The sequence below is a fragment of the Helianthus annuus genome, chromosome 6 (genome assembly GCF_002127325.2).
Source record: "Helianthus annuus cultivar XRQ/B chromosome 6, HanXRQr2.0-SUNRISE, whole genome shotgun sequence".
Classification (NCBI taxonomy): Eukaryota; Viridiplantae; Streptophyta; class Magnoliopsida; order Asterales; family Asteraceae; genus Helianthus; species Helianthus annuus.
In genome coordinates, this window is record NC_035438.2 from 133,370,165 (window position 1) to 133,442,253 (window position 72,089).

The 72,089-nt window shown below is 35.7% G+C and overlaps 4 long non-coding RNA genes across 6 annotated transcripts; 2 read left to right on the plus strand and 2 right to left on the minus strand.

Annotated features, from left to right (window-relative positions):
* The first annotated feature begins 18,800 nt into the window (after nucleotides 1-18,800).
* LOC110936717 lies at nucleotides 18,801-20,098 on the plus strand. The gene is made up of 3 exons (XR_002590228.2): nucleotides 18,801-18,861; nucleotides 19,240-19,324; nucleotides 20,046-20,098. It is a non-coding gene; the product is annotated as an uncharacterized LOC110936717 (long non-coding RNA).
* A 4,229-nt stretch (nucleotides 20,099-24,327) lies between these two features.
* On the plus strand, nucleotides 24,328-25,639 carry LOC110936716. 2 transcript variants are annotated; one of them, XR_002590227.2, is made up of 3 exons: nucleotides 24,328-24,388; nucleotides 24,767-24,851; nucleotides 25,235-25,639. It is a non-coding gene; the product is annotated as an uncharacterized LOC110936716 (long non-coding RNA). The 2 variants fall into 2 exon arrangements; XR_002590226.2 differs by having other exon boundaries at nucleotides 25,566-25,618.
* Nucleotides 25,640-33,321: 7,682 nt separating this feature from the next.
* Nucleotides 33,322-37,565, minus strand: LOC110936714. 2 transcript variants are annotated; one of them, XR_002590225.2, is made up of 4 exons: nucleotides 37,197-37,565; nucleotides 36,255-36,330; nucleotides 34,355-34,481; nucleotides 33,322-33,637 (listed from the first exon to the last, which is right to left on the minus strand). It is a non-coding gene; the product is annotated as an uncharacterized LOC110936714 (long non-coding RNA). The 2 variants fall into 2 exon arrangements; XR_002590224.2 differs by lacking the exons at nucleotides 33,322-33,637; nucleotides 34,355-34,481 and adding an exon at nucleotides 35,775-35,816.
* A 3,681-nt stretch (nucleotides 37,566-41,246) lies between these two features.
* LOC110934776 lies at nucleotides 41,247-43,036 on the minus strand. Its single transcript, XR_002588616.2, has 3 exons — nucleotides 42,668-43,036; nucleotides 41,727-41,802; nucleotides 41,247-41,288 (listed from the first exon to the last, which is right to left on the minus strand). It is a non-coding gene; the product is annotated as an uncharacterized LOC110934776 (long non-coding RNA).
* Nucleotides 43,037-72,089: the final 29,053 nt, after the last annotated feature.

Sequence of the window (72,089 nt, forward strand, 5' to 3'; positions counted from 1 at the left end):
TCTCATACCCCAAACCAATCTTCTTTAATTTCTTTTTAGCTACATAATGCGGAGGGGGAATCTTGTTGCCTTTCGGATGTGAAGTTTGCAACAACTCGAGGAGCTGATTAAATGAACTATTAGTCCATTTGTTCTTCACCTTTAAATGCATAAGCTCTGCTAAAAAGTCGAGGGAAGAATAGTTAGTGCAACTAGGATATAATTCTGATTCGACTTCCTCTAACAATGCTTCATAATCATTACGAACACCACTACTCTCTGTATCTGAGCTCCCTTCATTAAGGTCCATATCCTCTTCCATACGCTCCCCAATAAGGTCTTCGAGAGCGTGATCCATGTCATTTCTTGGCACAACATCATCTACAACTACAACAGGAGGAATTGGACTTTCATCGTGATAGATCCACGTTGTGTAATCTCGATAGAAACCCCATATATGGAAATATATTTTCATTTTTGTGTAGGGTACTAAGCCAGAATTATGACACTTTACACACAAACATCTAACATTGCCTTCGTTGTCGATAAGTTCTTTTCACATCTCGATAAAGGAAATGAGTCCTTGATTGTACTCACGTGATCTACGATTAGAGGTAAGGCAGCTTTTATCGATTTCCATGATAATGTAACTGAAACAAAATTTAGAGTTTTTGAGATGATTGTTTCCAATTAAAGGGTAGGCTGCTAAACCCACTTTTTGATTACTTTATCTCATACATGAATATGTACTACTCGATTGTTTGTTTAAGAAAAATTCGGCGGGTTGACTAACGGGAAACAATTATGTATAAATAAAGTATGATTACAAGTATTTCACTACAAGACTCAATAGGAAGTAATGTATTTAAAAGTTTACATTAATTTTTTGGACCGGTGAACTACGTGCTAGAATTTTGAAGCAGTTTTTTTATTTCACCATCAAGGCGGGGCTACAACCGCAGTGTATGAAGGAGGTGGTGGTTATGTCTATGAAAAGGCGCAAAACCTATGGTTGCTCATAGTGGCGGATCTAGCTAACAAGGGACGGGTTCACACGAATGTAAAACCCGTTCTTATAAATTAAGGTTTAACGTATCATTTACGAAAATCAGTCATGTAATTAAGATTACATATGCATTGGAAATTTCGGGTTTATTAAAATTTTTTTACAATTTAAAAAGTATAGAACATATCATGTATACGTTCGTTGTTTAACATAATAACGATACATAGTGCGGAAGCTTATTTCGTAATCGTGTTCGGTTCTTGCTTGACGCTTAATCTTCATCCGTGCACTCTTTGCATTCACCTATGATCAAAACCAACTTAAAAGTTAGTTTTGATAGTCAAATATTAAGTTCAAACAAGTACAGGGGTTAAAAATGACAAAATTTAAACATTTTCGGAGTTAGGGGGCGTCGCGTGACGCCAAGGGGCGTCGCGTGACGCTAGGCCCCCTTTTTCACAGCAGGCTGCTTAATCAGTTGCTGTACATACCCAGCTCAACCCGATTTCACGGAAACGGCCATAACTTCTTCGTTATTGATCCGTTTTACCCGATTCTTTTTCCTACGCATCCGTAATTTAATTCTCCATCGAATGGAGTTAAAATCCAACATCCGGATTAGCAAAATTTCAGACTTCTAAGTCTTCGGCTTATCACCCTTTTTCCCAATTTTGACCCATTCGTGTATTTATCAAACAAACATATTTATTTGACTCCAATTTCTCATAAATTCCATAAAGTCATTGTTGTTTATCATAAGAGATTCAAAATCCCGGTTTACATACATTCTTGAACCCGTTTTTACTTAAATGCTTATTTTGACCCGTTAAGGGTATTTATGTCCTTTTAGGCAGAAATCTCGCTCATTCATTTTTAGCACCATATTTTCACATTAGTTCTCAAATGGTCTTCCACCACAATTATATTTGTGGTGGATTTGATATAGTAAACTATTTATGTCGCGTTTTACTTCTCGGTTTGTCATTTTACGAAAAAGTCCTATTCCTAGGCATTTGGCCCATAAAGGTTTATGCCTATCACCTTGATGCTTATCTAAGGATTACATGATTATAATACGTGATTCCCAAACCACCCATTAGGGCATTTTCCCGATTTACCCATCAAGGCATATTTATCAACATTAGTCCCTCATTTACGGCGAAGGACTTTCACTATAATTATAATCAAAATCGCACATTTAAAATATAATCTCATTGATGCGTACCTGGATGGGGTTAACAAATAGACCCTATTTATACCTCGCTTTTATTATCACATATTCTATGGTGACACAATTATCCGAATCGCTAATCGTTCCTGTTAACACAAGGCTTGACAACCACATTAGTTGATATTGTCAAATGGTGTTATCACGCCATTTGACCCGTTTGGCCTATATGACCAAGCATATTCTTAAGTAGTAAAACATGGTTATTAATTACCAATTTGCTCATCCGACCCATTTCGGATTTTTGCCACTAGACCCCTTTTTAACTACAATTTACTTTAGTCGATACTTGACTAACTTTCCATCTTTATTCATTTTCTCGTTATTAGTTGCACTTTAAAGTGATCTTAGCGAAACTCATTAATTATTAGTCATTACATGACTAAATTACCGTTTCGCCTCTTTTTACCATGACCCATGGTTTTTATCATTTATGTTTGTTCCGACTCGTGCTAGTAGCGTCGGAACCCTTATTTCGGATATTACACTAATGGCATTTGTAATTTACAAAATAATGCATATTCTACAAAAGGGATGTAAGCGTCGCTTACCTTGCATCCGGTTATGCTCTTTTTTTTCGCGTACCCGATCCGTTTGACCCGCTCCTTGCCCAAGCCTCCATCTAGCTTGTCAAGAGTCAAACTATCATCTTGATTCGCAAGACGGTTAGATTAGTCATCATTATTATGACTATTTCATCTTACGGATTCTATGTCGAAACTACTATTCGACTTCATCATTAGTTAACTTAACTTATCAAAGTTAACTACTTTCAATTACATGGTTTACACAATTATGTCTAAATCATCATGATATTTAGAACTCTTATCGTTTTATATTTCGCATAATTTTCCATATTATTCGAATGTGTGTTTCACTCGAAATTTCAATATTTTAGCTTTCATTTAGGCATTTTAACAAACACCTAATGGGCATAATCTTACACATTTACTAACTAGTTCATAACTAGTCATTTTGACCTAGATTATCATCAAAATTCAACCTTTATCATGAATGATCAAATACTCAACTTGCAAATTGTTCAAGTTTCTTACTTCAACTATCATTTATGATAATTTCTAGCACTAACATATCATCACCTTCACTTCATAATCAAAACCCACTTGTCTAAAAGTGGTAAATCATCAAATTACTCAAATCATAGCAAATTTTACTTCAAATTTCTACTTAGAGTTTGTTCCTAAGCAATCATACTTCATTAATTCGGCCATAGCCTTTACGATTCATGCATATATTGCATCATGCAAAGTTAACTAATTTTCACAACTTTATGAATGTTAGAAATTCGACATACCTTACGATCCCCTTGACTTGGTGATCGTTTCTATGTATTCCATTCCGAATTTGGCCTTCAATTGCCCCTCCAATTTGAAGAATTTGTTGTATTTAGGGCTTGGCTCCATGGAGCTTGCTCCTGGTCGATCTCACACACGCACACACTATGTGTGGTGTGTTTTTATTTTTGTTTTTAATAACTAAACTTTTCCAAATATCTAACTTTGGTCCCTCACTTTTGATACTTTATTTGTTTTAACTCCTAAATACTTATAAGTGACCAACTAACTTGGTTAGTGCCACTCTTAGTCAGTTTATTTCACTATTTTATTCGCAACCATATTGCAAATTTAAGAATTCGCATTGTCGGGATGTTACAATTTATCCCTAGTTACTTAGTGGGTCCCGGGAGTTATAACCCGTTTTATTTTAAGTCCCGTTAACTCGGGCTCTTATAAACTCAATTCCTTAAAACTTTGATTGTAACGCCTCGTACTTTCGTAATTCCACGTTCTTAGAAAATACGAGATCGTTCCTTTATTTTTTTTAGAATCGCAGTCAAAAACGGATTAAAAACGACAAGGAAACGTTTTACGCAAAAATGACAAATGACACAACTTTACGCAATTTTTACCGTTAACGACGAACAAACGCGCCAAACGCGACTAACAATTCTATTTTTCATAATTTGATCCTATAAATTTAATTCACGACGCTCCAAGAAGTCCGGGTTCGTAAATGGATTTCGTAGGAACTAACGGGCCATTTATAAAAACACAAAGTGGGCTTATGGGCCTTGGGCCCAAACCCAAGCCCACTAGTGAAAACCTAACTATAAGTAACTACACTAACCCTAATAACCTCATTTTTTTTCACCAGCCGCTCTCTGATGCTTTTCCTCTCAAAATCCATGATTCACTGAACCTTATCTTGATCCAATATACACAACCAGGAGTTCATTTGCTCAAAGAAATCATCAGGCAAACACTTTCTTATTTTCCTCTCATCTCTCATCTCTCATCTACAGACCTAATAAACACCTCCTCCTCCCTAATTGATGAAGACCGACAGCCACAAGGGGGTCGACTGCCGGCGGTTCGTATTGTCAGGCGAGACACCCCCCCCTATCGATTATCGGCCGGCCACCACCATTTTTGGTGGCGGCGGACATGAACAGCGACAACCCCACCACCGCAGGCGGCGGCGCTGTGGTGGGTGGTGCCAGACAATGAACAAAAGGTAGGAGAGAGAAAGACGGAGCTGAGAGAGATTGGCGAGAGAGAGTGACGACGTGGTTTTCCAGCATCAGCGCACATAGTCAGATTTGGTTCGGGTTCGAGTTCCGGTCAAACTGGTTAAACAACGCACATAGTCAGATTGGTTGGTTCGAGTTTGTTATGGTTCGAGTTTTCTTTTTGTTAAGTTTCGGTTCGACTCGGGTCAACAACAGTCTACTCGGCCAACTCCAATCACCTTGCCAGAATCGGAGGATCACGACGGGTTTACGTCGACTCGCCTTCGAGACCCGCGAGTTTTCCTTGCTCTTTCGGCGCAGTAGCCGTAGTGTACATCGGAACTCGACTCGTCCCGTTGTCGGTATACTTTTCTTCATCTCGTAACCTTTTGGTTTATCCTTTAATCGAAACATCATTTTCTAGCGTATAAACATAACCAGAACATGTATATCTGATGGTTATTTGTAAGAACTTGGGTCCTGTCGTGAGTTTCAGGTTGAAGAAGCTAAACATGCAAAATTACTTAAAAAAAAAATATTTGCCTTCAGTTAACTTAATTGTGATAAGTTGAATAAATTCAATAACTGGATACATATTTGAGTGTGCTGTAAAGTAGTGTCGGTGGTTGGGACCTTGATGGAAATTGGTTGACCTTTATATTTGTTATTCTAACTCTAAACCTTAAAAGGAATCAAGTCCAACATGTGTTCGGTCTTAAATTTTGATTCTAACTTCCACCTTTTACCAACTAAAATATAGCAACTTAGAGACACACTAATATACCCTGATATACTATTTTTTTTTCTATAAATATTGTGTTTTTACAAAGCTCTGAAAATCTTATTAAAAAAAAAGTTAATAATAATAAAAAAAAACTGTTATATGGTTAAAACATAAACCATGTATACTAAGATTTAGTTCATGGATAACTTTTGCACCTAAATAATTAAATCCTATTTAATAATTTAATCCTTATCACGCGTGGCATTCCATATCTAGGGTAATCTTATTCATTCTTTTTGGGATGTCTCCATCTTCACTCATGCGTTATTCAAGACATCCTCAAACGCAACCAACGTGAGCATACTCGACCCTTTTTACGCTTTAAAGCATTTTTGGGTGCAACATGTATACAAATCCACTTTACGCAATCGATTATAATTAAATACTCAAACCATCGAACACGTTCATTGTTATGCTTTGGTTGTTTATGCTTGTGAGTTCCAACTTGTAATTCATGATATTGTTATGCTTAGGTTGTTATGCATGCTAGTTAAGAACTTTAATTATATATTATTTGCTATACGTAAGTTGTTTACGTATGCCCGTTCAGCTTGAATATAGAATGCCATGTGGAATTGAGACAAACTTTTATACTTATAATTATATTCAAACTTGTATGCTCGCCAGTGCTGTTGTACTGATCCATGCTTTTAATACATGTTGCAGGATTGTGACCGGAGAATTAAGTAGGATTGCCTAGAAACGCATTTAAACCTTGTTGCTCGTTGTATTATTGGAATTTACTTTCAATCCTGTTGTATTTTGGTTCCAATACTTGTAATAGTTCATTATTAATGAAAAGAATTATAACTATTTGAATACATATTATGCATTATTTATTTTAAATTTGTTATGTTCTAGATCAAACCATGTAAAATGTAAACATTAAATACTTGACACACATAAGCGTTATGAAGTCTCGAGCAATCTACACACTTCGTCTCATCCCGATGTTTCCGCCATCGGTTGGGGTGTGACAGATTGGTATCAGAGCCATAACTATAGGGAATTAGGAAAATTGCTATGCTTTTGACCTAGTCTATAGTTTAGGTACCTATACTTGACCATTCTTGTTTCATGCTTTTAAGACACTCAAATTCTTCCTACTTTGCTTCTTTCTATTTTTTTTCATCATAATTAAACGATTCGTTCATCCTAAGGCATTATACGCAAATCACACGCTAAGGACTTGAAGACGCTCATATTCCCCAATCCAAACGACTCATCAAAATAGGGGTGATTCCCGCCTTTGGTGACGAATTTCAATCCACCTTACATGTTATTTTGCACGAAATTTACCACCAAGTCAGGAGTGACATCCTTATCTTGATGGAAATTTCCACTACATATTCTCGTGGATCCCTGTTGACGACTCAAGATCATATCTGGTTTCGTTCAATAAACCATATTATGGGGACGAAATTGTCAAGCTAGGATTGATATCCACACCTTGATGACTGGTTCCATTCTTCGATTTTCAATCTCGCCAAAGTTTCGTATTTTCGATCGAATAAGGGACATGTATTAACCAGAAGGGTAAAATACCGCTACTCGCCTGTCGACGAGAGTATTTTACCTATTAGGCCAAAGCATGTCTCTGTAATTCGAAGGGACTTACGGGTCACTTTGGAATAGTCGAAGTTTCTAAACCGAAACGTTCCAATATTTTATCAAACCCCTCTTTTATGCTGACTCGATATCTATGTGATTTAATACTTGTTATCTCGTTCATTTCAAAACCAATGTTATACTAGAATCGATTTATCATCCAACCATTCAATACATACATACTAATAGTTATACTTGGTTCGAGATTACTGGGTGATTCTTATGTGATAAACTTGTCATTAACTTTGATCAAAGCCACAACTTAACATGTATAGCGCTTGTGTAGCGCTATAGGAGTAGCGCCCGCCCGTATTCTTGAGGTCATGGTAAGACATTTTGCGGTACACGATGGATTGACAATTAGTCATTAACTTTGATCAAAGCCACAACTTAACATGTATAGCGCTTGTGTAGCGCTATAGGAGTAGCGCCCGCCCGTATTCTTGAGGTCATGTTAAGACATTTTGCGGTACACGATGGATTGACCTGTTTATTCGCATGCCAGTAATGCGTTAATCTTGATTAACTAAAGTATGTCGTGTGGATTGTTCAATGATTTTTTTTTTTTTTTTTTTTACATATGCTAATGCTAGTTATACTTGATTCGGGATTTCTGGAACATTCTTATGTGATAAACCTGTCATTAACTTCGCAAGAAGCCACACCTTAACATGTATAGCGCTTGTGTAGCGCTATAGGAGTAGCGCACCGCCCATATTCTAGTGGTCATGTTAAGTTAACAACATTACACCCTTTCGTTGCGACGATGTGGGGTAGTCAACATTGCGGTACACGATGGTTTGACATGTTTACTCACATGCCAGTAATACGTTAATCTTGTTTAACTAAGTATATCATGTGATTGTTCAAAGATTTCACTCCTACTCTATACTCTCTCATACTTAAACACACTCATGCTTACATACCTAAATCTTTATACGTTAGCACACGCACACATTCATACTCGTAATACGATAATGTACCCTGACCCGTACACTACTAGTACAAACTATGCGGATCATGCTCATACCAAAATAATCGCGGATGCATACGTGATTATATTGGTAGACGCATGAAAACCATAGTAGGTTCTACTGTGTATCGTAACACAGAACGTAACCTGACATCGATTAGCGAAACGGACGTAATACGGTATAAACATGGTGGATACGCCGCTGGTACTTCCTATATATAAGTGATCCTACCATATTACCGAACTTTCGTGAAAACGTGCCATGAGAAATTCGGTGTTTCCCCATACCCTATTAAATACAAACTTTGATCAATCACAACCTATTTCTCGGTTATACCCAAAACACACTCCGAAAATGACATCTTTCCCCAAGGTCTTCCTCTTGAATAAATTTCGGGACGAAATTTCCCAAAGTAGGGGAGACTGTAACGCCTCGTACTTTCGTAATTCCACGTTCTTAGAAAATACGAGATCGTTCCTTTATTTTTTTTAGAATCGCAGTCAAAAACGGATTAAAAACGACAAGGAAACGTTTTACGCAAAAATGACAAATGACACAACTTTACGCAATTTTTACCGTTAACGACGAACAAACGCGCCAAACGCGACTAACAATTCTATTTTTCATAATTTGATCCTATAAATTTAATTCACGACGCTCCAAGAAGTCCGGGTTCGTAAATGGATTTCGTAGGAACTAACGGGCCATTTATAAAAACACAAAGTGGGCTTATGGGCCTTGGGCCCAAACCCAAGCCCACTAGTGAAAACCTAACTATAAGTAACTACACTAACCCTAATAACCTCATTTTTTTTCACCAGCCGCTCTCTGATGCTTTTCCTCTCAAAATCCATGATTCACTGAACCTTATCTTGATCCAATATACACAACCAGGAGTTCATTTGCTCAAAGAAATCATCAGGCAAACACTTTCTTATTTTCCTCTCATCTCTCATCTACAGACCTAATAAACACCTCCTCCTCCCTAATTGATGAAGACCGACAGCCACAAGGGGGTCGACTGCCGGCGGTTCGTATTGTCAGGCGAGACACCCCCCCCTATCGATTATCGGCCGGCCACCACCATTTTTGGTGGCGGCGGACATGAACAGCGACAACCCCACCACCGCAGGCGGCGGCGCTGTGGTGGGTGGTGCCAGACAATGAACAAAAGGTAGGAGAGAGAAAGACGGAGCTGAGAGAGATTGGCGAGAGAGAGTGACGACGTGGTTTTCCAGCATCAGCGCACATAGTCAGATTTGGTTCGGGTTCGAGTTCCGGTCAAACTGGTTAAACAACGCACATAGTCAGATTGGTTGGTTCGAGTTTGTTATGGTTCGAGTTTTCTTTTTGTTAAGTTTCGGTTCGACTCGGGTCAACAACAGTCTACTCGGCCAACTCCAATCACCTTGCCAGAATCGGAGGATCACGACGGGTTTACGTCGACTCGCCTTCGAGACCCGCGAGTTTTCCTTGCTCTTTCGGCGCAGTAGCCGTAGTGTACATCGGAACTCGACTCGTCCCGTTGTCGGTATACTTTTCTTCATCTCGTAACCTTTTGGTTTATCCTTTAATCGAAACATCATTTTCTAGCGTATAAACATAACCAGAACATGTATATCTGATGGTTATTTGTAAGAACTTGGGTCCTGTCGTGAGTTTCAGGTTGAAGAAGCTAAACATGCAAAATTACTTAAAAAAAAAAATATTTGCCTTCAGTTAACTTAATTGTGATAAGTTGAATAAATTCAATAACTGGATACATATTTGAGTGTGCTGTAAAGTAGTGTCGGTGGTTGGGACCTTGATGGAAATTGGTTGACCTTTATATTTGTTATTCTAACTCTAAACCTTAAAAGGAATCAAGTCCAACATGTGTTCGGTCTTAAATTTTGATTCTAACTTCCACCTTTTACCAACTAAAATATAGCAACTTAGAGACACACTAATATACCCTGATATACTATTTTTTTTTTCTATAAATATTGTGTTTTTACAAAGCTCTGAAAATCTTATTAAAAAAAAAAGTTAATAATAATAAAAAAAAAAAACTGTTATATGGTTAAAACATAAACCATGTATACTAAGATTTAGTTCATGGATAACTTTTGCACCTAAATAATTAAATCCTATTTAATAATTTAATCCTTATCACGCGTGGCATTCCATATCTAGGGTAATCTTATTCATTCTTTTTGGGATGTCTCCATCTTCACTCATGCGTTATTCAAGACATCCTCAAACGCAACCAACGTGAGCATACTCAACCCTTTTTACGCTTTAAAGCATTTTTGGGTGCAACATGTATACAAATCCACTTTACGCAATCGATTATAATTAAATACTCAAACCATCGAACACGTTCATTGTTATGCTTTGGTTGTTTATGCTTGTGAGTTCCAACTTGTAATTCATGATATTGTTATGCTTAGGTTGTTATGCATGCTAGTTAAGAACTTTAATTATATATTATTTGCTATACGTAAGTTGTTTACGTATGCCCGTTCAGCTTGAATATAGAATGCCATGTGGAATTGAGACAAACTTTTATACTTATAATTATATTCAAACTTGTATGCTCGCCAGTGCTGTTGTACTGATCCATGCTTTTAATACATGTTGCAGGATTGTGACCGGAGAATTAAGTAGGATTGCCTAGAAACGCATTTAAACCTTGTTGCTCGTTGTATTATTGGAATTTACTTTCAATCCTGTTGTATTTTGGTTCCAATACTTGTAATAGTTCATTATTAATGAAAAGAATTATAACTATTTGAATACATATTATGCATTATTTATTTTAAATTTGTTATGTTCTAGATCAAACCATGTAAAATGTAAACATTAAATACTTGACACACATAAGCGTTATGAAGTCTCGAGCAATCTACACACTTCGTCTCATCCCGATGTTTCCGCCATCGGTTGGGGTGTGACATTGATTCACTTGTATTTATTATTATGACTTCTTATTTAAATCCAAATACTCACCTGGTGATTTTTACTACTAACGGTACTTTACCCGTCTTTTAGTATTAATGGAGTTTGATTACCAAACCCGTTTTCGGGGTGTTACAAGTCTACCCCCCTTAAAGAGGTTTCGTCCTCGAAACCTTTCTTACATAGTTCATCTAGTTCTAAACTGAATGCATTTGACCTGAGTAATCCTTTAAGCATTACTCATACTTTAATCAATTGTTTGTATTACTAGAAAAGTATGATAATATCCTTTTTGGTTACTATTCATCTACGTATCTCATACGGCATAATGCAACTTGAAATAACGTAATTTCGTTATTTCTACTAGTTTAGTTAACTTAGCGATATCCGTCGCTTTTATATATTATCGAACTCTTTGTGAATCCGTTACTTTGACCCGTTCAAAGGTCTTTAGTGAAATCTTTCACTTTTAGCAACAATTTCTTTTGTTTTCAAATTCATTTATTCGGTTCAGTTACACCGAATCCACCGCTTACAAGCAACCAAATTTATTTAAATGACCTTAACCGGTCTCACTAACTAGACTTATTAGTCCAGTTACTTTCTACCGCTTACTCGGGCTACAATGTGATTATACTTCATATTACCTTTCTTGGTCGTGATCACGTCACGTCATGTTTAGGTTTATATTAACCTTTCATCATCGAAAATCCTCTTTTCGAATGTATTGTTTTTTTTACACCTATCGGTGTACAGATCTAACTCCTTTAATATTAACCTTTTCTTAACTTCTCTCATAATACTTATATATTTGTTAAAATGTCATTTCTTACTAAAACTAAATTTTAGTTTAACGTTTTCCCTTCACCTTGTCTTACATCCTTTCATTACTCCTAGGAATTTTAAGTCCAAGGATTCATTCCTTTCCGATATTATTTAATTCGTGGAATTTAAAATCAGTTCCCACACTTAACTCAACCGACCCGTACGTTCTTTTACTTAGCCTCGTAGGCTATTCCTTTAAATTTTTTTACACCTTTTTAAGGCGAGGCCCTTATGATCCCTTTTGCTTCAATTCATGACCCGTGGGTCATTTTGGCCCCGTAGACCTTTACACTAATTAATATCCCGTAGGTTATGATGATCCCGTAGATCATCTTTTATCCTAGTCTTTATTCAATTGTCTATTTATACATATATAGCTTTAAAGCATCCTTTGTTATGTTTGGAATCATTTAATTTTTGCTTTTGAACTTTAGTTGACCTTGACCGTAGTCTAAGGTTTCATTTGTTTACTTTCGGACTATCCTTCCGACTTTACGCCTTCTAACGTCATTTACACATCGGTTTGTCCTACGCTTACCGTTACCCAGTTCATACTTATACTCCTTTACAACCCATTACCCGGGTCCTTCTATCTTATTGTTTTTAACATTTTTGTTTCGCTAGTTTGCATTTTTCATATATATATTCCTTTATGAACCATCACGTAGATTCATTAATGTTTCGCGCTTCCATTATTCAGTTTGCGCTTACTTGCACTACCAAGTTTTTATACCTTATTTATCTCGTTTGACTTGTTCGTGTGAATTTCATCACTTGTGGGCATCAAACTCCATTCTTTATTCGACCCGTTCAACTTTAAAATAGTTGAGCGTAGTTATTAACATTTCTGTTTGCAAATTCTCATTGTCCTTTAGTCATGACTCATATTCCGAGTCTTTTGACTTTCTATTTCGCGTCCCCGTCTCTTGGTTTACGCATTCTTTCCATATCCTACCCATTCATCGGGTATTTTACCGAAATCATTATCATTGCACCCCTTCCGGTATGCATCAAGACTTCGTTTCGATTTACTTGGTCATCTTAGCGAAATCCGTCGCTTTCATTGGACCATGTCTTTTATTCTTTACGTGACCACCATTGGCGGCCTTATTAATTATGAGTGACGATTATCATCGTTATCCTTGCTTTACTACAACTAAAGTTAACAACCTTGATTATCTTTTTCGTGTGGGCAACACCTTTGTTTTTATGACCCGACGGATCACCTATACTTTGGTTTTTACTGGCCCATTTTGTTTACCATGGCCCTTTCGTCCAAGATGACTTATTTCCATGAATTTTCTTTTGATCATTCATTTGTGTCATCATTTACATTTATCCTTGTCCCTTCTCTCGGGCTCATTATTCTAATGTAATACGCTTCCGTCACCCGGCTGTGCGTTTACATTATTATCAACTATTTTGTTCATTTGTTTCATTTGGGTACTTTTTAGTTTGTCCCATTCACCCCGTCCCTACTACATCGAATGTAAGTATGTCTATCATAAAAAGTTCATGACATCATGTCTTCACTACTTACTTGGCCAGAGTAAGCGATCAACACATGACACACATGACCTTTTCATAATTTCCGCACTACACCCCATGTAAGTGACGCCTCTAATCTTTCTATATTCTTGACTTTCATTGGCAACCATTTATTTAGTTACCATTTAACAGTTATTTGATTTACATGTTTCATTCATGAACATATACAATGTTTTTCCTTTTTATCAAACTAATATATAATCACATTTGTTAATGTGATTGCTACTTTTCTCAATAGCATTAAATTGAGAGTTTTCCACTTGGATAATTACCCCAATCCAAGTTTCCATATGAACAAATCTTGTTACTCATTTGTTATTCATCATCGTGAATAACACATTTTCTATTAAATTTCTCTTGGAAATCAGGTTTTCTAAGTTCTATCATATGTGTATGCAACCGTTATTACTTACGTGTTTGTTGCATATTACTACTTGTGCAATTAAATTTAAAAGTGTGCACCTGGTAATGCTTGCCCCGACGGGCGTTTCTTGCCTTTAACTTTGTTCGCGGTCGTTACGCGATTTAGTCCTTGGTGAGCATGCTCCTCTTGTCATACTTCAGACCATTCTTCTATCATATCTGTAATTTGTTAAGCTCTCGCTATCCTCATATGCGAGTGTCCTTCAACTAAAACATATACAAATGTTAATAGTTTCAACATGAAAGGATGCCCATATTATAATACAAGGCTTTTCTACTATACACATCAACGCGTGTAATTTCATTGACTATATCTATTCTATATCAATTTTATTGGTGTAACGTGTATTATACGATAACCATATGTGTTGTTCTCAACACTTTAATCATATTAAACCATTGATATACATGTACTTGCCGGATTTGCGATCAAGCCTCGAACCGAACACCAATCTTTATCAAGAGCGTAAGGTTTAAGTCCAAGCATAGCTTTCCCGCCATACTTGAATCTCTTAAACCAAGGCTCTGATACCAACTTGTAACACCCGTTCTTATAAATTAAGGTTTAACGTATCATTAACGAAAATCAGTCATGTAATACATATGCATTGGAAATTTCAGGTTTATTAAAATTTTTTTACAATTTAAAAAGTATAGAACATATCATGTATACGTTCGTTGTTTAACATAATAAGATACATAGTGCGGAAGCTTATTTCGTAATCGTGTTCGGTTCTTGCTCGACGCTTGATCTTCATCCGTGCACTCTTTGCATTCACCTATGATCAAAACCAACTTAAAAGTTAGTTTTGATAGTCAAATATTAAGTTCAAACAAGTACAGGGGTTAAAAATGACAAAGTTTAAACATTTTCGGAGTTAGGGGGCGTCGCGCGACGCCAAGGGGCGTCGCGTGACGCTAGGCCCCCTTTTTCACAGCAGGATGCTTAATCAGTTGCTGTACATACCCAGCTCAACCCGATTTCACGGAAACGGCCATAACTTCTTCGTTATTGATCCGTTTTACCCGATTCTTTTTCCTACGCGTCCGTAATTTAATTCTCCATCTAATGGAGTTAAAATCCAAGATCCGGATTAGCAAAATTTTAGACTTCTAAGTCTTCGGCTTATCACCCTTTTTCCCAATTTTGACCCATTTGTGTATTTATCAAACAAACATATTTATTTGACTCCAATTTCTCATAAATTCCATAAAGTCATTGTTGTTTATCATAAGAGATTCAAAATCTCGGTTTACATACATTCTTGAACCCGTTTTTACTTAAATGCTTATTTTGACCCGTTAATGGTATTTATGTCCTTTTAGGCATAAATCTCGCTCATTCATTTTTAGCACCATATTTTCACATTAGTTCTCAAATGGTCTTCCACCACAATTATATTTGTGGTGGATTTGATATAGTAAACTATTTATGTCGCGTTTTACTTCTCGGTTTGTCATTTTACGAAAAAGTCCTATTCCTAGGCATTTGACCCACAAAGGTTTATGCCTATCACCTTGATGCTTATCTAAGGATTACATGATTATAATACGTGATTCCAAAACCACCCATAAGGGCCGTTTTCCCGATTTACCCATCAAGGCATATTTATCAACATTAGTCCCTCATTTACGGCGAAGGACTTTCACTATAATTATGATCAAAATCGCACATTTAAAATATAATCTCATTGATGCGTACCTGGCTCGGGTTAACAAATAGACCCGATTTATACCTCGCTTTTATTATCACATTTTCTATGGTGACACAATTATCCGAATCGCTAATCGTTCCTGTTAACACAAGGCTTGACAAACACATTAGTTGATATTGTCAAATGGTGTTATCACGCCATTTGACCCGTTTGGCCTATATGACCAAGCATATTCATAAGTAGTAAAACATGGTTATTAATTACCAATTTGCTCATCCGACCCATTTCGGATTTTTGCCACTAGACCCCTTTTTAACTACAATTTACTTTAGTCGATACTTGACTAACTTTCCATCTTTACTCATTTTCTCGTTATTAGTTGCACTTTAAAGTGATCTTAACGAAACTCATTAATTATTAGTCATTACATGACTAAATTACTGTTTCGCCTCTTTTTACCATGACCCATGGTTTTTATCATTTATGTTTGTTCCGACTCGTGCTAATAGCGTCGGAACCCTTGTTTCGGATATTACATCGCATTTGTAATTTACAAAATAATGCATATTCTACAAAAGGGATGTAAGCGTCGCTGACCTTGCATCTGGTTATGCTCTTTTTTTTCGCGTACCCGATCCGTTTGACCCGCTCCTTGCCCAAGCCTCCATCTAGCTTGTCAAGAGTCAAACTATCATCATGATTCGCAAGACGGTTAGATTAGGCATCATTATTATGACTATTTCATCTTACGGATTCTATGTCGAAACTACTATTCGACTTCATCATTAGTTAACTTAACTTATCAAAGTTAACTACTTTCAATTACATGGTTTACACAATTATGTCTAAATCATCATGATATTTAGAACTCTTATCGTTTTATATTTCGCATAATTTTCCATATTATTCGAATGTGTGTTTCACTCGAAATTTCAATATTTTAGCTTTCATTTAGGCATTTTAACAAACACCTAATGGGCATAATCTTACACATTTACTAACTAGTTCATAACTAGTGATTTTGACCAAGATTATCATCAAAATTCAACCTTTATCATGAATGATCAAATACTCAACTTGCAAATTGTTCAAGTTTCTTACTTCAACTTTCATTTATGATAATTTCTAGCACTAACATATCATCACCTTCACTTCATAATCAAAACCCACTTGTCTAAAAGTGGTAAATCATCAAATTACTCAAATCATAGCAAATTTTACTTCAAATTTCTACTTAGAGTTTGTTCCTAAGCAATCATACTTCATTAATTCGGCCATAGCCTTTACGATTCATGCATAGATCGCATCATGCAAAGTTAACTAATTTTCACAACTTCATGAATGTTAGAAATTCGACATACCTTACGGTCCCCTTGACTTGGTGATCGTTTCTATGTATTCAATTCCGAATTTGGCCTTCAATTGCCCCTCCAATTTGAAGAATTTGTTGTGTTTAGGGCTTGGCTCCATGGAGCTTGCTCCTGGTCGATCTCACACACGCACACACTATGTGTGGTGTGTTTTTATTTTTGTTTTTAATAACTAAACTTTTCCAAATATCTAACTTTGGTCCCTCACTTTTGATACTTTATTTGTTTTAACTCCTAAATACTTATAAGTGACCAACTAACTTGGTTAGTGCCACTCTTAGTCAGTTTATTTCACTATTGTAACACCCCGAAAATGGGTTTGGTAATTAAACCCCGTTAATACTAAAGACGGGGAAAGTACCGTTAGTGGTAAAAGTAAACTGGCAAATATTAGGAATTTATTTAATAATCCTAATATTTATTTGAAGTGAATAAAAAGCTTTTAAGAAATAAAGTGATAGAAGGCCCGAGTTAACGGGACCCGAAATAAACTTAGTCATAAATATTCTCGAACCCGCAAAGTTAACTAGGAATATTAAACCTAGTTAATAAGTGGGGAATATTGTTAGAAATAAGTAGGTTGTGCCCTACTTAATTAACTAACCAAATTAGAGGGGCCAATATTGTTAAAATTGAAACTTAACTTTAATTAATTAAATAAAACACACCAAACACCCCACAAGGAGGTGTCTGGTCGTACAAGAAGAACAGGGGGGCGATCCCCACACATCAAAACCCTAAATCTTCACCAAACTTGCAAATTGAAGGCTCAATCCAAGTCAAAATCGAAAATCAAGCATAGATTATTGATCCCCATTGCAAGAGGGTTGTAAGGTATGTAAAATTTGATGTTAATTCTCTGTTTGAAATTCTCATGAAATTGGGAAATCTGAAATTTGATGATGCATGTATGATATGTAGATGAAATAGGAACATTTAAATGCTTAGGAGTAAACCCTAGACAAGTATAGATTGAAATCATGCTTAGCTCAAGTCTTTGTCGATACCAAATTCATGTATGAGATGTTTTTAGGGTTTTGATTTCAAAAGAATAATGTTATGATGTCAAGAACAAGCTTAAACTGAAAGCTGAATTCAAACGATTCTTGATCAGAATTTACAGCCGATTTGTATTGGCTGTAACCTGGACAAAACATGATAAAATCATGTGTTTCTTGAGTCTAAAATGTAATTCCAGGAAATATCTTTAAAACCCCACTGGAATCGCATTTTTTCGACGAAAATTGAGCGTTTTATGAATTTTTCCGTATCAAAGGTTCAAGCTGCGTTTTCTGGCAGAATTTGCAGCCCATTACGAATGTCATAACTCAATTTAGGAATTGAGTTATGATCTCAAATTTGTACTGTAGAAAGTGCTAAGTGATTAGAAAAATCGCCAATTGGAATTTCGTCAATCGGATAAACGAGGAATTTTAAATGAATTTTTCCGTAAGCTGCAGTCAGAAGTGACGAATCTGATTGCAGCTTAGTAAATGAATTTTCACGAATTTTTAGTAAAGAGTTAGATCTTGAAATTTTAACTCAAGGGCTAACCCTCCGAGAGGTACGCCACATAAAAAAATCATAATTTTTGAGGACTTGTAAACAGGTTAAACAAGTCACCAAAAACAGCCAATTTTCATTGATATGAAATGCCTAAATGAAATCGCGGCTTACTAGTTAGTATGTAAAAATTGATTTTTTGGTTAAGAGTTCGGATGAAATATGCCTAAGTGAGTTCAAAGAACCAAATGTGCATATGAATATGTTGGTAAGTCAATTGACTTTTAAAAGTCAAACTAACCAATGATAAAGTCAAATAGTAGTTTCGACATAGAAAATACGTGAGGTGGAATAGTCGTGAATTGAAATGACTAATCTAACCACCTTGCGAATGATGATAGTTTGTCGCCTAACGAGCTAGGTGGAGGCTTGGGAAAGAAGCGGTCAAACGAATCAAGCACGAGAAGAAAAGCATATTCGGATGCGAGGTAAGTGGAGCTTACGCCCCTTTACATTTCTTGCAAAATTACTTAATTTCAAGTATTGCATATGAATGCTACTAAGTGTTGGTATACAATGTTCCGACACGATTCAATGAGAGTCGGAACAAGGGAAAATGGTAAGAAATCATGAATCATGGTAAAAGGAGTAAAAAGGTAAATTAGTCATGTAATGACGAACAAATAAAAACGGTTTTAAGTAACACAAGTTGAAGGAAAACCGGGTTAGGTTTAAAGGGATGAAATGGTAACTAAGTACCATCTCATATGGATAAATGGCAAATTAGACTAAATGGGTCAAATGGCGTTGTTAGCACCATTTGACAATTACATTTGACAATCGCTTGTTGAGTTTTGTAATCACAGGAAATAACATAAGTATGCGTTGCTTAAACTAGAAAGCTTTAAAGCAAAAGTTATGTAAACGGGTCAATACCTTGACCCGAGCCAGGTACGTTTAAATATGTTTTTGGTTAAACATACAATTTTTGGTCAAATATTTAGCGAAAGTCCTTCGTCGTATAGTGATTCATATTCGTGGGTCAAATGCTCAAAAACGGTCATTTGCGTAAAATGATCAACCAATGGGTAAATTTGGGAAAAAGGGATTCATTATGTTAAATCCGCCACAAAATAGTTGTGGTGGAATATTTGTAGTTAATTAGACATGGACTTTCGTGGCGTCAAAAGAAAAGCACATGTTCTAGACTAAAATGCGTAAATACCTCAAACGGGTCAAAATAAGCATATGGGTGAAATGGAATAAAGAAGGTATATAATTCTATAATCGGATTTTAACACTATATGACGGAGAATCAAATTTTAAACATGCAGGAAGAAACGGTAAGTCAAACGGATAAGCGGTTTGAAAGATACGAAAGATTTCGTGTCAAATTACGGCAAAATGGAAAAGTTGCATACAGGGCCCACCGTAACTTACGGTGCCACCGTAAGTTACGGTGGAGCTGATATGGTTACGGTGGTAACCTACTGTTGTACGGTAGAAGAGTATGAACTCAGGGGCCACCGTAACTTACGGTGCCACCGTAAGTCATGGTGGAGATTATTTTTCAAGTCCTTGTTTTTCTTTTGAACATCAATTGTTTCCCGTACTCGTTTGGACATGATTTAAACCCCGTAAGACTAAAGCATTTCATGTTTATGAAATGTAGGTACACTTTGGGATGCCGGAAGACGATCAAGCTCAACGAAGAACCGAACACACCATAGATACACGCTTCCGCACTTTGCTATGTTGAAAATTTTAAACAACGAATTCAACCACGTGATGTAGAATAACTTATGATTTGTAAAAGTTTTAGTAAACCCGTATTTCCGATGTATATGTAATTGTAATTACATGATTGTTTTCGAAAAAGATTCATTAAACCTTAAATTAGTTTTACGGGTGTTACAAGTTGGTATCAGAGCCTTGGTTTAAGAGATTCGAGTATGGTGGGGAGGAACCATGCTTGGACTTAAACCTTATGCTCTTGACAAAGAATAGTGTTCGGTTCGAAGCTTGATCGCAAATCCGGTAAGTACAAGTATATTAATAGTTTAGCATGCTAAAGTGTTGTAAACAACACATAAGGCTATCGTGTGATACACGTTACCTAAATTAAATGATGAAAATAGTTGACGAAATTGCGCGCGTTGACGCGTACAATAGAAAAGCCTTGTATTATGATATGGGCACTTAGTAAAGTTGACACTACTAACTTTTATGAATGTTTTAATTGGAGGAAACTCGCATTTGAAGATGACGAGGATTGAACAAATTACGGATATGATAGAGGAACGGTCTGAAGTATGACAAGAAGAGCATGCTCACCAAGGACCAAAATCGCGCAACGATTGCGAATAAGTTAATGGCAAGGGGAGCCGTTAGAGCAAACATTACCAGGTGCACATTTTAAATAACCGCACAAATATTAATATGCAACAAATAAGTAGAAATTGAAAGTTGCATATGTAGATTAAAAACTTGAAAAAAAAACCCGAATAGAAAATGTATTCGGGATAGTGTTTCCAAGAGAAACAAATAGAGGCGTTGCTTACATAGGGCGTGATGTGAACACTATAAAAAGGTCGTGTATGTCATGTGTTAAATCGCTTACTCTGGCCAAGTAAGTAGTGGCATATGATACCACGAGTTTCTTATAGTGGACACATTTACATTCGATGTAGTAAGGGCGGAGTGAATGGGACTAATTAAAAAGTACCCAAATGAATCAGATAAGCAAAATATTTGATAATAATGTAAACGCACAATCGAGTGACGGAAGCGTATTACATCAAGATAATGAGCCCGAGTGAAGGGACAAACAAGCATGTAAAATGATTTAGACAAGTATTGGGAGGGAGTGTACTCACACTCGAACCCAGAAAACGCAAGCATGAAAAATGATTTAGACAAGTATTGGGAGGGAGTGTACTCACACTCGAACCCAGAAAACGCAAGCATGAAAAATGATTTAGACAAGTATTGGGAGGGAGTGTACTTACACTCGAACCCAGAAAACGCAAACATGTAAAATGATTTAGACAAGCATTGGGAGGGAGTGTACTTACACTCGAACCCAGAAAATGCAAATATGTCCCTTAACGGGTCGTTTTTGTAAAACGTCAAACTTAAAGACAAAGTCGGAATATAAAAATGAAGCGAGGTCTTAATGCACCAGAAGGGTTGCAATAATAACGACTTCGGTAAAACACCAGGTTGATGGGTAAGAATTAAACACATGCGTAAACCAAGAGACGTGAATGCAGGTTGAAAAAAAAAATCAAAGGACTTGGATTACGAGTTATGACTATAAAATCTCGTATATAGAAATTGTGAATAAATATGTTCAACTATTCGATGTCGAATGGGTTGAATGAAGAATAAAGTTGATTGTTTATAAGTGATGGATTTCACATTAATAGGTCAAACATGTTGAATACAACATAACGCCGAATGGCACAAATGAGCGCTAGCCAGATAAGGGTAGCGTTAAATGCAAGAGAATAATGAGCCCGGTAATGGGATATAACCAAATAAGAATAAATTATGGACTGTCAATATCCTGGTAGGGATAATTGACAAAAGTTAAAGAGAAGATCCTAAAACTAAAACTTCGGTTTTAGTAAGAAATAATGTTTTCACAAACATAGACTCTGATAGGAATTTAAATAATAAGTATGAAAGATACAAATCTTGACACTGATAGGTGCAAGACAATATATTCGAAAAGTGATATTTTCGAAGATGAAAAGGTTGATATAAATTAAACATGATGTGACATGATCACAGTCAAGAGGTACAATGTGAAGAAGAATCACATTATAACCAAGCGAGCGGTAAAAAGAAACCGGACTAATAAGTCTAGTTAGTGAAACCGGTTAAGGTCAGTAATTCAAGTTAAGAAATTTGGTTTGCTTGTAAGTGGTAAATTCGGTATAACTGAACCGAATAAATAAATTTGAAAATAAAAAGATTTGTTGCTAAAAGTGAAAGATTTCACTAAAGACCTTTAAACGGGTCAAAGTAACGGGTTCATAAAGAAATCCGATAGTATATGAAAGCATTGAATATCGCTAAGTTGATTAAACTAGTGGAAATAACGAGATTACGTTATTTCAAGTCGCATCATGTCATATAAGATACGTAGATGATTAATAACCAAAAGGATATTACCATACTTTTCTGGTAATACTAACAATCAGTTAAGATATGAGAAATGCTCAATTGATTATCGAGAGCAAATGCATGGAGTGGAACTCGATAAATTAAGTAAGAAAAGGTTTCGGGGACGAAACCTCTTTAAGGGGGGTAGACTTGTAACACCCCGAAAACGGGTTTGGTAATTAAACCCCGTTAATACTAAAGACGGGAAAAGTACCGTTAGTGGTAAAAGTAAACTGGCAAATATTAGGAATTTATTTAATAATCCTAATATTTATTTGAAGTGAATAAAAAGCTTTTAAGAAATAAAGTGATAGAAGGCCCGAGTTAACGGGACCCGAAATAAACTTAGTCATAAATATTCTCGAACCCGCAAAGTTAACTAGGAATATTAAACCTAGTTAATAAGTGGGGAATATTGTTAGAAATAAGTAGGTTGTGCCCTACTTAATTAACTAACCAAATTAGAGGGGCCAATATTGTTAAAATTGAAACTTAACTTTAATTAATTAAATAAAACACACCAAACACCCCACAAGGAGGTGGCTGGTCGTACAAGAAGAACAGGGGGGGCGATCCCCACACATCAAAACCCTAAATCTTCACCAAACTTGCAAATTGAAGGCTCAATCCAAGTCAAAATCGAAAATCAAGCATAGATTATTGATCCCCATTGCAAGAGGGTTGTAAGGTATGTAAAATTTGATGTTAATTCTCTGTTTGAAATTCTCATGAAATTGGGAAATCTGAAATTTGATGATGCATGTATGATATGTAGATGAAATAGGAACATTTAAATGCTTAGGAGTAAACCCTAGACAAGTATAGATTGAAATCATGCTTAGCTCAAGTCTTTGTCGATACCAAATTCATGTATGAGATGTTTTTAGGGTTTTGATTTCAAAAGAATAATGTTATGATGTCAAGAACAAGCTTAAACTGAAAGCTGAATTCAAACGATTCTTGATCAGAATTTACAGCCAATTTGTATTGGCTGTAACCTGGACAAAACATGATAAAATCATGTGTTTCTTGAGTCTAAAATGTAATTCCAGGAAATATCTTTAAAACCCCACTGGAATCGCATTTTTTCGACGAAAATTGAGCGTTTTATGAATTTTTCCGTATCAAAGGTTCAAGCTGCGTTTTCTGGCAGAATTTGCAGCCCATTACGAATGTCATAACTCAACTTATGAATTGAGTTATGATCTCAAATTTGTACTGTAGAAAGTGCTAAGTGATTAGAAAAATCGCCAATTGGAATTTCGTCAATAGGATAAACGAGGAATTTTAAATGAATTTTTCCGTAAGCTGCAGTCAGAAGTGACGAATCTGATTGCAGCTTAGTAAATGAATTTTCACGAATTTTTAGTAAAGAGTTAGATCTTGAAATTTTAACTCAAGGGCTAACCCTCCGAGAGGTACGCCACATAAAAAAATCATAATTTTTGAGGACTTGTAAACAGGTTAAACAAGTCACCAAAAACAGCCAATTTTCATTGATATGAAATGCCTAAATGAAATCGCGGCTTACTAGTTAGTATGTAAAAATTGATTTTTTGGTTAAGAGTTCGGATGAAATATGCCTAAGTGAGTTCAAAGAACCAAATGTGCATATGAATATGTTGGTAAGTCAATTGACTTTTAAAAGTCAAACTAACCAATGATAAAGTCAAATAGTAGTTTCGACATAGAAAATACGTGAGGTGGAATAGTCGTGAATTGAAATGACTAATCTAACCACCTTGCGAATGATGATAGTTTGTCGCCTAACGAGCTAGGTGGAGGCTTGGGAAAGAAGCGGTCAAACGAATCAAGCACGAGAAGAAAAGCATATTCGGATGCGAGGTAAGTGGAGCTTACGCCCCTTTACATTTCTTGCAAAATTACTTAATTTCAAGTATTGCATATGAATGCTACTAAGTGTTGGTATACAATGTTCCGACACGATTCAATGAGAGTCGGAACAAGGGAAAATGGTAAGAAATCATGAATCATGGTAAAAGGAGTAAAAAGGTAAATTAGTCATGTAATGACGAACAAATAAAAACGGTTTTAAGTAACACAAGTTGAAGGAAAACCGGGTTAGGTTTAAAGGGATGAAATGGTAACTAAGTACCATCTCATATGGATAAATGGCAAATTAGACTAAATGGGTCAAATGGCGTTGTTAGCACCATTTGACAATTACATTTGACAATCGCTTGTTGAGTTTTGTAATCACAGGAAATAACATAAGTATGCGTTGCTTAAACTAGAAAGCTTTAAAGCAAAAGTTATGTAAACGGGTCAATACCTTGACCCGAGCCAGGTACGTTTAAATATGCTTTTGGTTAAACATACAATTTTTGGTCAAATATTTAGCGAAAGTCCTTCGTCGTATAGTGATTCATATTCGTGGGTCAAATGCTCAAAAACGGTCATTTGCGTAAAATGATCAACCAATGGGTAAATTTGGGAAAAAGGGATTCATTATGTTAAATCCGCCACAAAATAGTTGTGGTGGAATATTTGTAGTTAATTAGACATGGACTTTCGTGGCGTCAAAAGAAAAGCACAAGTTCTAGACTAAAATGCGTAAATACCTCAAACGGGTCAAAATAAGCATATGGGTGAAATGGAATAAAGAAGGTATATAATTCTATAATCGGATTTTAACACTATATGACGGAGAATCAAATTTTAAACATGCAGGAAGAAACGGTAAGTCAAATGGATAAGCGGTTTGAAAGATACGAAAGATTTCGTGTCAAATTACGGCAAAATGGAAAAGTTGCATACAGGGTGCCACCGTAAGTTACGGTGGAGCTGATATGGTTACAGTGGTAACCTACTGTTGTACGGTAGAAGAGTATGAACGCAGGGGCCACCGTAACTTACGGTGCCACCGTAAGGCACCGTAAGTTACGGTGGAGATTATTTTTCAAGTCCTTGTTTTTCTTTTGAACATCAATTGTTTCCCGTACTCGTTTGGACATGATTTAAACCCCGTAAGACTAAAGCATTTCATGTTTATGAAATGTAGGTACACTTTGGGATGCCGGAAGACGATCAAGCTCAACGAAGAACCGAACACACCATAGATACACGCTTCCGCACTTCGCTATGTTGAAAATTTTAAACAACGAATTCAACCACGTGATGTAGAATAACTTATGATTTGTAAAAGTTTTAGTAAACCCGTATTTCCGATGTATATGTAATTGTAATTACATGATTGTTTTCGAAAAAGATTCATTAAACCTTAAATTAGTTTTACGGGTGTTACAACTATTTTATTCGCAACCATATTGCAAATTTAAGAATTCGCATTGTCGGGATGTTACAACTTATCCCTAGTTACTTAGTGGGTCCCGGGAGTTATAACCCGTTTTATTTTAAGTCCCGTTAACTCGGGCTCTTATAAACTCAATTCCTTAAAACTTTGATTCGCTTGTATTTATTATTATGACTTCTTATTTAAATCCAAATATTCACCTAGTGATTTTTACTACTAATGGTACTTTACCCGTCTTTTAGTATTAATGGAGTTTGATTACCAAACCCGTTTTCGGGGTGTTACAACGAACCCACTCGATTTTGAATTTTTAGTATAAAGGTATATAAAAAATATGGGATGAACCCATAAATAAAATGTGGTATGAACCCAATCACAAATTTGGAAATGGCTCAATCGTTGAATCTTCTTGCATCTAAACGACAATTTCCAAGTTCGATTCATGCAACATGTGTATGTAATTTTGTTTCTTTAATGTTGAAACCCGAGTAGGATTTTATATACCCAAGGGTGGACCTATTTAGTCCCCAAGGGGGGCGTGCCGCACCCAATGAATTTTTCATTTCTTTTAGTATGTATGTGATGAAATCCGAGTAGTCGCCAGATTTGGCGAACGAGGTATTAGTTGATAGCGCTATTAAGTTTGACAAACCTCACACGTGCCGAGGAGGACGGGCGTGAACTTTGCCTTGGCAACTGGTCAATGATGATAGACATTGACACGGGGCACAAAAAACTATAACAGTTAAGTTTCGGTACCACACAATTTAGTAGCTTAACGATGGGGTAACTTCCCATGACATGTTTTATAAACTAAGTATTTTAACAACCTGTTTCTGAAATAACAATAAAAAGCGTGAACTCGCCAACTTTTTGTTGACAAACTTGTGCCTGCTTTGCAGGTCGTTAGGTACAGCGTAGGAGCTTGCAAATGGGGGAGTGTCGTTGTTGCGAAGAACTGTTTATGGGATTTTATTAAACAATTATGGTTTAAACTATTGTTTGGAATTTTAAACATTTTGCTTCCACTATTAACTTAGACTTTGTTTTCGAACTTTTGAATACCTAATCACTGATCGTGTTTATGGTGATGGATTTCAATATTTTAATTAATTGTTCAACATGATTGGTGGCATGATCCTGGTCGGTCGCACGCCTTGCGGTAATACTCCGTAAGTGGATTTTGAGGGTGTGACAACATACCTGCAATTTTTATGTTCGGATATGAAAGAAAATAATCGTAGATGAAGTTAATAACAAAACAATCTGTATTTGATGAATGAAAGAAACGGAAAGATTTAATTAACATAAAAAATAGTTGGAACCTTGGATGTGTATCGAATGCTTCAAAGATTCAAGAACACGAATTAGGTTAAAGCGAGAGAGAAGATCATTGTCAGTAGGTAAGATTTGATCTCAATTATTGAGATGGGGCTATTTATATCCAATCCATATATGATAGGTGGATGCTCCATATCTAAAAAGGTCCGAACCGATTCCTATTCAGATCCCGCGTGGTTGTTGGCAACATTGTGTAGAATTACTCCCCTCCCAAAATAAGGCTGAGGCTCCACCATAATGCGCCATGTGTCCCAAATGCATCTCATTTATTATATTATATAGATATATAGATTATCATCTTTAAGTTCTTCTCCAACCCACACCATAAGAATTATCGTATCGCACTTAAATAATCCTATAACAGGTTATTTAAATAATAACTTGGCTTCTTCATTTTTAATGTTTAATAATCAAAATATCATACACATTTAGGTCTCTCATGTGACAAGGATTTAACTATAAGTTAGATGAAGATAGTATGGTGGACCAAAACCACAATTAAACAGAAACCTTGTTATAAAAATTGCAAGACATTTGAATTTTGTAAAATATAGCAATAACTATTAAACCACAGGGACCAAAACCATAATATACTCAAGAAAATATAGGACACTTGTCACCATTTTAAAAAATGGTAGATGCACGGTACCCCTGACCGCGGAAGGGGTCCCCCTTCCCAAGCTAGCGACCCAGCAACGCTGCCTGGCGGTTAATACCCTACCGGGTGGGCATTTTGGTTGAACCAGGGCTCGAACCTGTCCACACCAGTTTGTAACGAGTGCTGGTGGCTACTAGGACACCCCAAGTGGTTTTGTCACCATTTTAGGTCAACTAGTTTTTGGTTTCATGCATGTCTCTTCTACTTAATTATAAATAATTATTATTTAATTATTATAACAAATATTATTTAATTATTTATGAATAATTATAATTCAATTATTCATAGTTATTACATTCATTAAAAATGAATTTAATATGAATTTAATTATAAATTGTCTAAATTAACTTATTTGTTTACTTAAAAACTTATATTTAAGTCTCCAAATATCATAAATTCAAAATTATATTCGCTTAAATATTTTAAAACTTATAACGATAATAAGATTACCACTTTTTAGATATTTATTGTGGTTTAAATGGTAAAATATGTCAAATAATTAAAAAAAGTAATATTGAAAACATTTAAACTTTTTTTTAAACCGGTGACTTTCTTTTTGAGTGACCCAATGTCATATCGTCTAAACGGCGGTCCTAGCCAAGATCTGCCCAGACTACATTGTCTTAACCGGGTCCGCGCTGGGTTGGTCAGACTTGGTTACGGCGTTCCCCCGGAAACCGTACTGCCTCCACACGAGATGCCTCGCTGAAGTAACAGCCGGATGAAAACCGAGGTGCGGATCAGGATCGAACCCCCCTCGGTGGGTTTGTCACCATCATTGTCTAATATCCACCCTAATATGACACAAATGAGAATTGAACTTGAGTCTCCATTAGAAAACCCAAGTCTCCTATCACTAGGCCACAAGTGAGGAGATGAAAACATTTAAACTTTAGTTCTTAATTTTTACCTGTATGTATTAAATTTTTATATATTTATAATTGTTGTTTAAGTTAACTCTCTTAAAATAATTTAAAAAGAAGTAAGTACACTTTATTTAAGTTAACTTTTATCAGTTACATTAATAAAAAGTTAAACACAATTAAAGTACATGTTTTAAAAATGAACTTAAATAGAATATGTAAATGTCATGTCAAAGTTCATTTTTTAAGACATCTCTTGAGGATTGTATTTGTCAACACATAACATTATATTTTATTCAACTTGTATATTAAATATTAATAGTAAAACTCATGTGCAAACATAGGTCGTTTTTAGAAAACCATGCATACCATATTTTAATAGAAAGTAGTATAGACATTGTAATTTTTGGTTTAGTTTTCCGTTTGATTAATATTAGAGTAGTCATGAGTTATTCTCACAAATCTTGTGTGTTGAAGCATTTGAACTCTGATTTACAATTAAAGAAATAATCAGTCTAAACAAATAATTAAAAGTAATTACTACATTTCACCATAAAAAATGAGAACTACTATTTTAAATAGTGAAATCTGGTTGAAAGTATGTGCAAACACAGGTTGTTTTTAGAAAAACATGCATACCACATTTTATTAAACGACGAATGATTATACATAACTTACATAAGCCATTTTATATCAAAATATGAAAAGATTTCTTAACATAAAAGGATTAGACTTTCAACGAATCACCTATTATGCAACACTTTAGTCTAAACCCTGTAAAAACACGGGTAGTTTACATACCACGTTTTATTAAACAACGAATCACTATAGATTTTTAAGGTTTAATCGAAAATGGATTATAAAGAAATAGTTGTTGAATTATTATATTAAATCTTTAATCAATAGACCTACTACAAAGATTGCGCTTGGTTTCAACCTAAGTAAATTTATTTAAACGTAATAAGTCAAAACGAATGAATTCTAAGGTTACAAAATTTGGGAAACATGAATTCTACTGGAACACTTACGGTCGGTTCACCTGCGCCGCCATCAAATGTATTAAAACTGCCGCTATGGAACACCGCCTATGCAGCTCCGCCTCAAACTGTATCTATAGCTTCACCTCAAAACCCTTCAACCTACAACATACAAAACATAACACATATACACACAATCAGAAAAAGTATCTTTACCAAAAAGCTCGTAAGCGAAAGTTGTATAAAGAATTTCTTACAAGACTACAAACATATAATCAAGTTCTGATTAGGCGAGTCGGATGAAGGTCATGTCATCATAGTAGTGTCATCGTCAAAGTAAATATCCTGCAAAAACAGGATCAAACCATGAAATCATGTTTTGTCACTACATATATATAGCGAATGTTTTATAAAGAATTTCTTACAAAGATTACAAACATATAATCAGGTTCTGCTTAGGCGAGATGAAGGCCGTGTCATCATAGTTGTGTCATCGTCAAAGTAAATATCCTACAAAAACATGATCAAACCATAAAATCAAGTTTTGTCACTACATAATATATATAGGGAAAAGATCAAATAGGAAGTTAATTTTGGCTAGTAAGGATAGGAAGCCATAGAATTATGACATGTGGCAACATTTAAAATAAAGAAAAAGGGTATTTTAGTCAATCCAACTCCTTCTTCTTCCTTTTTCAAAACCCAGTAACTTCAAAACCCACCATTTTCAAAACCCACCATCTTCAACCATTTCTTCACTTTCTATCTCAATAATCACTACATTATAGTGCGATTTTCATCACCAATCAATGATTCAAAACCCGATCAACGTGTTCTTCAGCTTTTTTTTTTGAAGAAAACCCAGTTTAATTTCATAAAAAAATCTCGTTTTTTCTGGTGATTTTGGAGATAATCACTCGATTCGTTCAATTCGAGCGTTGATAAGTGTTTCTATCATTCAAATCATCAATTGATGAAGAAATCGGCTTCGATCCATGTAAGAAATTCTTTAATTTCATTTTCACGATCTGGGTTTTTTATTTAGTCATTGCGTTTTACGAACTTGGCGGGGGTCCGGGGGCGGCAGCCGCTGGTAGCGGGGTCCCAGGGGCGGAAGCCCCTGGCGTGGTCCAAGGGGCAGAGCCCCTGGCTGGGGTTGAGCTAAAAATGCATCAGAAAAATTAATTTTCCAGAAATTTGCTCATTTCGAAGACAGTAATTCGTAGACAATTCAGACAGTTCACAGTGACAGACAATTTTATGTGTCCATTGCGTTTTAGAAATAAGAGAGTTTTATGTGGTTTCTGGCTATTGCGTTTTAGAAAAAACACATTTTTAAGTGTTTTTAGTCATTGCGTTTTAGGTAAAACACATTTTTTATGTGTTTTCAGTCCATTGCGTTTTAGAATGAGTTATTTTTAAGTGTTTTCTGGCCATTGCGTTTTACAAATAAGACATTTCTTTGTGTCTTTGGTGCATTGCGTTTTAGGTAAAACACCTTTTTATGTGTTTTTGGTGCATTGCGTTTTAGGTAAAACACATTTTTATGTGTTTTCTGGCCATTGCGTTTTACAAATAAGTCATTTCTTTGTGTTTTTGGTGCATTGCGTTTTAGAAAAATGTCATTTTTTAGGTTTTTTTTTTTCATTGCGTTTTACGTAACTGGTGGTTTTTCTATTGCGTTTTATGCAACTGGGTTTTAATTTTTTTTTTAAAATATAGCAATAGTATACTCGTTTTAAAGATAAAAAAACGCTCGTTTTTTTGGTGCAATTTTTATAAAAAAATAATGTCGTATGAAAGAGTTATTAACGTTTAAAAAATGGGGGGGAATTGGAGGAGAGAGAAACTATTGGCTTGGATTGACTAGAATGCCCTTGAACAAACTCACGCGCCTCTTTTCTTCCTTTCAATTTCCCTGATTTAATCTTAGCCCTTGATTAACTTAATGGATGGTCAAGATCACTTCCTAGCTTTTCTAGCCAAATAAACTTCCTATTGTATCTCCACCCTATATATATATATATATATATATATATATATATATATATATAGGGCCGCTAGAATGAGAACCACCTCGAGTTGTAAGAACCGCGAGAACTACTTGATCCGGGGCGAGGTGGACCAATTTTTTTTTCAAAATCGTAGATGCATGTATTATAAACACATTCGTTAAAAAAAATTTAAAAAAATGCCGTGCGTGTAGTTTTTTACACCACAAGTTTGTGGTTTACGAGTTCCGTATCTAAAAGCTCTATTTAAAACACTTTAACTAACATAACTTATATCAATAAAATTCTTCAATTTTGTTTAAACATCATGATATAATTGCATGAAGAATGCAGCCATCCATAAACACACCTAAGAAATACGAGATATTTCCAATTTCACAAACCAAGCTTCCAAATCGAAAAATATCTAATTGTATGAAGAATGCGGCCATCTATAAACTCTGCTTATGCGGCAATTGGTGAATCCTACAAACCAAAATTTATTTGCAAATTCAGTTTGTTAGCCATTTAACTACTAAGCACAATATCTTGCCTTAAATAAAAAGCTTATATAACTAATTTATTTAGTTTTTTGAAGGAATCGAAATAAAATATTCACAAAAACATACCTTACGTAATATCATTTGTATAAAAAAAAACAAAATTGTAAGTTATAAGATATTACCTCTGCGGTAGATGGTGAAGAGTTTTCTGGAGCCATGCTTACAACATTATCTACTTCACGAACTTCCTGCAAGAAGTGACGTGACGATATAAGTTCAAACACACTAAAAGGTAAATAATCAAGATATATTTCTATGTCGGTAATAACTATACTTGCAACTCAGGTTTCGGTACATAATTTTCTGCAGGAGTGATGCTAACAATTTGATCCACGGTGGTTGCTCCCTGTAAAAATGTACACACACACACACATATATATATATATATATATATATATATATATATATATATATATATATATATATATATGACAATGCTAGACAAAAAACCCTCATTTAGGTAGAAAACTCTGGAAACCCAAATCTCCACCCATTTTTACCCAACCTCCCGATATTTTTTTTTTTTGAAAAAAATAACACATTTAATTTACATGTTTTAGAGTGTTTTGGGCCAAAAAAAACAAAAAAGCGCCGAAGGGATTTTTTTTTAAAAAAAATAAACAAATTTCTGTGCCTAACATGTGTTAGGCAAAAAAGTCAGAAATTGCTGAATTTTTTTTTTAAATTATCCCTTCGGCGCTTTTTTGATTTTTTTGGACCAAAAGTCTTAAAAACATGTATATTACATGTGTTATTTTTTTCCAAAAAAAATGTCGGGGGGTTGGGTTTTCTAGGGTTTTTTATATAGATAGGGTTTTCTATATAGCCTAACCCTATATATATATATATATATATATATATATATATATATATATATATATATATAATTTCCAGTTTTCATAGAATATATTTTATACATCTTTGTGGTTATTATCTCAATTCTCAGATTCTATATATATATATATATATATATATATATATATATATATATATATATATATATATATATATATATATATATATATATCAATATAATAATACTTATGCTTGGTGAAATAAGTAAAAATAAAATGTGACAAGAAAGATTATAATGATTAAAATTTCTGGTATTAAAACAGTAACAATTACATCGAGTACTGAACTAAGAAATTTTCAAATCTAACAGTAACAATCAGAAATTTAAAATCTAGCAGCAAGAATTAATAAATTTTAGCTTCAACTCCATCGAGTACTGAACCTCTCGATGTATATCCTTGAGATTCGTCATGAACTCCAGGTCTCTATCACCGCACTCTATATTACTGGCAACACATAGGTCACGAACGGAAGTCGTCGGCATCGCCATCAGGTTTCTGGAAACCTGGTCTCTTGTGAGCAGACCAAGGTGCAGTCCATCAAAACACCTCTTCAACTCTTGAAGAATAGACCTGTCCGCATAGACTTGCTCTTTACTTTGTTTAATAAAGCGCTGCTTTATATCATCAGATAGTGCAGAAGTATATGATGCCATTTTATGTTATTACTGAACCGATGTGAAAGAAAGGTATCTTGATACTAAAACGTGATGGAAAACATATGAATTGGCAATGGTATTATATAGTGAAATATCTAAGACCCCAAATGTCAGATTTAAATGCATGCATTAAATAAAAATTTATAATTAAACTCCCTGTACATTTAATAATTTAGGAGGGAAAAACATGTACATTTAATATAAACATGTGCATTTATATTTAAAAACCGTGTGCATTTAATGTAAAACCTTTCAAAAATGAGTTTTCATGGAAAAGCTAATAAAATCAAACATCAAGAAACCCAAAGGAAAAAATTTAAACCTTCAAAAACAGGTTATCATAATTACGAATAATCTCTTCATTTACCATATCACCCATTTTAAACCATATAAAAGGTTGATGATTAGTTTAATTGAAAACATCAGCAATTCACTTTTAAAAAATTGTTAGTCCAAAAAACAAACCAGAAACACCAGCATTACTCTAAATGGCAAACAGAAGCTTCTACCACTGGACAGACACTAACATTGTTAAAACGCAATTCTCAAGATGGTCGCTCGAAGAACAGAGAGCAGATGAATTACTCAATAGAAAAATCGGCATCATCAATGAAAATAATTATAAGCAAACCTGGAGCAGCATCGGATTTCTTGATGAAGTCCTCCATTCTCCTCCATCAGACTTCAAGAATAACGCAGAAGAATTTATCACACAAGTCCTGAAACAGGATCAGAAGATCTGCGATATGCTAGCTAATCTGCAAAACAAAAGAAAAAATGAAATTGCGTGGAAGAAGGCGATAGTCTTAGAAATCCTAGGAAGTGTTGTAATATTTTAATATCTTTCAAATTATAAGTTTTGTAATACCATTTAATATCGAATGTTTAAAATTGAGAGATATAAACACGCAGAATGCTTTTTATTGAAAATTTATGCTGAATCGACACGAAGTAGCAAAATGACCACATTTCTAAGTTATATATAACACATCATTACAACATCTAAATACACCAGCAGTATACAGTAGCAAAACTAACCAAAATCCTAACATAATATTCCCAATTTCTTAATTTGTAAATCCAAACCTCCTACAAACATCTACCTTACTACAATAGATTAACCTAAACACCATCATCATCTTAAACCGAGCTCTATACTCTACAAACTATCTGCATAACATACACTTCACAATCATCAACTATCGTTAACAACTTACTTCCGTCTTCATTTCTATACACACATTAAACTTACACTACTGATCATATATAACTACCATGTCTAAGCAAACGATCATATATAACTAATTTTTCTAAATTAGATACAACCCAATTATTTTTACAATACTGGATCACTAAAACCTACATTAACACAAATTAGATACAACACGTATATAACTATTTTTTCTAAATTAGATACAACCCAATTATTTTTACAATACTGGATCACTGAAACCGACATTAACACAAATTATGAAGAATAATTAGTTACAAATCACCAAAACCTTAAAGCTTAAACAGGTTTCAAATATATGTTGTATCATCTTTATCTCTAGCTCTCTCTCTCTCTCTCTCTCTCTCTCATCTTAAACTTATCGACCAACCAATTCTCGTGTCGCTCTTACCCTCGTCTGTATTTTCTATCAACCACAGACAGTTGAGCAAGCTTCTTTAATGTCATAAACCTAAAAATGAAAGTTATATCCAGTAATAAAAATCATCCAACACACATTGTTTTTCAAAACATCCCTAAACCTTCATGAATCCATAATCATTTTGTTGAAGCCCTTAAAACCTATTTTTCAGTCAATCAAAAGCTCAAGCAAATTGTTCGCATATAGTTCCTCTTGTCACACCCCAACCAATGGCGGAAACATCGGGATGAGACGAAGTGTGAAGATTGCTCGAGACATCATAACACTAATAATTGTGACAAGTATTTAAATGATCATTTCATTCCATTTCTAAAGAATCAATTACAAGGTTTTGAAACAAAATACAACAACATGAAAAATGAACTAATACAATATGAATACAATTTTTTTTAAGTGTGTATCTAAGCATCCTACTAAATTCCATGCATCGTCAACATCCACCTGTAACATGTTAAAATAAAGTCAATGCAAAAGCAAAGGCGAGTACACAAGGTTTGAATAGTATAGCATAAGTATAAAGCATTTTACTCGAATCCACATGGCATTTTGTATACAAGGTACTAGCATGCATAACATTACACATAAACCCAAAGTGTCCACTAGTATTTAGCATCCCTCGCCACAAAAGTGACGAGACCGTATAGTATAATGACTTAACAAACCCCCGTCGGGTGGTGTGCTACTCCTATAGCGCTATATTCGTTAAGCGAGGGTATAACATAGTAATGGCATATAGCATGTATTATCTAGCATAACAAGTAGCATGTATATCGGATTGAGTTCACAAAGTATGTTTGAATGTGTGTAAGTGAAATTTTGTATGGTAACATGTTACAACCCAAAAGTGGTTTAAAATGTAAATGGGTCGAGTGTACTCACAGTGGTTGCGTTTGCGATTCCTTGTACAATAATGCGCGAGTAAAAGATTGAGAACTGAACGAACGAAACGGATATCCTAAATGTTCAAATACCACGCGAGACGATTTAATAAATTTCTTAATCTTTATGGTTTATAATTTGTTATATGTTATCCCCTTATTACATTTAATTGTCATAAAAGAATTTTAGTTAAATATCCATGTTATTAGTAATTTTAGAGTTTTTTTATTTAAGGTAAATGAATTAACGTTAACAACAAAATAAGAAGAAATACTGATAACTTATTATTTAAAGTTAAAAGGAAAAAAAAGGAATGGATTTAGAATAAAAGAAAGGAAACAAAGAAAAGAAAAAAAGAACATTTAGTTTTATTTGAAAAAAATAAATAAGAACAGAATTCTTTTTTTTTTACAAGTCTTGTCCAAGATACTAAGTGTTGGTTTGAAATCATTTGAGTGTAGTGGAATTCCACATATAAGAACATGAAAAATCCTTCTACCCGAATATTGTTATACCAAAGTCTCTTTAGTGCACTTGTAAAAAAAATAGATATTTCAAATAATAAATCGGTAAACTTTAAATTCGTCAAAATTTGAATGCCATTTCATTATAGCTTTGACAGATTTAAGAGATGAACCAGTTATTATTCTAATTTTTTTTTAACATGTACTTGTATTTTAAACTAGTTTAATAAACAAACAAATACATATTTCTTTTTTTTTTTCTTTTCTGTTATGCTTTTTGTTTATATAAAACAAGAACAAAAGGTCTGTACAAAAAAAAGTGTACCAACAAAAGAGAAATGTCCCTGTTGTCTTCTTCATTCATAAGAACAACCCAAGGTAGAACCAATTTTAATATCCCAAACCATAACATGTATTATAATTAACAAAGAAAAAAAAGTGTTTTTAATCAGAATGAAACTGATGAAGGAGGGTATACCGAAATAACAATGGCCGCGAGCTCCGACGTAACGACTTCGGTCGGCACCGGTGAGTCCCTCCGATGTATGTCCGTTCTCTAATCTCTGGCGAGTTCGATTTCGTCTTCAAAGCGAGAGGGAGCAGGAAGTTGTAGTGAGAGAGAGATGGGTTGTAGGGTGATTGTGGCTGGTGATCGGAGCTGTTGCCGGTGTTAACTCCGACCGCCAGAATTGCAAGAAGGAAATAGGGAGGTGGAAGGTTAGATGATGTCTGTGTGTGATGACTAAATTGAGAGGGGGAGCAGAGATGAACCTCGGTGCTTATTTGTTTGGGTGAAGGGAGTGAGGGAGGTGAAGAAGTTTGTGGGTGTCGGCTGGTTCAAGTGAAAGGGTTTAGGGTACCATTTTATACTATTAAGTAAAAACACAATTAGTCCCTCAACTTAAGGAGTTAATTAAATGGTCAAGTAAACTTGGTTATCTAAATAACCTTTTAATTAAACTAACTAGGTTAGTTTACTAACTTTAATATCTAATGAGACTAACTGGATAATTATAAAAATAATCTTTTTAAACAGTAATATTAATAAATTTAATTAATTAAATAAAATAGGATAGATAATTAACCATATTTATTTATGAACGAATTAAATTAAAGATAAAGATTTTTCGACGATTAACGAAACGAGGAATACAAGGATACCAAGTTTCCAAAATAGGAACAGGAGCAACGGTTTCTAAATATGGAAGCTTATGAAAACGCGGGGCGTTACAATCTCCCCTCCTTTAGGAAATTTCGTCCCGAAATTTATTTAAAAGGAATGTTTGAAAGGGTTTTGGCAATCAGAAGATGATTGTTTAAAATTGAGGTTTTGGAGTTTGCGACAACGAAGAATAATCGAGGTATAAGGGTGAACGACTGATCTAATAAACGATTATGAGTATAAGAATAGCATAAATATTGTATAGATGAAAGTAGCGGGTTAAGAATGAAGTCTCGTCGTGGATAATCGGATACAATGCGTTTGTGAGTTGTTTAAAGTTTGAATTAGGTCAAAAAGGTCTGCAAAACACTGAATTTCTCATGGCACGTTTTACGAAAGTTTGGTAACATGGTGAAAACACTTATATATAGGAAGTACCAGCGGCGTATCCACCATGTTTTGACCACATTACGTCCGTTTCGTATTCGGTGTCATGTTACGTTCCGTGTCTTACCATACACAGTAGTACACTCTATGGTTTCTCATACGCCTATCACTATAATCCCGTGTGCACCCGCGATTATATTGATCGTCGCATGATCCGCATAGCTTGTACTAGTTGTGTATGAATTAAGGTATGCATAAATTAAGGTATGCATAAATTATGAAGATAAGATTGTGTGTGCATAAAAATGTAACATATAAGTATGTTTGCGTTCTAAATAGTATAAGACCAACGTGAGCGAATCCCTCTGGTTCCGCCCGCGTATAGGTGCGAAAGTAAAATTTTAGAGTAAAAAGCATGAGAATAGTATAAGTTTAAATATGAACACGCACGTGAGCATAAACACAAAACGCATGTCTAGAGTATGAGTAAAAGTATAAGCATAACGTGTATTAAAAATGAGTATAAGCATGAACACAAAGCGTATGAGTATGAATACGAGTATAAGTGTGAACATAAGATGTATAAATACGAATATGGATATGAGTGTAATAAGTAATGATTTTGTATATGGTATTAATCGTAATATACGAATTTAAGCATGTAAATGGCTAAGAAGTTTTGTGTATGAAAACAAAATGAGGGGTATATGTGAATTTGTCGTGAGACATAACTAAAACACGTAAGATGATATGCATATATACTTGTTTGCGCAAAACGTGAAGTTATAATAGATTGAGTTGTCATGGAATGTAGAATCTAGTTTGTGAATGTAAGGGAGTATAAAACAGCTATTGGTTATGTGAAACGTACTTTGTAAAAAGAATGGAAATGCTACTACGGTTTTTTTTTTAAAGAATTGATATAGTTGAAAATTTGTCGGTTCCCATGAAGTTTCCTTGCCCACGTGTTTTAATTTCAATTAACGTATTGAATAATGGTTGAAAGGATCTAGAAGTAAATAAGATTGCGTCATTTTAAATAACTTTTCATTAGCGAAGAAATTCAGAGTTTATAGGTTCTTGTGAAAACGTCGATTCTTAAAATAGGATTTTGGTATATGAACTTAGTGGTTATTGAAAAGTTTTCTTAATGGAATATTTTATTGATTTCGAAAGAAGTTTTAGTAAGTGATTGAATCATATTTGCAATATTTTATAGGTGTGTGAAAAGTTTGTTTGATATTAAAAAAAAATAAATAAAAATAAAAAAATAACAATCTTTAGTATAACGATGCGAGATGAATGTTTTTAGTAATTACGTGGAATACGAAATTTTATGGGCAATGGATTTAATAGACCGACTATGTTGATGAGTAGCATTTCGTGAAGTTTTGAATATCGAAAAGCAAGCGCGTACGGAAAGTTACGAATTTTGTGTGTGTGAGCTATATGAAAATAGGTTGTAGGATAAGAAGTTCGTTTATATAAACAGTGTTTTGAAATAATTAGAGATTTGACTAATGATAAACAATTTAGATATAAACATGACCGTGTTTACATAATATAGTCTATTAAAAGAAAGTATTGGTAATGATCACCTAGGTAAGGGAATCACCCCAAATCCGTTGGTGATGTCGTTGTAAGATGAGAAAAGAAGCGGAGTTAATCGTCAAGGTAAGGAAATCACTCCTATCTTGATGATATGTCTCCACTTGTTGTTACAAAAGCGTAAATAAAATTACGTGAAATTTCGCATGCTAATAATGTATAATTGTATGAAAAGTAATAGTATGATCTATGCGCCAAATGGTAATTATAAAAAATGGTTCAAAATTGACAAGAGAGATTTTCATCATAAAAGGTTGAAAATAATAAAGCGTAAGTTCGATAAAAGATTGGATGGTTCCAAAACGGAACGTTGACTAACCAAAGTGGTCGAAAGGTCTTTTGAAATTGAGAAGCATGCTTTGGCCTAATAGGTGGTATACTCTCGCCGACAAGTCGGTTAACGGTATTCACCCTTCTGGTTACTACATGCCACAATTCAATCGAAAATTCGAGACTTGGTGGGATTAATGAAAATCAAGGAGTGGAAATAGTCGACAAGATGCGGGTTTCACCCCTAACTTGGCGATTTAGTATCCTAAGTGTGGTTGGTACTCGTCGGGTCAAAATTTGATTTCAACACTTTGACGAGGGTCCACTAGAATTCAAAATTTGAATTTCTCCATCAAGGTGAGGATTTCACTCCTAACTTGGTGGTGAATTTCGTGTAAGAAAAGAAAAGTAGAAGGATTGAGAGTCATTCACCAAATTGTGGGTTTCACGCCTATTTTGGTGAAGTCGTCTCGTTTGTGTATTATGAGTGTTTTCGGATTTTGAAATACCGAGTAAAATGCATGAGGGAAATGTATGTCAAAGTAATACGCAAATAAGTATAAACACGTAAGAAGGTATATCAAGAATGGTACATAAATAATGAAATGATAAATCAAGTATTAACACATAGAGAAATAGGTCAAGAATAATACGTAAAGAATCAAACAACGAAACAAGTATTAACACATAATAAGACAAGCATTAATGCATAAGAATAACATGTCGAATATTACCCACGAGTGATATACATGTTTATAAGAGCATAAATAAGAAACAAATAAAGTGTCACGTAGTAGTTCAAGCAAATCATACGAACAAGGCTCTAAAACTATAGACTAGGTAAAAGCATTCCTACTTTTCCTAATTCCCTATAGTTATGGCTCTGATACCAATCTGTCACACCCCAACCAATGGCGGAAACATCGGGATGAGACGAAGTGTGAAGATTGCTCGAGACATCATAACACTAATAATTGTGACAAGTATTTAAATGATCATTTCATTCCATTTCTAAAGAATCAATTACAAGGTTTTGAAACAAAATACAACAACATGAAAAATGAACTAATACAATATGAATACAATTTTTTTTAAGTGTGTATCTAAGCATCCTACTAAATTCCATGCATCGTCAACATCCACCTGTAACATGTTAAAATAAAGTCAATGCAAAAGCAAAGGCGAGTACACAAGGTTTGAATAGTATAGCATAAGTATAAAGCATTTTACTCGAATCCACATGGCATTTTGTATACAAGGTACTAGCATGCATAACATTACACATAAACCCAAAGTGTCCACTAGTATTTAGCATCCCTCGCCACAAAAGTGACGAGACCGTATAGTATAATGACTTAACAAACCCCCGTCGGGTGGTGTGCTACTCCTATAGCGCTATATTCGTTAAGCGAGGGTATAACATAGTAATGGCATATAGCATGTATTATCTAGCATAACAAGTAGCATGTATATCGGATTGAGTTCACAAAGTATGTTTGAATGTGTGTAAGTGAAATTTTGTATGGTAACATGTTACAACCCAAAAGTGGTTTAAAATGTAAATGGGTCGAGTGTACTCACAGTGGTTGCGTTTGCGATTCCTTGTACAATAATGCGCGAGTAAAAGATTGAGAACTGAACGAACGAAACGGATATCCTAAATGTTCAAATACCACGCGAGACGATTTAATAAATTTCTTAATCTTTATGGTTTATAATTTGTTATATGTTATCCCCTTATTACATTTAATTGTCATAAAAGAATTTTAGTTAAATATCCATGTTATTAGTAATTTTAGAGTTTTTTTATTTAAGGTAAATGAATTAACGTTAACAACAAAATAAGAAGAAATACTGATAACTTATTATTTAAAGTTAAAAGGAAAAAAAAGGAATGGATTTAGAATAAAAGAAAGGAAACAAAGAAAAGAAAAAAAGAACATTTAGTTTTATTTGAAAAAAATAAATAAGAACAGAATTCTTTTTTTTTTACAAGTCTTGTCCAAGATACTAAGTGTTGGTTTGAAATCATTTGAGTGTAGTGGAATTCCACATATAAGAACATGAAAAATCCTTCTACCCGAATATTGTTATACCAAAGTCTCTTTAGTGCACTTGTAAAAAAATAGATATTTCAAATAATAAATCGGTAAACTTTAAATTCGTCAAAATTTGAATGCCATTTCATTATAGCTTTGACAGATTTAAGAGATGAACCAGTTATTATTCTAATTTTTTTTTAACATGTACTTGTATTTTAAACTAGTTTAATAAACAAACAAATACATATTTCTTTTTTTTTTTCTTTTCTGTTATGCTTTTTGTTTATATAAAACAAGAACAAAAGGTCTGTACAAAAAAAAGTGTACCAACAAAAGAGAAATGTCCCTGTTGTCTTCTTCATTCATAAGAACAACCCAAGGTAGAACCAATTTTAATATCCCAAACCATAACATGTATTATAATTAACAAAGAAAAAAAAGTGTTTTTAATCAGAATGAAACTGATGAAGGAGGGTATACCGAAATAACAATGGCCGCGAGCTCCGACGTAACGACTTCGGTCGGCACCGGTGAGTCCCTCCGATGTATGTCCGTTCTCTAATCTCTGGCGAGTTCGATTTCGTCTTCAAAGCGAGAGGGAGCAGGAAGTTGTAGTGAGAGAGAGATGGGTTGTAGGGTGATTGTGGCTGGTGATCGGAGCTGTTGCCGGTGTTAACTCCGACCGCCAGAATTGCAAGAAGGAAATAGGGAGGTGGAAGGTTAGATGATGTCTGTGTGTGATGACTAAATTGAGAGGGGGAGCAGAGATGAACCTCGGTGCTTATTTGTTTGGGTGAAGGGAGTGAGGGAGGTGAAGAAGTTTGTGGGTGTCGGCTGGTTCAAGTGAAAGGGTTTAGGGTACCATTTTATACTATTAAGTAAAAACACAATTAGTCCCTCAACTTAAGGAGTTAATTAAATGGTCAAGTAAACTTGGTTATCTAAATAACCTTTTAATTAAACTAACTAGGTTAGTTTACTAACTTTAATATCTAATGAGACTAACTGGATAATTATAAAAATAATCTTTTTAAACAGTAATATTAATAAATTTAATTAATTAAATAAAATAGGATAGATAATTAACCATATTTATTTATGAACGAATTAAATTAAAGATAAAGATTTTTCGACGATTAACGAAACGAGGAATACAAGGATACCAAGTTTCCAAAATAGGAACAGGAGCAACGGTTTCTAAATATGGAAGCTTATGAAAACGCGGGGCGTTACACCTCTGTCTTATGAAATTGATCTGAGTAAACCTCTTAAACCTTTAACAAACAATCAAAATCATATCCAGTACTAAAAATCTAGTACACACTGCCATTCAAAAAAAAATCCCCAACCCTCCATAAATCTTTAACACATTTTTGTGCACACATCAAATACACTGCTACTCAACTTACAAACAGATATTAATCACAACATTTTCTACAGAAACCTAACAACTAAACCACACATTATATAACACAAAACCGAAAACATAAACATATGACCATAAATCAAAACATACAAATTAGGTCAACTCAAGCTCAAAACTATTACCTCTGCGATAACCTCCTCAGCTTCATACAAAAAATCAGATAATCCATGCAGAACGGGCCTCAAAACAACAAGCTGCTGTGAAATCGACAAAAAGCTGAGTTGAGTGTGAAACAGAGATCAGAATAGCTGTAAGTGTCGAAGAATCGGCTGAGATGAAATGAAGCAGAATCTTTTGAAATAGTAATCATTTTGAGGAAGCAGATTGTGAGAGTTCACAGGCTCTTGGTGTTTCAATTTCACCTTGACAACAACGTTTACGACCGGTAGATGTAGGTTAAAAAACCTGGAACTGGTGTAGAGACTGATAAATAGTAAGTGATGTCGTCCCCTGTTCTCTTCTATTTGCATCTCCTTGAAGATCTAGAATCAGGTTTGAGAGGGAGAGAGAAAACGAAAGGGTAGAGAGAATACCAGAGAGGATGTAGAGAGAGAAAGTGGGATGTGAATTTGAAATGTAAGGGTCTGGAGAGTAGGGATATAATAATTCAAATGAAGAGGGTAAAATTTGAAATTCAAATGAAGAGGGTAACATTTGATTTTTGTATTTTAAATTGATTTTAAAATATTTTAAATTAATGATAAATGATGCAATAATGACATAAGAAATGCATTGTTGGGCAACCTATCTGATTGTCACATAAGCATTGTGATGCAATGCTCATTTGTCCTTTAACAAAAAGTATAGACTTTTATTTAATCCGTGCAATACACACGTTTTATTAAATTTATAGTTTCTTTAAATTACTAAGTATATAATATTACATTTATTTAACCCGTATAACGTATTATATTTATTTAACTCGTGTAATATACGAGATTCTAACATGGTATTTTATGTAAAAGAGTTATAACATTGTAAAAAGATTTGTTGATACACACAAAGGATTCTAAGCGTAAGACATTTTTTTCTGCGAGAGCATAAACAAAAGTAAATCATTAGTTTTTATTTTTTTTTTTTTTTTTTTTTTTTGCGAGAGCATAAACAAAAGTATGTTATTAGTTTCTTTATTTCGTTCTTTTTATTATAAGAAAAAAGTTGTAATTTAATGTTTGTTTATCTTTTCTAATATTCTAAAAAATATTATATAACATAATTCGTTCATATTAGAATTAGCACATGTGTAGGTAAACATCTATCTATCTATACTATATAATAAAAGAAACCTGATTTTGGACACGTGTGGATGTCTACATTTGTAATTTCCTACCTTTTCATACTTAATATTATTATTTACCAAATTAACCCTCAATTGTAAATAATTATTATTTAATTTAAATTACTAAATATTAATTAAATTAATATAAATCTTATAACTCTACATTATATGTACCAATGAAAACAAACCTGGAGACAAAGACGTAAAGGTGGATAAATATTAGACATAAAAGTAGATAAATATTTTTTGTGTTTCCAATATATTTAAAATAACTTATCATTTTAAAGGTATTAGTTTGTTAAGTCCGTGTTATACGGAGAATCTAAAAAGCTCAATACATAAAAATATAAAAATACGAGGTTAAAACCCCCGTGTATTATACGGGTTTAATACATGTAATTTTGTATAACAAAATAAAAAGTTATATCTTGATGAACCCCGTATATTGTACGGGTTAAATAAATGTAATTTTATATATCAAATAATAATAAAAAAGTTATATCTTAAAAAAAATCTTTAAAAACTATGTGTATTACAAATTAAATAAATGTAATTTTGTATATTAAATACTAAAAACGTCGTATCTTAAAAAAAAACCCGTGTATAACCAGGTTGAATAAATCTACCAAATAATAAAAAAAATTACATTCTTAAAACCCCCGCATATTACACGTGTTGAATAGATCTTAAAAAAGTTATATCTTTAAAAACCATATGTATTACACAGATTAAATAAATGTAATTTTGTATATTAAATACTAAAAAAGCCGTATCTTTAAAAAACTCGTGTATAGTCGGGTTAAAAAATCTACCAAATAAAAAAATATATATCCTTAAAAAAAACCGTGTATGACACGTGTTAAATAAATCTAATTTTATATAGCAAATGATAAAAAATTATATCTTTAAAAACTTCGTGTATTACACGGGTTATATAAATGTAACTTTGAATAATAAATAATAAACAAAATATTGTTAAAAACCCCACGTTTTACACGAGTTGAATAAATATAATTTTGTATACCAAATAAAAAAATTATATTTTTAATAAATTAGGATAACATTTAATATTAATTTATTATTTATATTTTAAATAAATATAATATAATTTTGTATACCAAATATATTAATTTATTACTTATTTATATTTTTAATAAGTAGGAAAGAGATGTATTTGTTTTAAAAATATATTAAATTAAACTAATTTAAAAAATAATAAAAAATCCATTTTGATTTAGAAAGATTTTTTTAACAATAGATAAAGACGTGTAATACACATGATTTTTAAAGATATAACATTTTTTTATTATTTACTATATAAAATTAGATTTATTTAACCTGTACAATAAACAGAGTTTTTTTTTTAAATATAACTTTTTTATTATTTAGTATATAAAATTACATTTCTTCCACCCATGAATGCACCAGGTTTTTTTTAAAATATAATTTTTTTTGTTTGGTATATAAAATTATATTTATTCAGCCCGCACAATAAACGAGGTTCTTAAAGATATAACTTTTTTTATTTAATATATAAAATTATATTTACTCAAAAAGTGTAATAAATGAGGTTTTTAAAAATATATTGTTTTTTATTTGTTATACAAAATTACGTTTATTCAACCCGTGTAATACACGGGGTTCTAACCTAGTTTATATACAAAAGAAAAGACATAGTTTTATTGATTTTCATGTATACAACATAGACATTTGTATGTGTTGCTACAAAGATACGTTGGGATGGAGCTCTGGGTAGTCAAAGCAGCTAAAGAGATGAACCAACAATAATTTGTCTTCTCTGACTCAAGGTCAGTCTCCATATCCATTAAGAACTCATGAGAATGGGTTATAGATCGTGGTCTCTAGATCACCATTGGATACTCAAATTAGTATTAGATTCCCTCATTCACATATGCATATTATTTACAAGAGTTAATAGCCAAAATGGTCTCTGAGGTTTGCTCCCTTTTGCCACTTTAGTCCAAAATCCAAAATTTTTAAATCTGGGTCCCTGAGGTTTACAATTTGTTGCCATTTTAGTCCAAATTTCAAAAACTCCCTTTTTTACAGTTGCAACCAACCTATTTTGTCCTTTTGTGCAGGGGTATTTTGGTCATTTTTATGAGTTATTATAACAAACTCAGATCAAGAACCCAGAATACTCCTGCGTAAAAGGACAAAATAGGCTGGTTGCAACAGTCAAAAAAGGGGGGTTTTTGAAATCTGGACTAAAATGGCAACAAATTGCAAACCTCAGGGACCCAGATTTAAAAATTTTGGATTTTGGACTAAAGTGGCAAAAGTGAGCAAACCTCAGGGACCATTTTGGCTATTAACTCTTGTAAATTATAAAATGTATAAAAGAAGAAGATAATATCCCCTATATCATGGGTCACTTAGGTCTAAAAACGTTTGGCCAAGCCTTGTTTTGGATTATGCTCTTAAGTCTTCAATATGTAAAAAGTAAAAAAATCAATAATATGATTAATTGATAATACAAAATAAATGTTCTAAGTTTGTTTCTTTTCTCGCAATAATTTATTTTTTTAACTAACCCTTCACACATGTTTAGAGTATTTTTGGTATAATTTTATTCATTAAGAAAAAAATGGGAGGTTTATGTGGAATATAGAGTCATGATATGATGTCCCACGGAGTAAAGTAAGAGACCATCCAAGGCTCACTCTTGTCGGGGGCCCAAAATTTTGATTTTTGTTTTATGCAGCGTGTGTGTATATATCTACATATATATATACATATATATATATATATATCTCTCTCTCTCTCTCTCTATATATATGTATATAGGGGACCGCTAAAATGAGAACCACCTCCAGTTGTAAGAACCGTGAGAACTACACCGTACCGGGCGAGGTGGACCAATTTTTTTTTTCATAAACGTAGATGCGTGTATTATAAACACATTTGTAAAAAAAAAATTCAAAAAAAAAGTGTCATGTGTGTAGTTTTGAGCATCACAAGTTTGGGTTTACGGGTACCGTAAAATTTAATAAATATGCGGTGTGCTGTGTAAGGTTGTACAACATGCAGTCTGAAGTGTATGGTTCATGAGTGTGCAGTATCAAATAAGCCCTGCCGTAGACTACGGTGTTCAACCGTTGTCCACACTTCATTCCTTCTGGACAAGCAAATAATCTTCCATGTTTACACAATCAAAACAAACAAAAATTACAACTTTTACATCAATTCTCATGAACCCTTCTATCATATTAATCATTACCAGCAATCATTTAAATCGATTTATGAGTACCAATCATCAAAACCTTATTGTACATAATCCTAAATTATCGATCTAATACCATGAACAGCTTCCAGGTTTTGTGTCATCATATTATTCAAACAAATCATCAAAGTTTTATCATCATACCAATCATCAAAACAGATCTAAACTTTAATATCATAAACACCATATCATTTAACACTGTTTCATCCATTTCATCAAACAACATTGTGACCAATACACAATCAGATTTCAGAAATCGCAAAGATTTATTAACATTCTATAATCATTTGAACAATCTATGAACATCATGCCATACAAAATCATCAACACCTTGCAAACATACAAAATCCTAGTTCATCACTCGCATCATCTCATTTACATTTCAAAAAATGTTAAGCATGTTTTCTATCAACCCTAGATCATCATTTTAATCATGCCATTCATGTTCATCATCAAACAAGTATAAACACCACCATTTATATAAATCGTGGTAATACACTAACCAGAATGGAAGATGCAAACAAGGTGCTTGGAACGAGAGAGAGATATTCGAGAGAAAAGAGGAAGCTTCGAAGGAAACAAGGTTGCCGTCAATCTTCAAAAAGAGGAAGGATAATGTTAGGGTTTCCAAAAAGGAGGGGAGAACGTTTCTGAAAAGAAGGGGAGAATGTTTGCTGAAAAGGCTGCCGTCAAAGATGGGGAAATTTTCTAGGGTTTGGCAGCTAAGGGGTATAAATACCCAAGGGGGGTGTCGCACACACATGTGCGATCCAGGTGTGCGGTCCACGTCATTTGAGGGTGTGCGGCCTTAACAGGCCTGCTGTGAACTTGGGCCGAGAATAAATAAGTAGGGTGGGGAGTGTGTGGTCACAAATTGGTGTGCGAGGTGATAGGGTGTGCAGCCAGTTATTATAAATAATAATTTTATATAACTAGGATTAGTACCCGCCGCAATGCGGCGGGGTTCTTACATATGTATAAAAAGAATTAGTATCCAAACTCATCCGACAACATCACAAACTATGTGCCTGGAGATATCGATTGTTTCCAAATTCTTAACCAATTGTGAAAAGCTAATAGTGCAAAGCTGATACTAATGTTAACCCCATCGGGTCAAGCATATGATATTGGTTTCATCACACTTTTCGATCACTTCCGCCTTCTGTGGTGATGATCTTGGTGAAGAACCATTCTCTCCCAGAGCCCACCATCTTAAAGCAACCAACATTCTATAAAAAAAGCCTAAATGTATAACAAAATAACTTGAAACTTAATTAATAAAACAATGGTTGTTTCACTAAACCCAAACTTTAAATAAAAACAACTATGCTGTAATAAGTAAATCAGTAACAAAGGTTGAAAAACTAAGCATCCACACACACTCACATAGCTCAATCAATGACTTGCAGTCACAGATGAGTATAAAAATACAGCTATTTTGAATCCTCATTGTTTAATATGGCCCTTATGCTACATTCATATGACCAACAGTTGTTTAGAATCAAGATTTAGAAACTGAATTCTAACAAACTTAGAGCGTTGTGGTCTCCTTTCCCTGCCTCTGGCCATGACCCCTTCTCCCACCGGCTGTGGACCAAAAAAACAACCATTTATAGATGGTTTTAGCTTGTATATTACAACCATCATATATATATATTCTGTAATATCAACAAACAAACAAAGATTTAGCAATTAAAATAACAAAACTAAAATAAAATAGAGGATTCATACCTGATAAATATGAAGAAGCCTAATATCCTCAACTGTGACTTAAGCAAAAACGCAGAACACAAACATTAATTGCCGGAAATCAAACATGCAAGTGAAAATAATTGGAGCCCAGAAACGTCAGATGTTACTTACTCGCCGGAAACCACCGACTTTGAAGTTGAGTTGGGGTTCTCCCCCATCGTTCATCGGCGCTAAATCGAGGAATTTTAGTCATATATAAAGCACAATTGAAGCAATATAGCAGCAGAATACTGCGAAAATCAGGTACCTAGAAACCAACGATTTGAGATTCAGAGAATGAAAGCAAGCGTGATCCGTTCGTGAATTTAGAATGCTAAAGCAGGCAGCTTTCTTCATGGGCGATCAATTTAGAGCTGGAACTGGTAGCTACGGTGTACAAATCGCTGAGAGATTTTAAGATCATGCGTCTAGGGTTTTTAGAGAGAGAGAGAACGAAAAGGATGACAAAAGTGATGTTGATTTTGTTTTTGCTGTGGTGTAGATGGAGATGGAGAGAATGGTGAGAGTGACAGGGTACAAGAGATATTGAGAAAGAGATTGTATGATGGGGGTCACAAATGGATGAATGGGAACCACAAACATATTTTTTTTAAATAATACTCTAAGCCGAAGTTACAACACATATATGCACTAACATCTTTTTTTTTTTTTTGAAATACACCCTAAGCCCAAGTTACAACACACATATGCACTAACATCTTGCTTCTTTATAATGTTTAATAACAAACATCTCACAACATTCATATATACAAACAACCCAAATATAATAAATCATGTTTATTACACCTACGCACACAATTACAACATATAATGGAACGTGAAGGGAAATGATACGGAGTTAAAGGTACGAGTTGTCACAAAAACCCAATTTGTTTTAAACCTGTTAACTTTTCATTTAGTTTAGGTTCATTAAACAATTAAACCTATTTTTCAGTTAAGCTCATTTATCCGACTAAACATGCCAGCCAAATATTATTTAAATTACACTTTTATACTCAATTAATTAAAACTAGCGGGTGTCAAAAAAAAAAAAAAAAAAGCTATGTTTGGGTTTATTTTTTGAGTGAATTTCAAGTTTTGTCCTTTATCTTTAGGCCACTTTGCAAGTTTTGTCCTTTATGTTTAAATTTGACGAGTTTTGTCCTTTAAGTTTAAAAATCAAGTATGTTTTACCCTTTATGTTTAAAAATCAAACACGTTTTGTCCTTTATGTTTAAAAAATCAAGCACGTTTTGTCCTTAAAAATCAAGCATAAAGGACAAAACGTACTTGATTTTTAAACATAAAGGACAAAACTCGTCAAATTTAAACATAAAGGACAAAACTTGTAAAGTGGCCTAAAGATAAAAGACAAAACTTGAAATTCACTCTTATTTTTTTTGTAGAGACCCAGAACTACCTAATTATCACTCCTTATATATAAATGAAGAATGTAGCATAAAATCAAGTTGCAGAAAAAGTATAGTCGAATACGGAAAGATTTCTCATGAATCGTGAGTATTGTTTTAGACAATAATAACTCAAACTTTATAAAGAGGCCTAAATCATGTAAATAAAGTGTAATATAAAACCAAGATGCAGAAACCAGTATAGTCAAAGACGGAAAGATTTCTCATGAATCATGAGTGTTGTCTTAGACTATAATTAACTCAAAACTTTATCAAGAGGCCTAAAAACAAATAGATTTTAGAGAAATTTAAAAGAGGCCTTAAATAATATTTTTTATACATTTATCATTACTTTTATACTCAATTAATTAAATAATAGATTTTAGAGCATTCACATCCACTCCACTATATTTTCACCCTAAATTACTTTAAAAAAACATTACATTTTCTCTCTCCTTTTCAATTAAATAATATTTTTTATACATTTATCATTACTTTTTCTCACTCCTCCACTCACAACCATTTTTAAAATATATTAAAAAATTATAGGGGGTGAACAATGTCCCCCAAATATACAGATGAACAATAACAAATAGATATTAGAGAAAAATACTACACGTGATGCAATATAATACAAATTTATTGTCATCTCAAGAAATATACACTTAAATGCAATAATTGTGTATTATAAAAACACAATTAACACTTAAATGCAATAATTGTGTATTATTAAAACACAATACAATAATTGTGTATTATTAAAATTAAAACACAAAATGCAAGTTAAGTTAATAGATAATTGCGCATTTTGTCATACATGGGTATATTATATATCATGTTACTTTCGTGTATAATCTTTTTAGTAATTATTAATATTAATATTAATATTAATATTAATATCTATTATTAATTAATAGATATTAAAAGATGAAGTTAAATGAATAGTTATTTGATCATGTTCATCCATGTGTATGGGTTTGATGCAATGTGATGCACTGCTTTTAGCTTTTCTTTTAGGGTTTCTCAACATAGAAAAAGAAAATAAAGTGTGAAAAGGGTCTGAAAAAGGAAGAGAGAGATGTGGGCGGTGACCAGACGTCACCACCGTCGCACCACCACCAACGTCTCCTGGTGTCTTCGTATTATCTCACCCCATTCTTCCCTTTTAAACACTTTTTGTGCTTCTCAAGGGAGAGAAAGGAGGAGACAGAGAGCATAAAAAGAGAGAGAGAGGGAGAGACAATGACCGGACGGTCACCACCACCGTCGCGCGGTCACCAACGTAGCGCCACCACCACGGTGACGATCTTCGTTGTTACACCACCAGACGGTCATTGCAGCTATTTTTACCCCCTTTTTTAGCGGTGGGGTGACGAGAGAGTCACCATCATCAATTTCGTCACGATTATAGAACATTTTTGGTTCAGTGACGATGGGTTTAGTCTCATTTGAGAACATTTATAAGTTTCCCGACCTCTATGGCTTTGGTGGTCCTGTGTGATGGCTTTTGTCTCTCTTTCTCGTTTTGAACGTTTAGTGATGGTGAATTTACTCTTGGTTCTGAGATCGCTAATTCATGTGATTTTAAATAAACGGGTTTTCCTTAAAATGGTTCCCCACCGTGATGTCTTGACGCATCGGTCGGTGATGGCTATTATTTAGTTGCCTAAGACCCTATTGTTGTCGTTGCCAGCCGCCGTTCGGCATGGTTCTTGGTAGCGGCGTTTGCACAGCCGATTTTGTGTTCGTTTTTTTCATTAATAGACAAAGTAAATGAATATTGTTTTGATGTTTTTGCCTACTTCTGGTCATTTGAGAGCATTAAAGATTTCCTCACGTATTGGTCGATGATGGCTATTATTTAGTTGCCTGAGACCCTATTGTTGTCGTTGCTGGCCGTCGTTCGGCATGGTTCTTGGTAGCGACGTTTGCACAGCCGATTTGGTGTTCGTTTGAACATTAATAGACAAAGTAAATGAATCAAACGGGTGATTTCCTCACATATTGGTTGATGATGGCTATTATTTAGTTGCCTGAGACCCTATTTTTGTCGTTGTCGGCCGCCGTTCGGCATGGTTCTTGGTAGCGACGTTTGTACGGCCGATTTAGTGTTCGTTTGAACATTAATTGACAAACTAAATGAATATTGTTTTGATGTTTTTTTCCTCCCTCTGGTCATTTGAGAGCACTAAAGGGGTGATTTCCTCACGTATTGGTCGATGATGGTTATGCTTTAGTTACTTGAGACCATAACTTCATTGTTGCCGGCCGTCGTTCGGTATGGTCTTTGGTAGCGACATCTGAACAACCGGTTTAGTGCCTTTGTTTATCTTTTTTTGGTATATGGATGATCTTTGGTCTTTGATTGGCGGTTGTGTACAGGTTTACTCATAGGTGCTGGTGTCACACCCCGAATTTCCACGTGTCACCGGTGGGCCCGGTGGGGGATTAACGTGACGTAGTTGATATCATCATAGTCAAACAACACAAATTATAATGCACAACGGAAGCAAAGATAGATTCATTTCAACTTAAATTATTGTAATATTCGAGTATCACAAAATGTCGAAATAGAATCCACATGCAGAATCAAATAAAAAGGAAACTTCATTTCAACAGACCTCATGCATCCTAAGCTTGCGAGACTTCTATGGATGCTTAAGGAGTGACCAGCCTATTACGCGTAGTACCTGCACTTAGTCTTTTTGGAAAATACGTCAGTTTACACTGGTAAATACAATTTAACTGACTCATTTTGAAAATGTTTAAAATTGATTTAAATGCTCGTGGCATAAAACTTTTTATAACTTGGGATAATTATTTGCTTAATAATCTTGTAAAAGAATTACATGTTCGTTCTGCGTTCAGTAGCCCGGGTCGTGCCGGGTTAAAGATTAATAGACACACCACTTAATATAACTCCGCTGCGAGACTTCTCTCGTACCGACGATTATACATGTTGTACAGCACTACGGGTGTACGCCTACACCCGAGTGCTAAGGTCGTGGCCATTCTTTGAATGATGCCAAGGATATCCGGGACATGGTCATTAAGCCCCCAAAGGCGTTAAACAAACAAAACAGCATTTTCAAACGGGTTAATTTGATTGCACATAACCAAGACCGGTTAAGGTCAATTCCCCGACCAAGTGGTATTTTATATACCGTACCCCAAGCCCGTATAGGGAAAATAAGTTAAACGTATTTACCTGAGCAAAGTATAACCCAAATATAACGAGTGCACGTAGCTTTTACTGGGCTCCTAGATCTGGAAATTAAGGTTTTAATAACCTATTAGAATCCTAACGGGTCTTAAGCTTAGACCGGTTAGTTTTTATATAAAGATTACGGTTTTAAACGCACAATAAGGCGAAGACCGTTTTAGAATGTGGTTTTGTCCCAACAAGCTTGCACACTTGTTTTATATGGGTAACATAATCACATTCTGGATTTTGAGACCAAAAGATATGGTTTGACCCGTTTCGGCTAAAATGGCCAAACTAGTCACATAAGCCGATCCGAACGCGTATAATGCGTAACGAGTAACCATAAGAGCCAAATACAAGTTTCTGAAGTCAATATGCTTAAAATATGTTGTGATATCAGAATGATACCTTCCATTATGCCCCAAATGATTTTAAACCAAAACTATGCCTCATAAGGGCGTTTTGGTCATTTTATAAGGTGTAAAAGGGTTAAAATGATAACCTGAGTTACAGGTCTGATTAAATTAGTAAATATACTTAATTTACTAAGTTATAACAGTAGGGTATCAAATTTATGTGAAATTTATTATCTTTAACCTTACTATGCACCGTAGGGGCATTTTGGTAATTTCACATGTGCCTAAAAGGTCAATTCTGGAATTCTGAGTTCAAAACATTTGCCTACTATTTAAAATATAAAAATTCACTGATTACATCAGTAGGTTCAAACCCTTAAGTTTAATAAGGTTCTAGAGCACACTTATGTGTTAAAAATGCCTAAGAAGGCGATTTGGAGCCATTTCCGGGTTTTCTGTAAAAAGCTGATATTTTTAATATTCCAGAAGGCTCAAAATAATTTATTTATCATAACAAATCAGTAGAAATTGGTTTGAGGTCAAAAGGTTTTGTAAAACTCATTTTATGGCTAAAAAGGGCAAAACCGGCATAAACCGACTTAATCATAGAACACTAAGTTATGCTCAGCCTAAAAATAAATAAAAATCTCCAAAAATCCCAAAACATTATTTTATAACAGTGGGTAAAAAGTTTTGTATAAAAATTTGGGTTTTGATAGGCTATACGTAATTTACGCCATTTAATTAGTAAAGAAGCTCTTAATTACGCCATTGAGCATAACTCTTAATCTAGACCTCAAACTGACTTCAAATTTTGGGTGCAAGTTTATAAATCAGTAGCTAAGGTGCCTACCCTTTTACATTCTCAAAAATCACGTTTTAAGGTCAAATGGGCATAATGGTCAACATATAAGCGATTAACGGAAACATGCATGCGAATAGGATATCTAATGAACCAAGTTGTATAATCTCAGAGAGTTATATTAACATGTAAAGAGGTCCAAAAGAAGCTCTAAGGCAGTCCTAATCTTGGCTTAAACGGGTCAGAACTGAAAGTCAAAGCAGAAGTCAAACTTTGCGACTTTCGGTTCCAAACCGAGCCTAAACTGAAAATTGTCGAGTTGAACATGTTGGAACATGTTCTTACATTATTTACCAAGTTATATTAATGATCAAATAGGTTGCACGCACCCTACATTACTAATTATGCATTAATCCGCAAATAAGTATTCTGTTGACTTTTTATAATAAGCTCTGACTCGACATTGACATGTTTAGAGTGGGAATCTGGAAATACCCTTTTAAGGGTTTATCACCCACATAATTACCTACTTAAAGGTGTTTTTAATTCGTGATTTGACAGAGCACATTTTAATTAATCACGAAGTCAAACCATAATTACGATGGTTTGACTTTTGGCTAATTAACTAGGCTAAACGAATTAGGAAGGGTTAAGGACACTTACAAGAGTCCTAATTGAGATTAGAGACCACTAGGAAGATGGCTTGAAGTCCAGAGAGCTCCAGAGAATGCTCCAAGTGAGTGACACAATTGAATGATCAAAGTTCACCACACTTCACTCCCTTATATAGTGACCAAGATGCTCTAAGATCAAGACATGGAAGTCTAGGATGGTTACAAGATTACCCCATGTGTCCCTAATAGGCTAAATACTGCCTAGAGAGTCCCTTGTTTCGAAAACCACCTCAATAAGGCGGTGCAACAGGCTGAACAGGCAGCTGTCCAATTTCTGCTGCCAGGGACAGGCTTACGGACCGTAGGCTTAAACTCTTGCGGTCCGTATGCAGCCCTTGCGGACCGTATGCTCAGATTGCTGCGGTCCGTAACCAACCTTTGCTGAACACGCCCAGGTACCCTCCTTACGGACCGTAAGCCTAGGGCCTTGCGGTCCGTAACCGATGGTCAGAGGACAAAAATTTGTAAACTTTCCAAGTCTTGACCATGCAATCAACAAACCCGAATCCAAGCCATCTTTTTCAGTTGTGGGACCATCTGTTCAGCCATTGCATGCTTGCATGGTTCTTACATGTCCCCTTTTTAAATTGGATTCTTGTGGGACTTGCAAATTGACGGAAGTTACAAGGAAAGCTTGAATCCTCATCAACTCCCATTTCTCACTAGATTAGGATTTAAAATCAGAAATTATTGTAGTAACACTTATTAATAATCCAACTTCCTTACAAAGGATGGAGTTTTATTTATTTAGAATCAACCGGTAAAATATATAAGATATTTATCAAATAATTTATGGATCTTAGGATTTATAAATTCGGGTCGCTCAGAGGTGTTTTAATAACATGTCGCCCTTGGGTCGTTCAGAGGTGTTTTAATAACATGACGCCCTCTTAAGATCCTACCACGCATCTTTGTATTTGACCCGGTTTCTGACACATTTGTCCCACATGACACATGTCTTTAATTCGTTGGACAGGAATTTTCAAGGTGTTACATCCTCACCCCCTTAAAAGAAATCTCGTCCTCGAGATTTAGGGAAACAGATGAGGGTATTTCTCTTTCATTGTGGATTCTAGCTCCCACGTGTATTCAGGACCTCTGCGGGCGTCCCACTTCACCTTGACAATAGGCACAAGCTTTCTCCGAAGCTTCTTTACCTGTCGATCCTCAATTGACACAGGTTTTTCCACGAATTTTAAGCTCTCGTCTATTTGCACATCTGTGTGTGGTATGACTAGTGACTCATCAGCTAGACATTTCTTCAGATTGCAGACGTGAAATACATTATGAATACCATCGAGCTCTTCAGGTAAGTTTAACTTGTAAGCCACTGATCCTACACATTCGATGATCTCGAATGGTCCTATATACCTTGGGCTTAACTTACCTTTCTTACCAAATCACATCACCCCTTTCCAAGGTGATACCTTGAGTAAAACTTTATCGCCCACCTCAAACTTGAGAGGTTTTCGCCTTTCATCCGCATAGCTCTTCTGCCTGTCTCGAGCAGCCTTCAGGCGGTCACGAATTTGGACAATCTTGTCCGTTGTCTCGAAGACTAAGTCAGGACCTGATAATTGCGTATCTCCCACTTCTGCCCAGCAAATGGGCGTTCTGCACTTTCTACCATATAGTGCCTCAAAAGGCGCAGCCTTAATGCTGGTATGGTAGCTATTATTGTAGGAGAACTCGACCAACGGTAAATGCCTGTCCCAACTACCTCCTAGATCAATTACACATGCACGCAGCATTGTCTTCCAACGTTTGAATGGTACGCTCACTCTGCCCATCCGTCTGAGGATGGTAAGCCGTACTGAAATTCAATTGAGTGCCCAGAGACTGTTGGAAACTTTTCCAGAAATGTGATGTGTATCTAGTATCCCGATCTGAGATAATAGATACTGGTACGCCATGCAAGGCCACAATCTTATCCACGTACAGTTGGGCTAGCATGTTAGAGCTGAAGGTTTCTTTAATGGGCAGGAAGTGTGCTGACTTAGTCAGTCTATCAACTATGACCCATATAGTATCATTTCCCTTCGGCGTCTTAGGCAATTTGGTGATAAAGTCCATCGTTACCATTTCCCATTTCCAAGTGGGAATTTCAGGCTGTTGCAGCAAACCTGACGGCTTCTGATGTTCAGCTTTGACTTTAGCACACGTCAAGCATTTAGCTACATAAGCAGCTATAGACTTTTTCAAGCCTATCCACCAATAATTTGCTTTTAAATCCTGGTACATCTTATCAGCTCCAGGATGGACGGAATACTTGGAACTGTGGGCTTCCTTGAGGATAACATCCCGAAGTCCTCCATATACAGGAACCCATATTCGTCCATTTAACCTCAACATTCCGTCCTTGTCGTAGGACAACTGTTCTTCAGTTACTCCTAATTTCTCCTCAGGATAGTTAGCTTCCAACACAGCTTCCTTCTGTGCAGCTAACAACCTTTCATTCAAACTACTCTTAATTTCAATGCTCTTGGCATTGATCCTTATCGGCTTCACCCTTTCCTTCCTGCTCAAGGCATCTGCGACTACATTGGCCTTGCCTGGATGGTATCTTATTTCACAATCATAATCGTTCAAGGTTTCCATCCATTGTCGCTGCCTCATGTTCAAATCCTTCTGATTGAACAGGTGTTGAAGGCTCTTGTGATCAGAGTAGATCACACACTTCGTTCCATATAGATAATGCCTCCAAAGCTAAGTGCAAATACAACGACACCCAATTCCAAGTCATGGGTGGTGTAATTCTTTTCGTGCACCTTTAATTGACGTGAGGCGTAGGCTATGACCTTGCTCTTTTGCATTAACACACATCCCATTCCGGCGTGTGATGCATCACAATACACCACAAATTCTTCAATGCCTTCAGGTAGAGTTAGCACTGGTGCGTTACTCAACTTCTGCTTCAAGATATCAAAAGATTCTTGCTGCTTAGGCCCCCAATTAAACTTAATGTCCTTACGCGTTAACGACGTTAAGGGTGCAACAATCCTTGAGAAGTTTTCAATAAAACGCCTATAGTATCCAGCCAAACCTAGGAGGCTACGAATCTCTGAAGGCGTCTTTGGCTCCTGCCAGTTCATAATAGCTTCTATCTTTGCGGGATCCACTTGAATTCCACGTTCGCTCACAACATGTCCAAGGAACTGGACTTCGCGAAGCCAAAATTCACACTTTGAAAACTTGGCATAGAGCTTCTCTTGATGGAGCAGCTTAAGAATGCACCGAAGATGCTTCTCATGGTCAGCTTGGTTCTTCGAGTAGATGAGGATGTCGTCAATGAAGACGATGACAAATTTATCTAGATAAGGTTTACATACGCGATTCATGAGATCCATGAATCCGGCAGGTGCGTTAGTGAGCCCAAAAGGCATCACTAGGAACTCGTAATGACCATAACGAGTCCTAAACGCGGTCTTATGTACATCCTCCTCCTTGACCTTCAGTTGGTGATAGCCTGACCTGAGATCTATCTTAGAAAAGTAACTCGCTCCCTGCAGCTGGTCGAATAGATCATCGATTCTAGGCAAAGGATATCTGTTCTTGATAGTAACCTTGTTTAACTCACGGTAATCAATGCATAGACGCATTGATCCATCCTTCTTTTTAACAAATAGAATTGGCGCTCCCCATGGAGATGAACTAGGTCTAATAAAACCTTTAGCTAGTAAATCATCTAGCTGTGTCCTTCATTCCTTCATCTCCGTTGGTGCTAATCTATATGGTGCTCTGGCTACTGGTGCAGCTCCGGGGATGATGTCAATCTTGAATTCCACCTGCCTATCTGGTGGCAAACCAGGTAGTTCCTCCGGAAAAACCTCGGGATAGTCAGAAATGACTGGTATGTCTTCGATCCTGGGCTTCTTCTCATCAATGGTTACTTGTGCCATATAAATGACACAACCCTTACTCATGCTTCCGGATGCCTTAAGCATGGCCACTTGCTCTGCCAATCCATGTTGAGTATCTCCCTGAATAGTGAGTGGCTCACCAGATGGGGTCTTGATCACTACCTGCTTCTTATTGCACACTATTTGGGCTTGGTTACGCGATAACCAATCCATTCCTATTACTACATCAAAGCCTGCTAGCTTAAAGGGTAACAAGGATAAAGGAAAAGAGTGGTTCCTAATGGATAGGACACATCCATCTAATACAGTCGAAACTGTTTCTATTGCTCCATTAGCTAATTCCACTTCATATTTCATACTTAGGGTTTTAACAGGTAATTTCAATAAATCACAGAACTTATTATCTACAAAGGATCTATCTGCCCCAGAGTCAAACAATATCCTTGCGTAGACATCATTAATGAGAAAAGTACCTGTTATGACATTATCATCCTGAATTGCTCCCTTCACATCCATGCGGAAGACCCTTGCATTAGTCTTCTTTCCCTCTTCTGCTTTCTTGGCAAGTTTCGGGCAGTTGGGTCTAATATGTCCCTTCTCATTACAATTGTAGCAGGTGGCATCCTTAAGTTTCTTGCAATCTAATGCCTTGTGATCCGGGGACTTGCAAATCCCACATAGTTTCTGCTGAGATTGGGATCTAGACTCCTGCCTGCATTTCCCGAAATGGTGCTTCTTACAAACTTTGCACCTAGGTTTTTCACCCGACTGTTGATCTCCCTTCTTGGATCCCGACCCTTTCTTGTGGTCGTCATTGCCCTTACGCTTCTTATCTGAGCGTCGCGAACCATCATCTTCGCGTTTTCGTTTCTCGGCATCTGCAGCTCTCAGGGATCTCTGTCTAACTGCATCTAGTGTAAGGGACAGAGATATGTCAGCTACTGATCGAAACGTAGTGGGCCGAGAGGCCTTGACGCTTGCTTTAATTTCTGGGGCCAGACCCCCAATGAAACGGGCTATCCTCTTCGGTTCAGGTGTTACGAGATAGGGAACTAGCCTTGACAAGGTATTGAAGGTTGTGAGGTACGCCTGGCAGTCCAGGTTCTTCATGACTAAGGACAGAAAATCAGATTCTATCCTTTCCACCTCGCGTTGGGGACAGTAATTCTCCTTGATTAGGGCAACAAATTGTTCCCTAGACATGTTGTATAGAGGTATCTTCCCGGTGGCTTGAATCAGCGACTTCCACCATGATAGGGCATCACCCTTGAAAGATTGTGACACAAACTTCACAATATCTCTTTCTGCACAGCCACTTATATCCACTACTGTCTCCATCTCATCAAGCCAAGTCATACAGTCCACTGCCCCCTTCTCCCCAGTAAAATCCCGGGGTTTACAAGACACAAAGTATTTATACGTGCAACCCTTGGCACGTGGGGCATCATATAGCACGATTTTCTTGGAATGACCACCATTTTCATTCGAAGAATGTCTATCATCATCCTTCTTAGACTCTTCCTTTTTAGACTTGGGTTGGACAGATGGTGGCTTGCTGTGAGACTCCGAATGAGTCTTGGATCTATTATGCGGTGTACACAAGGTTCTACTATGGGTCCCACTGTACTCACTGTACTGTCTTTCTAATGCCTTTGTAACCGCGTCATCTACCAGTGCTTTCAACTCTGCACCAGTTAACTGTATCTTTGAGTTGTCGTGGTTTTCCACCGGACGACTATTTACCTCGTCCGACCCAGCCATGTAGCTTCACTGCTACATATAAACAATAATAGGCAAGGTTTTATTTAACAGTTAATACAACATTTTATGTATTTTATTAACCATGGTTTTAAATAGCCATTGCAGGTTAATTTATAAATATTAATTCAGGATCTGTATTATAATCCTATATTATAGTTAAGAATTTAACATATAACTTAGTCACGAGGACAGTGTTAGTTTATAACCCGGATTCTTACAGAATCAAGGTATTAGGGTTTGAATCACAGTTCATTACCCTATTCTAGACAGTGAGTTGCAGACTCAAACTGTCTCTTAGTCCCTAGGACACTAATTATTACCCGTAGGCACTTCATTCTCAAGGAATGGACATTTACTTACAGGGAATTTTAAATTAACCCAATTTTCAATGATGGCCTATGTGACTTTTACTGTGTCACAATTTGCCCAGAATGTTAACATACTTACAGATGTTAACAGAATTTGGAATCTTCTAGACAGGTTCTACCATTTTGGCCATGTCTGTGACGACACGTGGCTAGGTTTTACCCCTTAGATTCTCTTTATAACGCAGATCAATCCTAAATTGAGATGTTAATTACGGACCTGAATCTAATTATGGAAATACCATCTTGGCCTTGTCTTAAAATGACATGTGGCTAGGTCTTGTCCCTTTTTAGATTTTGCCATTTTATATTAATGGTAGGTCTTCTTTATTTTAGGAAATGTTATTTTTCATTTTTACCTTTTTATTTTAAGTTTATTCATATACTTATTTATAACAATAATCATGAAAATATAAATGCAGCATTTCATTAATAAAGATTCAACAGTACAATACTTGCCCTAAACGGGACTTCTACAAACAACATGCCCACGCAGGGGCGAAATACAACAAACAAATAAACACACTAACAAACAACAAACCCACGCAGGGGTCAACTGAAAGACATACCCACGCAGGGGCAGAATACAAAAAAACAAGCTCGCGCAGGAGCTGAATACAGAAACAACAAGTCCACACAGGGACTGATTACAACTAAAATACTAAGATCTTCAATGGTCCCTCCTTTTGGACTTTCCTTTGATCAAATCTGATAGTCCCTTGAAGAAACCTCTGTTGTGTCTGCGCTCAGTTTGGATTTCCCGTTCACAACGGTCCAGTCTCTCAAGGACCTCCTGCTGGCGCTCTGGCGGGATAAGCTGCTGCTGCGGCGGTTGATACAACGGCTGAGGAGGTGGTGGCTGCTGGTACACATATGGAGGGTACCCGGTAGTCCAAGGACCACCATAGGGCCCTTCAGGGTGTCGAGCGCTGTAATCCCAAGCCTCCTGATAGGGGTCCACGTTGGCATAGTTAAAGCTGTTGTGGCCCGGCATTTCAAATGGGTTGTATGCCGCGGAACCGGCATAAGCAGGGATTGGGTTGTCAAAACCCGGCGGAGGTGCCACAGGCACTGAGTTGACTTCTGGTATGGGGTTTGATGGACCCCCCATTTGTAGTTCTTCCTCTTCCTCCTGAAGTGGCGGATAATGGCTGCCACTTGATGGTTGGGGTGTGCTGATGCGGACACCCCCTCGCACAGACATCCGTGCGTTTGACCTCCTCCGCCTCGGTAGCTCCGGAGGCGGCTGCTGTTCCACTGGTGGTGGTGGCGGAGTGACTGCCACAAATCGTTGATCCTCAGAAGGATCCTGCTGCTGCTGTTGCTGCTGTTGCTGATATGGGGACGAGTGCTCAGAGGGCGTGAAGTACCAGTCCCACTGCTTGAACCTCTCTTGATAACTATCCGGACCACGGTACGGTGATCCGTGGAAAGATGACCCATCCGAGATTTCGATGGGGTGGTTCGGCGTTCCTGTAGCATGCTCCATTGGATCAGTATCCTCGTCCATGTCATTTTCCCCGGAGAAGTGGTCTTCCGGTCCGAGTGGGTTAAAACCCCCGGGTTCTGGAAAAATGTTGGCCGGGTTGAATCGGCTTTGGAAAACTGGGGTTCGGTCACCAAAGGAGTGGTGAGAGTTGGATCTCTGCAAAGGTATGAAAGAGGGTGGTTGCTCGTTGGGCTCATTTTCCGATTGGGGCCCAAAGGAGTGCTGGTAAGAAGGCGAAGAGCTGAGGGAAACTGACCGTCTCCCGGGTTCAACATAGAGCCTCCACGGCTCTTGTGGACTAGTGCTCATGGTAATGGATGGGGTACGCTGGTGCGAAGGCCCGGCTTCGTGATCGTGACCCGTGACTGGTCCTTTGCCTCGACCGCGAAGAAATCTTGGTGGCATGTTGACCTGCATACAAGTTTTAGATAACAACAACAACATATAATAATAAGACCCAAAAATAAAACAAAACAGAGTTTGTCCTATGTTCTTTGTCTAGACTCGGAACTCGAAGAATGTGCAATTCGTGCACTGAGACTAAACACAAAAGGCTAGTGTTTAATTCACTCAGTGTTGGCTCTGATACCAACCTGTCACACCCCTAATTTCCATGTGTCAACGGTGGGCCCGGTGGGGGATTAACGTGACGTAGTTGATATTATCATAGTCAAACAACACAAATTATAATGCACAGCGGAAGCAAAGATAGATTCATTTCAACTTAAATTATTGTAATATTCGAGTATCACAAAATGTCGAAATAGAATCCACAAGCAGAATCAAATAAAAAGGAAACTTCATTTCAACAGACCTCATGCATCCTAAGCTTGCGAGAGTTCTATGGATGCTTAAGGAGTGACCAGCCTATTACGCGTAGTACCTGCACTTAGTCTTTTTGGAAAATACGTCAGTTTACACTGGTAAATACAATTTAACTGACTCATTTTGAAAATGTTTAAAATTGATTTAAATGCTCGTGGCATAAAACTTTTTATAACTTGGGATAATTATTTGCTTAATAATCTTGTAAAAGAATTACATGTTCGTTCTGCGTTCAGTAGCCCGGGTCGTGCCGGGTTAAAGATTAATAGACACGCCACTTAATATAACTCCGCTGCGAGACTTCTCTCGTACCGACGATTATACATGTTGTACAGCACTACGGGTGTACGCCTACACCCGAGTGCTAACGTCGTGGCCATTCTTTGAATGATGCCAAGGATATCCGGGACATGGTCATTAAGCCCCCAAAGGCGTTAAACAAACAAAACAGCATTTTCAAACGGGTTAATTTGACTGCACATAACCAAGACCGGTTAAGGTCAATTCCCCGACCAAGTGGTATTTTATATACCGTACCCCAAGCCCGTATAGGGAAAATAAGTTAAACGTATTTACCTGAGCAAAGTATAAACCAAATATAACGAGTACACGTAGCTTTTACTGGGCTCCTAGATCTGGAAATTAAGGTTTTAATAACCTATTAGAATCCTAACGGGTCTTAAGCTTAGACCGGTTAGTTTTTATATAAAGATTACGGTTTTAAACGCACAATAAGGCGAAGACCGTTTTAGAATGTGGTTTTGTCCCAACAAGCTTGCACACTTGTTTTATATGGGTAACATAATCACATTCTGGATTTTGAGACCAAAAGATATGGTTTGACCCGTTTCGGCTAAAATGGCCAAACTAGTCACATAAGCCGATCTGAACGCGTATAATGCGTAACGAGTAACCATAAGAGCCAAATACAAGTTTCTGAAGTCAATATGCTTAAAATATGTTGTGATATCAGAATGATACCTTCCATTATGCCCCAAATGATTTTAAACCAAAACTATGCCTCATAAGGGCGTTTTGGTCATTTTATAAGGTGTAAAAGGGTTAAAATGATAACCTGAGTTACAGGTCTGATTAAATTAGTAAATATACTTAATTTACTAAGTTATAACAGTAGGGTATCAAATTTATGTGAAATTTATTATCTTTAACCTTACTATGCACCGTAGGGGCATTTTGGTAATTTCACATGTGCCTAAAAGGTCAATTCTGGAATTCTGAGTTCAAAACATTTGCCTATTGTTTAAAATATAAAAATTCACTGATTACATCAGTAGGTTCAAACCCTTAAGCTTAATAAGGTTCTAGAGCACACTTATGTGTTAAAAATGCCTAAGAAGGCGATTTGGAGCCATTTCCGGGTTTTCTGTAAAAAGCTGATATTTTTAATATTCCAGAAGGCTCAAAATAATTTATTTATCATAACAAATCAGTAGAAATTGGTTTGAGGTCAAAAGGTTTTGTAAAACTCATTTTATGGCTAAAAAGGGCAAAACCGGCATAAACCGACTTAATCATAGAACACTAAGTTATGCTCAGCGTAAAAATAAATAAAAATCTCCAAGAATCCCAAAATATTATTTTATAACAGTGGGTAAAAAGTTTTGTATAAAAATTTGGGTTTTGATAGGCTATACGTAATTTACGCCATTTAATTAGTAAAGAAGCTCTTAATGACGCTATTGAGCATAACTCTTAATCTAGACCTCAAACTGACTTCAAATTTTGGGTGCAAGTTTATAAATCAGTAGCTAAGGTGCCTACCCTTTTACATTCTCAAAAATCACGTTTTAAGGTCAAATGGGCATAATGGTCAACATATAAGCGATTAACGGAAACATGCATGTGAATAGGATATCTAATGAACCAAGTTGTATAATCTCAGAGAGTTATACTAACATGTAAATAGGTCCAAAAGAAGCTCTAAGGCAGTCCTAATCTTGGCTTAAACGGGTCAGAACTGAAAGTTAAAGCAGAAGTCAAACTTTGCGACTTTCGGTTCCAAACCGAGCCTAAACTGAAAATTGTCGAGTTGAACATGTTGGAACATGTTCTTACATTATTTACCAAGTTATATTAATGATCAAATAGGTTGCATGCACCCTACATTACTAATTATACATTAATCCGCAAATAAGTATTTTGTTGACTTTTTATAATAAGCTCTGACTCGACAATTGACATGTTTAGAGTGGGAATCTGGAAATACCCTTTTAAGGGTTTATCATCCACATAATTACCTACTTAAAGGTGTTTTTAATTCGTGATTTGATAGAGCACATTTTAATTAATCACGAAGTCAAACCTTAATTACGACGGTTTGACTTTTGGCTAATTAACTAGGCTAAACGAATTAGGAAGGGTTAAGGACACTTACAAGAGTCCTAATTGAGATTAGAGACCACTAGGAAGATGGCTTGAAGTCCAGAGAGCTCCAGAGAATGCTCCAAGTGAGTGACACAATTGAATGATCAAGTTCACCACACTTCACTCCCTTATATAGTGACCAAGATGCTCTAAAATCAAGACATGGAAGTCTAGGATGGTTACAAGATTACCCCAGGTGTCCCTAATAGGCTAAATACTGCCTAGAGAGTCCCTTGTTTCGAAAACCACCTCAATAAGGCGGTGCAACAGGCTGAACAGGCAGCTGTCCAATTTCTGCTGCCAGCGACAGGCTTACGGACCGTAGGCTTAAACTCTTGCGGTCCGTATGCAGCCCTTGTGGACCGTATGCTCAGATTGCTACGGTCCGTAACCGACCTTTGCTGAACACGCCCAGGTACCCTCTTTACGGACCGTAAGCCTAGGGCCTTGCGGTCCGTAACCGATGGTCAGAGAACAAAAATTTGTAAACCTTCCAAGTCTTGACCATGCAATCAACAAACCCGAATCCAAGCCATCTTTTTCAGTTGTGGGACCATCTGTTCAGCCATTGCATGCTTGCATGGTTCTTACATGTCCCCTTTTAAATTGGATTCTTGTGGGACTTGCAAATTGACGGAAGTTACAAGGAAAGCTTGAATCCTCATCAACTCCCATTTCTCACTAGATTAGGATTTAAAATCAGAAATTATTGTAGTAACACTTATTAATAATCCAACTTCCTTACAAAGGATGGAGTTTTATTTCTTTAGAATCAACCGGTAAAATATATAAGATATTTATCAAATAATTTATGGATCTTGGGATTTATAAATTCGGGTCGCTCAGAGGTGTTTTAATAACATGTCGCCCTTGGGTCGTTCAGAGGTGTTTTAATAACATGACGCCCTCTTAAAATCCTACCATGCATCTTTGTATTTGACCCGGTTTCTGACACATTTGTCCCACATGACACGTGTCTTTAATTCGTTGGACAGGAATTTTCAAGGTGTTACAGCTGGGCAATTTGCCAATTGTTAAAATTTGTTGCTTTTGTTAGTTTAATCTGAACAATTTGGGGCAGTGATGATGCACACGAATGTGCGGTTTCTGCTTTTTTAGCAAGGCAACCGTGATGGCAATGTGAAGTCATTTATCCCTTTACATGGCAACCAGTATGCAGCCATTCTGAGCTACTAATTCTGAGCCCTAACTGTTAATGGTATTGTTGATAACAAATGCCTTAAGTTTTATATTGTAAGTGTTACACATGAAGTTTATGTATTCAACTATTATACAACAATTTACAATAATACCTACAAGTTTCCCGTTCAATATTTATGTGATTTAGCGATCGTTTGTGTAATACGGCTTTTTGCGATCTGGGACTGCAGGCGCAGCGCGCCGGATTGATACTCCTAGTTATCTATTAATAATTTAAACGATGATAAGCATATATGGATGCTAACAAAAATGCCCTATAAAATAATTTACAAAATCTCTTTTTAAGTTAAACTATGTGATGCCCTGCCCGCATTGCAGGACGATGGCTGAATAATTTTCAACCAATTAAAAAAACAACACTATAGTTTTGTAAGAAATAAAAAGTAAAAAGAGTGTTAGGTAGCTCTTTGACACGATTTTTAGTTGAGGGCTGTTAGTGCATACATCTGTCGACTTCGTCTTGTATCGAGTCTTAGTCTTAGAATGTTAGATTAGGGTACATTGTACGAGATTTCCCGACATGTCCATATATGGGAAACCACATGTCCATATGTGGGAAACCACATGTTCATATGTGGGAAATCAGAAAGATGTCCGTATGTGGGAAACCTAGAAGGGGGTTTCGCTTTTATGGACATGTCCGTATGTGGGAAATCTAGAAGGGGGTTTCGCTTTTATGGACACCATGTCCATATGAGTGAAATCTCCATCCCTATAAATACCCCATGAGCGAAATCATTTGTAACGTGTTCTTGTTATCCATACCGAGGTGCTGCCGGTGTGAGATTTGGTTGTAAACGCTGTAATATCAATCAAAAGTGTGATTTAAGTGAAGATCTAGCTGTTTCTACGTTGGTTACTTGTTTTCCGCACCTGTAACTGATCAAGACTTCTCTGATAGACTCGTTCGGGTCAGAATACGATCCTACAAGTGGTATCAGAGCTTCAGGAGGAGGAGTTCTACAGAGATTTGCTGGATTTCATCATAAATTCTTACTTCTACACCTTCTTTCTTCATCAGAACGAGATTTTACGATCAGAATCCGCTCAAAATTTCACAGATTGTAGATAATTGATCATAGATAAACCCCTGAAAGTTTCACACTGAAATTCGGACTAAAAATGGACCAAATTACCTTCGGACTAGGTTTCGCTCATACAGACATTATGAAGGGGTTTCGCTCATTTGTACACATGATTTCGCTTTTGTGTCACATATATCTTGGGGTTCCGCTCTTGTGAACATCAGGGCTTCGCTTTTGTGTCACATATATCTTGGGGTTCCGCTCTTGTGAACATCAGGGTTCCACTCTTGTGAACATCAGGGTTCCACTCTTGTGAACATCAGGGTTCCACTCTTGTGAACATCAGGGTTCCACTCTTGTGAACATTAGGGTTCCACTCTTGTGAACATCTGGGATTTCGCTCTTCATGCACAAACATCTGATTTCGCTTATTTGTCACTGATCTTGAAAAACGTGATAAGTCATCATGGATACTGAATTTTACAACGCGTTTGCTACAACTCCGACTAATCCATCCGACATTGCTAAGAACATGACAATGGAGAATGAAACCGGAACAATGCAAAAACCCCCGAAACTTATGGGAATTGAAGATTATCACGGATGGAAGAAACGGTTTGAAAATTGGGTTCAGGCGAATCATCTAAAAGCTTGGGAGAGCATCGAAACTGAATATGAGAGGCCAAAGAATTCAGTGGGAGTCGATAAAATCATTTCAGAATTCACAGAGCAAGAAAGAGATAGTTATAAAGGAGAGAAAATGATGATCAATCTGTTACAACAAGCTGTTAAAGAGGATATATTTGTGTTGCTTCAACATGATGAAAGTGCTTATTCTATTTGGGAAGCTCTTAAAAAGAAATTTGAGGGAAGTACTGAGATGCTACAGAGTAAAGCAGCATTGCTGAAAAAAGAGTTTGAATTGTTTACGTGCATGCCTGGTGAAACAACAAAGACTCTTATTGAAAGATATTGACATCTTGTTCGCACCATGTCACAGTTAAAGATTACAAAAACTCTAGCAGAATGGGTTGAAAAGCTTGCTGATGCGTTACCACAAAAGGAATGGGGTACATATCTGATGATATTGAAGAATTCCGGACAGTTTAGCAGGCTATCAATTGCACAGTTTATCGAGAAGCTGGAGGCACAGGATCTGGAGCAGCAGAAAATTGCTAGAATGAACAGTTCAACTCATCAACAAGATATTAAATTGTACTATAAAGGAAATGTTCAAACTGCTGAAGCCAGTCCAAAGATACAAACTGCATTTAGTGCTGGAAATCAGTCTACACCAAGCAGTCAAGGATCAGTCAACACTAGTGGGTTCTCAACGGTAAATCCTCCAAGTGTTCAAAGTGCATCTGCTGGAAATGGGCATTCGATTCAGTGTAATGTAGCTTTACATCTTCAAAATGGTCAAAATTATTCTGAAGAAGTTGTAAAGCATCATATGGGATTATTGGTCACTGCATTAGAGTCTTTTGAAGAGTTGATTGCCGGAAAATTGGCAATCCAATGCTCACAAAGGAAGATTATGACCAAATCGATGCAGAGGAGCTGGAACTGATGGATATTAAATGGGCTTTAGCGAGTGTTTTTAGGAGAGCAGAAAAGTTTAGATTGATTACAGGAAGAAATGACTTCTTGGATGCAAACCTTTCTAATCTAGGATTTGATAAATCTAAAGTTGTCTGTTTTCGTTGCAGGGAGAAAGATCACTTTAAAAGAGAATGCAAGAATCAGGAGCCAAGAGGAGCGAAGGAGACGTCTGGGAAAGATGATTATTATAGAAAAACCATTTATCAGCAAATCACTCATCAACCCCATCAACAAAAAAAAGCTCAAACGGCACATGGAAGAATGATCGAGGATGCAAACAGGAAAGCTTATTATGGCATCGTTGATCAAGATGATGAGAAAATGGCAGAAGGTTTTAGTTGGGACAAGTTTATTCCAGCTGATTCAAATGTTCAAGCGTTTATTGCACATATTGTTCGAAAGCCAGAAATGTTGAAGGAATGGATAGATGTGTTATCTGATGAAGAGAAAAGTGAAGATGAAGGATCTGTTTCATCTGAAAACAGTTCATCAGAAACAAGTGATGATGAAGAGATGGAACAGATAAATTTGGGAAAAACTCATTTATCTTCTGACACTTTTGAATTTTATTTTGCAGAAAAATTGAAGAAACTCAAAAGAGAGGAAAGCTGCAAAAGAATTGAAAGAAGTCAAAGTGATTGAGAAGACAGTTGAAGTGGAGAAGATAGTGGAAGTTGAGAAGATTGTGGAGTTAGAAAAGATAGTTGAAGTCACAAAACCCCGTCTTACATGTTTAGAGTCTTGTAAACAACGTATAGAAAAAGATGAGAGGTTTAGTGAGTTAGAAAAGTTGAAAGAACAATTGTTGTTAATAATTTGAAAAAGTCGTATGATGTATTGAACAGACATGTGAATAGTCTGGAGAAGACTAACTCTGAAAGAGAGAAAGCTTTGAAGATGATGAATGCTACTGATGCGTGTGTAGTGTAATATATTTTTGATGTATATTTAAGCCCTTTTTACACTTTTAGCCAAGTTTTAAATTTATAAAACATGATATTTACTAACACTAAACACACATATGGGCAAGTGCACCCATCGTGGACGTAGTATAGTGTTGGTAAGATACCGAGGTCGTCCAAGGACACAAGAGCTTTTAGTACCGGTTTATCCTCAACGTCTAATCAAATCAAAATGTTAGAAAAGGTTTTTAAACTAAGAAAATAAAAACTAACTAAATGCTGAAAAATAAAAATAAAATAAAAACAGATAGACAAGATGAATCACTTGGATCCGACTCGTG